Source organism: Spinacia oleracea, chromosome 2 (assembly GCF_020520425.1).
Source record: "Spinacia oleracea cultivar Varoflay chromosome 2, BTI_SOV_V1, whole genome shotgun sequence".
In the NCBI taxonomy this organism is placed as follows: Eukaryota; Viridiplantae; Streptophyta; class Magnoliopsida; order Caryophyllales; family Amaranthaceae; genus Spinacia; species Spinacia oleracea.
In genome coordinates this window covers 10,732,496-10,804,584 of record NC_079488.1, presented here as the reverse complement: position 1 = coordinate 10,804,584, position 72,089 = coordinate 10,732,496, and the positions used below count along the sequence as shown (strand labels likewise).

General features: G+C 37.0%; 3 protein-coding genes, 1 long non-coding RNA gene and 1 pseudogene across 4 annotated transcripts in view; 1 reads left to right on the top strand and 4 right to left on the bottom strand.

Moving 5' to 3' along the window:
* The window catches only part of LOC110794181 (auxin-binding protein ABP19a), a 962-nt gene extending 27 nt beyond the window's left edge, over positions 1-935 (bottom strand). Inside the window, exon 1 of the mRNA XM_021999127.2 lies at positions 1-935. This exon is cut by the window's left edge and continues 27 nt beyond it. Within this exon, the coding sequence (XP_021854819.1) occupies positions 180-812 (633 nt within the window). The 5' untranslated portion in view covers positions 813-935 and the 3' untranslated portion in view covers positions 1-179.
* An 11,083-nt stretch (positions 936-12,018) lies between these two features.
* On the bottom strand, positions 12,019-12,479 carry LOC130467214 (auxin-binding protein ABP19b-like; annotated as a pseudogene).
* A 1,513-nt stretch (positions 12,480-13,992) lies between these two features.
* On the bottom strand, positions 13,993-16,637 carry LOC110794178 (auxin-binding protein ABP19a). The gene is made up of 2 exons (XM_021999126.2): positions 14,913-16,637; positions 13,993-14,637 (listed from the first exon to the last, which is right to left on the bottom strand). The coding sequence occupies exons 1-2, from the start codon at positions 15,091-15,093 to the stop codon at positions 14,186-14,188; spliced, it is 633 nt and encodes a 210-aa protein (XP_021854818.1). The 5' UTR covers positions 15,094-16,637; the 3' UTR covers positions 13,993-14,185.
* Positions 15,965-18,010, top strand: LOC110794180 (uncharacterized). The gene is made up of 3 exons (XM_056835652.1): positions 15,965-16,098; positions 16,749-16,954; positions 17,671-18,010. Exons 1-3 carry the CDS (start codon positions 15,965-15,967, stop codon positions 17,772-17,774), a joined length of 444 nt encoding a protein of 147 aa, XP_056691630.1. The 3' UTR covers positions 17,775-18,010.
* A 5,739-nt stretch (positions 18,011-23,749) lies between these two features.
* Positions 23,750-37,938, bottom strand: LOC110794179 (uncharacterized). The gene is made up of 2 exons (XR_002534951.2): positions 32,066-37,938; positions 23,750-31,985 (listed from the first exon to the last, which is right to left on the bottom strand). It is a non-coding gene; the product is annotated as an uncharacterized lncRNA (long non-coding RNA).
* Positions 37,939-72,089: the final 34,151 nt, after the last annotated feature.

Below are 72,089 nucleotides of genomic sequence, written 5' to 3'. Positions count from 1 at the left end.
ATAATAAAATAAAAAGGGAGTACACCTTATTCAATTTTACATGGGCAACGTTCATGTACGTTGGTAATCTTGGTATACAAAATTAATATAAATAAATTGAGATTATTTATTTAAAACATAAAAATTGAAATCCATTATTATTAATTGCATTTTTATTATTTATTTTTGTCATTGAAGTCTTAATTAGTGCCGCCAAAGACTGTCTTCAACTGTCTGATCTGTGCAGCATCCAACAAAGTGATCTTTTGAATTATATCAGTAGGAAGATCATTTGCACCTAGAGCAAAACTCGTCGTTTGGAAACCAGGACTAGCACTATTCAAGCTAACAAAGGCAAGAGCCGGCGAATCGCCAACGTTAACTTGGAAGTGAAGTAACGATTGAGGGAAGATCATAATATCTCCCTTATTCAATGTCTTGTAGTAAGGGGTGTTATCTGAACCAATAAATCCAGCAATTATTGTACCCTCGATAACGAGGATAACTTCTGATACCCTGTGTGCGTGAATTGGAATAACTCCACCTACACCGAAGTCTAACCGTGCCATGGATAGGCCTAGACCGTTCAAGGCAGGGAAAGTAATATCGACTGCTAGAAATGCACTAGCATTGAATATATTTGACGTGTTACCTGCAACGCCTAAACCAGAGTAAACAAAGTCATCTGCTGTCAGATTTGCAGGATTTCTGCAAGCATATCCTGCTGGTCCACCTGGATAATTAAAATCCGCCACACAAAAATCAACGATGCTAGTAGCAGACGAGAGTGGAACAAGGAAAATAAAGAGGAAGATAATTTTTTGAGCATCCATGTTTGATGAAATATGGAAAAGTTTTTTTTTGGATGCAAATGAGCTACAAATTAAATATGGAATTATAAGTTGGAATAGAAAAGGAGAATTATGTAATTAGTAGTTGTTGTGTTTGTTTAGGATGTGTGATTATGCTTCTTTATATAGCATTTTGGACGTGAAATGCCGTGGGAGGTTTCGTTGATTTACTATTTTTTTTATTTTAATACAAGTGAGATTATATCACATGGGCTTCCATCATTGCTTACGTGGATAACTGAATTAGTCGAATTATTGCATGTTAAGTTACCATTTTCAATCTAGCTTGGGTGAATGAAAGTGACGGTGAAATGAATACCGTCATTGCTTAACTAGAGTATTATTTGTGTTTTGTGGTTAGTAATAATACTACCTCCATATCAATTAATACCTAGTCAATCAATAACATAACCAGTTTCATTTCAAAGACACGTAAGCAACATCATTTTGAAGACACGTGGCGGACACGTACATAAGTAACACCATTTTGAAGATACGTGGCCCAACATATATTTTATACCTAATATTTATCTTCTGTGAATTTGCATTTTTTCAACTTTGTTTTTGAAGAAGTTCTTCAACTTCTCCTCGAATCTTCAATCCCCCCTTTCAGCTTCTATAACCTCCAAATTTAATTCAATTTAATTGAATTAATTAATTTCTTCAATTCTTAATCTTCTCCTCTTCTCCCTCCACCTCCCCTTCCAATGTAACTGAAATGAGTTTGTCATTTAACTCATAACATCCGTACAAATTAAACATCCCTTATAAGTACCTCGCTTTAAGATACTCACTAGGATTGCATTCTCATCCCAAACCATCAAGGGCAATTGAACTTTGCCGACTGCCTCAAGATCTCTGGTGACTTTCTATCTGTTTCACTCTATTTTAAGTTGAATTTCATTTATATGTATATATGAGCAGTTGATAGTTAATATTTTACTATTGGCTCATGATTATTATTGAAATCAATGTGCAGAATTCAACAATAAGATATATATTCTATCAAAGGATTGAATTATAAGATGAAAAAGGGATCAACACGAAGTATTGAAGTATGGGGAACCTATTTGGCCACCTCAAGGGTTCGCATCCTCCAAAAGAGTGACAAGTATCAAGACCATGTCTCACCAAAGAAGATATCTCATTTTACATTCCTCTGCTTCCATTTAACTTTTAGACTAAGCATATAGATTTATAAGCATAATTGATAACCATGTTAAACAAGAGGGTGATAGGTAGGTTAACAATAGGATTACAAATTTAAAATTTTGGAAAATGGTTTCAAGTCTGAGAGACTATTTTCTTCAATTTTAGACAGCTAAATTATTGATCTATCTTAGATGAAACCATTCTTTTGCGGGCTTAAATTGACATTCTCTTTGTAAATATATGCATTCGTAGGTAGATTACTGCAATTATGGCTTTTAAACATTATAAAGGCAGCTTGTGCAATTATGCTTAATTTAACTTATCATTTGTTTAAAAATGGTAGTTTCTCCCTAGAAAAAATAGTTTAAAGTATCAAGTGAGTAAATGGCCGTGTGAATTGAAGAACGGGCACAAAAGCTAGTTTTCTTAAATAAAAGTCTCCTTAGCATTCAATTTTGCACAGTAATGTATTAATTTTATTTTTCTTATAACTAAAAGTATTTCTAAGAATATTTCAATACATCGTAGTAGTTGAAATTTTCTTGAAAATACTATTATTTTTAAATTTCTTTTATAAAATCGATTATGGTGCAATATTTAAGGAATATAGGAATTACTACTTACTTGATTATCAAACCACGATTCAAATAAGAAACCAAAAATGGTAAACCTCCTCCTAAAGCATAACCATTCGCCATACCACGTACGTAGTAGTATAGAGGGGTGTAAATTAGTGGAGATTCTCAAATCTCAATAGACAACTCATGCTAGGACTCAAACTCAGATAAAACTCGTTATGTTAGTTTATTTATAAGTAGTGACTGACGAGCTTGAACATAATTTAATGATAGAGTATAAAAATAATCTTGGGGCTTCAACCATCAGCTTAAGCTTTTGGTTGAGTTGGTCCTTTGACATGGTATCAGAGCCAACGTGACGCAAAGGTCACGGGTTCGAATCTCATCCACCCCTCCTTTCAAAGTGGAATATTTCGCGCTGGGTATGAGGAGGCCTATGCTGCATCCACACTTCAAGCCCAAAGGGCTTTCATGTGAGGGGGCGTGATAGAGTATAAAACTAATCTTGGGGCTTCAACAATCAGCTTAAGATTTTGGTTGAGTTGATCCTTTGACATTTAAAGCTCGTTAAATAAATGAGCTTAGACATGAGCATAGACATACTCGTCCATGAACAACTCGTTTATTTATGACACAAATTCTTATTTACAAGGGTTGTACAATAAATATTGTACATCAAAGTAAAAGTTAACTCAAAATACTTAAAAGTTAAGCTTATATATATGTAAAAGTTATCTATTTTTTAGTGAATATTATTTTCATTTTAATAAAACTTATTTCTTCAAAATCACTAATAAATGTATAAAATTATTCATTTAACCCTTTAAAATGTTTATCTATCAACTTTTTTTATTAATATAAAAGTTAATCAAGATTAGGTTAAAGTTACAAAAGAATGAATAAAAGTTATTTTGGTGTACAATAAATTTATTGTACACCTTATGCGCGCAAGACCTTTTGTATTTATGATCACGAACGAGCTAGTCTATATATTCATTTTATTTTTATTTCGAAAATATTCTAATCATTATATTATCACCAATCTATCGTATATACAATTTTGTATTGTAGATAAAAATCATCACGTACATTTAACTTTTAATCTCCCAAAAAAGGAAGTGTAGAATAAAAATAAACATATTTGGCTTTTGAGATTTTTTGATGTTAAAAGCATAAAATTCGTTTATGAGAAAAGCTCGCTTATTTACTTGGCTCAATTAATAAATGTCAAGACTTGTATTCTAATAATAAATGAGTCATTCCGGAATTGTTCATGAACACACATTTCCTTAAAGAACCAAGCTTGAATTTATTTAAACTCGGTTAAAAGCTCGGACCCGAGCTCAATCTTATCTTAAGTTAACTGAACATGAACATAAACATAACATAAAAATGATAAAACTCTGCTGGACTAATTCACCTCTGCACTCCCTAGTGGTATACGATGAAAAACAAAGACAATTTGAGTTCCTCAACGATGGTATTATAATATGAAATTATGTAGTAGGAGTAGTTGCGTAACCTCTTAAGTCTTGACTTTCTAAATTATCAAATGAGTCCTACAAATCTTCAATCATTAGTCGATCGAAGAACTTTAATTTAGTTGGTCCTAATTAATGATTGTTTTTTTGTGTTACCAATCGGTTCACCTTTAAGGCTAATCCGAATTAGGGGTGAATTTTGGGGGGATAATTTTCAAGTCTTCTCCCAATTATTGTTGCGGAGGATCGAACACGGGTTCTCCCTACCAAATTTAGCCCCAATCAACACCAAACCAACAGACAATTGGTTGGTCCTAATGATTGTCAATGGTCTTAACTCTTTCTTATTTTAAGAAATTAAATTTGACCAGGAAATTGGGGAAGTTGTTACTTAATTATTTTTTTGGCGAAAGTTGTTCAGTGAAATTGGGATAGGAAACTATTAAAAACTATTTTTTTGGAAATAAATGAGATCACATTTAACAGAGGAGAATGGAAAAAATTATAGGGAAAGAGCAAGACCTGACAATTTTTTCTTTTAAAGGGTAAGAAAAATGAACTTAGGAGACAATGACATACATGGCATTATATACTTCATATTCAAATCCTTTTACAAATAAGTATTCCTACATTCTATCATTTATAATTTATAATTTTTTATTTGACGAGATAAGTTCTAAACTTTGAATCTTCTCATCTAAAATAATATGTATGTATAATCGTACGAGAAAAATCAACTTTTAGGGGTATTCCTTCAAATAAGACATCAATTTTTTTTTTATACGATAAAGGTAACAATCAAATTTATAATTTTGTTTGATTGCATTATGGAAATTTAATACTGTGATTACTTTTATTTTCCGATGAAATAATTAAATACCACAATTATTAATTCGTGTACTATACATACACAAGCGTGCAAGCCTGCAAGGTGTTAATTGTACACCAAAATAACATAAGCGTATATGGAAGAGTACAAAATAAAATTAAAGAACATGGATGTATTAATTTTGTTGTTGTTATTATTGCAATAAATAAAAATATAGCGAATTTCTTCATCGAACGTTAGGTCTTCTGCACAAGCACTTGGTAGTAATTGAGGATAACACAGTTATCCTATATGATATAATATCGAATATAACACAGTTATGTTATAAATAGGCTATATAATATAAGATAGAAATCTATATGAATTAGGAAACCTATAATGAGTAGGAGATCTAGTTTGTATTATAAATAGAGGCGTATGCCTACGTATAACACACAACATCTTATATTTTCCCTATCAATAATATATTTTATCATGGTATCAAGAGCAGGTTAGATCTTGAAATGGATTTACAAAAAATTTCCATGCCGGTGGGTTAAAACTTAAACTCACCGGCTTTAACCCACCGGCCTTATTCATGTACTATATCCAAAATAATAGATTTTTTATCTGATTATTATACTTCCGTTGTGATTTTTACGTTTCTTCTATTTTATTCTCTTGATAATTTATCGTTTTCCATGTATTGTAAGATATGGACGGTTTTTCATGTGTCGTAAGACATGTACGGTTCTCCTTTTTCCATGAGAGAGGTTTTTCATATTGGCAATTTTTTTCCTTGTACGAAACGATAAGACTCCTTGAAACGACAGTAACGACAGGACTCATTGACACGACAAGACATGCGTATAACATCTTTTCTCTTGTACGAAATGACAAAACTCCTTGAAACGACAGTAACGACATGACTCCTTGAAACGACAGTAACGACAAGACTCCTTGACACGACAAGACATGCATATGACATTTTTTTCCTTGTACGAAACGACAGGACTCCTTGAAACGATAGTAACGACATGACTCCTTGACACGTACGGCAGGACAAGCATATGGCATATTTTTTTTATTTCTCCAATCGCAACGTTCGTGAAACTGCCGCTCCGATTACGGGAGGGTATCGAGGATAACACAGTTATCCTATATGGTATAATATCGAATATATATAGTAGAGTTATGTTATAAATAGGCTATATAATATAAGTGTAGACACCTACTTTTGTCCCCATTCCCGAAAGGGAAGGTTCGATGATGAGAACATAAATCTCCACTTGGCAACGCATCTCCTATAAAATAACGAATCTCAATCACCCTTTTTATTTCACCCGAAACCTGCTATTTATAGAAACCTGCTATTTATGGAAACCTGCTAAAAATAGTAACTGCCATAATAGGTATTTGTTAAAAGTGGCAAGTCATAAAAGATAGAAACCTGTCAGAATTAGGTGTTGCACTGCAACATAAATCCTAAATGAGATAGAAATTACAAGAAGAATCATATTCCTAATATGATTCGAAAATAAGAGTTACGTATTAATTAAAATCCTAACGAGCCTAGAGTTCGTAACGGGCCCAGACGCATTCCGTCATAAAGTTAATACGCGCTAAAAGACTCGAATAAGTCTCAAACACTCTGGATTCTAAGAGTCCAAAACTGACAAAGAAAAGGGCCCAGACCCTATTTTCAACGCCTGGCTCTGGGCGCCGGAATCTTCGGCGCCCAGCCCTGGGCGCTGAAATTACCTGGGACGTATTCTTTCCTAATTCTTTGTGGATTAGAGCTCTAAAATTCTATCTCTCCACGAACTCTTTTATATAAATATAGCCCCAAGTTCGACGTGAAAGGACACACACAATTCATATTCTGAGTATTGACTCCAACCCCTAAGCCTAAGCCTCACGCTGCGAAATTGATCACGCGTTCTGTCGCAATCGATCCAAAAATCGAACAGAACGTATCCTATCCCGTAGTTTGAGATTCGTTAAATAAAAGGAGAAATAGCAAAGTCAAAGTGGTTAGTTTTCTGAGAACCGTGACGCACCTCTCAAGGGTGCGTCGTAATGTGCCCCTTCGCATGATTTAATTGCTTTCCTCGCCCTTTTATGAACTGTTAAACTAATCAAATCTGATTGTTCTATCACGCCTAATAAAGATAATATGTTGGGAAATTGGATTATCATGCTAGGTCCCTTAAAACAATCTAAATCAGATAATCGCGATCGATCTAGTATTATATGTTGCATATTGTTAAAATCAACTCAGATTAGTTTAATAGTTAACGCATGTCCCTTCAATTATTTATGCTGAGCTAGTAAGGATATCCTGCCTCTGGAGTTATCGAAGAGCGAGTACTCCTCTCGGTAGTTACAGTCCCCCGAACCCTCAATCTCTACCTTGCGGGTGTATGTTGAGAGATCCCCACACCAGGGATCACAAGGGAACCTACGGCCGTCGTGGTCAAACATAATTGCACTCCCTTTATGTCACGATAACCGAGTTTTGTCAGTTTTTCTCATTGTCGTTAAAAACTGAATGGCGACTCCTGTATTACTAGTCAATTGGGTGTAAACTCACAGGAAATCCAATTACACTTGATTTGACAAAAAGAAACGTCACACCCACGAGGGACGAGGTCACGCATTAGCCTCGTGCTTTTTCGACCCCCTCACAATAAGATAGAAGTCTATATGAATTAGGAAACCTATGAACAGTAGGAGATCTAGTTTGTATTATAAATAGAGGCGTATGCCCACGTATAACACACAATATCTTATATTTTCCCTATCAATAATATATTTTATCACTATAACATTATTAAAACTCAAATGCAAGACATGATATACAGCATTACAGCCATGTGTCCAACGTCATTTTCTCAACATAGCATGTCTATACACCAGCGAATACTCCCTCTATCCCTTAATACTCGCACCGTTTTGACTTTTTGCACTATTCACATAATTCACTTTGACCCTATTTTATTTCTAGTGTATAAAAACAAATGTTAATATATAATATAGTATTGACTTCATCTTAATATATATTTTCAAATTATTAATATTTTTATAAGTTTTTATAATCTGTAGTTAAAGGTGGTCAAAGTTGTGCATTGGCAAGCGTGTCTAGTCAAAATGGTGTTGCTTTTAGCTGAATTCAATTCACTTTAAAAACAAATGTCTATAGAAAAATTTGAACACATGACTTCTTATTAATGATGTGAAAGGATGATCATCTAAGCTACATTTATGTTAATTAATTATGTCAATTTGACCATCAATATAATGCAAAAGCTATAAAAACAAAGATTAAATCGAATCTAGGCACGTACGGGTAAAATCTATACTAATATATTAAAAGGCGTTGTGAAAAAATTATAAGTGCCACGTATTACTCTTCTCTTTGCGCCACATCATTCACTCATCAAGTAGTATGTCATGTCTTGGACAACCAAAAATCATTACAATGAGATTCGAACTTCAGACCTCAAATGTCTTACATGGCTGCATATATCTAATTTAGTATTTATTAATTTGAAGCACATAGTTCAACTAGAAAATTAATTATACAAATTGTAAGATGATCTAATTGAAAAATTAGATGGTATGATAAATGCGTAATGTGCCTGTGTAGTTGACGAATTTAATGGATCCTTTTCACTTTATGGTACACATGTCTTTTGCCAAATATTGAGCTCAAGAAAAGTCTAAAATTTTAACTATCAATCGGGACATAGCCCTGGCCGCACACTAGTGTTTAATTAAGCACCGATCAATAAAATTAAATTTGTTATCATATTAATGTCAAGCCATAAGATCATATATAGCTACCTCCATTTCAAAATAATGATATATAACTTTTTGTTTTCTTTCACGAGGTTACGAGAGGATTGTTAATGATAGAGTATAACTTATCGTAATAAATTTTATATAATCCTAAAACACCCGCTTCTCTCTCTAAATTTCCTCCTCTCTTAAGGAACCTAAAAAAACCCAGAAACCCTAGCGTCGCCGCGCCATAAGGCGGCTCGTTGGTGGCCCGTGAAGCCCTTGCTCGAGAAAGGTCACCGGAGAGCCATGGTCTGTTTGTTTTCTTTCCTTGTTTTCGTCATCAATCAAAGGTTAGTCGTTATCCGGTGAAGAAGATGAAGATGGAGTAAGTTTTCTTTCAAGAAGCTTCAAACTCCTCTTGGTTAGCTCCTCTTTTTGCCGGATCGTTCGTAGTTATCTGGTGAAGCCAATTTCACTCCCGTTTTTGCCCTCGTTTGGAAGATTCCAATCAGATCTGACATCTTCAACTTTGAGCGACCTATTTCCAAAGCTTTCCCGGACGCCGCCGTCGATAAAAACGCCGGTAAAGGTAAAAGTTCAGGTTAGGGTTTCAAAATTTGGATTGGGTTGTGTTAGCTTAGGGTTGATTAATCTGATTAGGTAGGGGATTTGGTGATCAATACTAAAACTTTCTTAGTTGCCGCCGTCTTGCGGTTTCGGAAACCCCGATCTTGACGGTAAAGGTAAAAGATTAGGTTAGGGTATTAGTTTTTCCAAATTGTGTTCCCTTGAGGATTTGGGTTTTAATTCGTTTTTGTGGCCTGCTCCTTTTTCTTCTTCCTTTCGTTGGAACTTGGGTGTGTTGGTGTTAATTTTTGTTTGTTTGTTCTGTTTTACGGAGTAGTTTGTTTAACTTGATTAGGTTAGTGATGGTAGTAATCTGGTGGATAGTTTGGTTAGTTTTCTTTAATGTCGAAATGATCCGACATGAGGTTGTTGCTTGTGGAATGTTGCTTTGGCTTTTGGTAGTGCAAGAATTAATTGGATGCATGTTCAATGTGGGATATTCAATGTTGGAAGGTTGTTGGAATTGTAGGTTGGGGAGTTGTCATTTGGTACAGGGAGATTTTGAGAATTGGTATCCTTTGGCCCTCCGAAGAGTGGTTTTTTTAAAGGAGGTATGATGTTGTGTTTTAAGGAGGAGTCAATTTCCTTTGTTAGGAGTCATGGATGAAATGGTTCTGTGTCTGTGTCATGGAAAGGAGATGTGTTTGGAAGGGGGGTTTTATGTTCTCGGGTCAGGGTTGTTAGTTGGTCAATGAGGATGTCTGTTGATAATCCTCATTTTAGGTTAGTGATGAGAATGATTCTCATTACTTTCAAGAATCTTTATTTGAATGTTGCTTCCCTTACGGGGGTCAATAGCATGCTTACCGAGTCACTTTTAGTGACTCTTTGGGCTTGTGAGGAAATCACAAGTCGTTTGCATCCAACTCGTGGTATTACCTCTCTTCCGCTATTTTCTTTGGTTTCCAATCTCCACAGGTTTTCAGAGGATTCTCTCATTGTTTACCAATCCTACTGCAATTCAATCTTCGATAAAGAGATCAATAGCAAGCATGGATTTGGCAAGTTGTCCTATGTAATGCGTTGTAAACAAAGTCTTGTCAACAATCAAGGGTCGGCAGGTGAAGAACAAACTATCCTCGAAGGTTTCTGTAATTCGTTGCTAGTTTGGTGTGTAAGGGTTTTTAATGACCTTAGTACTTTAGTTTGTTTTAGTTGTAGTTAATTGTATTGTGTAAACTCTTTTTAGTTTATGCAAATTAAGCCTATGTCACAAAAAAAAAAAAACGAGTATAACTTATCGTGGGCTTTAACCATCAACGCGCTTAAGCTTATCAGTTATCATATATTAATTAATGTCAAACCATAAGATGATTATATTACCTCCGTTTCATATCGATGGCATATATAAAAAAAATCAATGTACATATACAATAATCACTCATGTGTAGTGCGTTCATTTACACTAACTAGTTGTTGGACCGTGCGCTAGCGCGCACGATCCCCCAAGGTATACAAAATTATTTTGTAGAAATATTGCATAAAAGATCGATATTTACAAAATTATGGTAAATTATTTTTTAAAAAAAAGTTCGATTTGCATATAATTGATAATACAAAATCATAATATGTTTACAATAAACATTAGCAACGTGTTTCTAAGAAAAAAATTTATGAGTACATTGTGTTAATCAAACTATTCAATGAGAAAGGCCATAAATTTTACAACTGGTCAAATGAAAACTAACAATAAATCGCAAAAGCATGTGATTATAGTAATAAGGTCGCGTCCTTGAGTGTGGTATACTGAAATTTAAGCGTCTACCATTTCTTAAAAGGAAGTGGAAATACTATAGCTCTGAGAAGATGGAGGTAAAACACCATTGTTTGTATGAGTATGCCTTTGAGAAGAAATCCATGGTCTTGCTTTAGCATGGGAATTATTTTCTTCATGGGCATCAGCAATCTCAAAATCCTCCTTGAATCTTGCTGCCCTCCACATATTGTGCTAATGCTACCTTCTGCCAAAATATTTTGGTCAAGAAACCTAATTGTTAACAAAGTTTTAACAATCAATGGAAAATTATTTTGACCAGTGTTCACATTACCTTGATATTGTATACACACTATATTTTATTCCACATCAGTTATCATTTATTTCTATGTCCCAAACATTAACCATCATTGAATATAAAAAAAAAAACTCCTAAATCATTTTATGAAAATATCATTGTAATTACGGAGCATAAGCACGAGAAAAATAATGCCCATGTTTTCTGAAATTTGATAACAAGTCCATGCCATAAACATATCCTGAGACCTGAGCCAAACAAAGAATCAGGCCTGCAAATTGTTACCACACTCTATAATCATGTTTTCTTACAGTCTTAAAACATTTTAGAAAAGTCAAATATAATAAACACAGTTTATGTTGTTACCCCTAGAATTTTTTTTAAAAAGAAAATTAAAATTTGTGAAATGCAATAGACTAGAGGTTGGTTCGAAAATGAAAGGGGTTGCGGAGGTGAAGATCTCATCTAGTCATCCCAAAGAAAGAGAAAAATGTGTCAACATTAAGCCAAAGGTTATAAATGTAAGTACACTATTCTTAAGGAAAAGACAAAAAAATATATATGAAGGAAATTGGGGGCAATACTGGTAATTCACTAATGTGTGAATAATAATTAAAGTGTGAAGCTTTATAAGTGTTAGGATATACAAATCATACATATTAGGATTACATTTTACATTTACATAAACACATATAGATTACTACGTAAGTATATAATTGGATCATTTTGTTATCGGAGTATTAATTAATTTGTGCCGCCAAACACGGTCTTCAACTTCCTCACCTGCGTTGCATCCAACAAAGTGATCTTCTGAATTACATCAGTAGGAAGGTCATTTGCAGCTAGAGCAAAGGTTGTGGTTTGAAAACCGGGGCTCGCGCTGTTCAAGCTAACAAATGCAGTAGCAGGATCGGAGAATTACCGGTATTAACTTGGAAGTGAAGTAATGAGGCGGGAAAGATCATAATATCCCCCTTATTCAATGTTTTGTAATAAGGGGTATTATCAGATCCAATAAATCCAGCAATTATCGTCCCTACGATTACAAGGATGAGTTCAGATGCCCTGTGTGAGTGGATTGGAACAACTCCACCCACACCAAGGTCTAATCGTACCATGGAAAGGCCTAGACCATTCAAGGCAGGAAATGTCACGTCGAAAGCAAGGACCACACCGAGATTGAAGATATTTGACGTGTTAAGCATCCAAAGAAGAGAAATTAATCAATGTCGCAAAATCTTTAAATCCGAAATCCGCCACACAAATATCAACCGCACTCATCGCGGATTAGTTATTCGATTCCTAGTAGGATTAAACTTCTCTTTTTCCACCCTATAAATATGTGGTTCATGATCACAATTTATAATACATATAACACATTAAATTCAAGAGAGTTTAATATTTGCCTATCATATTCTGTGAGTTCCTGAGTGCATAAAACCTTAGAGAATATCCTAGTTGGTTGATCCTAAGGCGGATCCGAACGTGTTGTGGACTTTATACAGAGGGACGACATTTGGAGCTTTGTACTTGTTTTTGTTCGGTTCGAGAGCAGCTAGGGAAGGCACGCATCACATAGTATGTATACTAAATTATGCTAGTTGATTAGGTGACAATTAGTTTGGATTCCTGGCTTTATGGTTTTTTCTATGAATTATTTTGTTCATAATCTAATACAGGCATGTCCCAATGCAAGCCTTGCCCCACTCGACACTAAAAGAAAGTTAAGTGCAATAACTTTTGGTGCTTCATATGATGAGCCGACGCACTATCGTCGCCTTGCTGGTGGTTTGCAGTACTTAACTTTCACTCACCCAGACATATCTTATGATGTTCAACATGTTTGCTTATTCATGCATGATCCAAAAGTGTAACACATGGATGCTCTGAAATGTGTTCTTTGGATTGTTAAAGGTACGATTAATTATGGCACACATTTGTATAACTCTTCACTGCAATGAATCTTATCATACACAGATGCTGATTGGGATGGATGTCCGGGTACTAGACGCTCCACCTCAGGTTATTGTATCTTCTTTGGGGACAACTTGATTTCTTGGTCATCTAAATATCAACCAACTCTCTCGAAATCTAGTGTTGAAGCTGAATACAGAGGGGTTGCTAACGTTGTCTCCGAATCTTGTTGGATTCGTAATTTGTTGCTTGAACTTCAATACCCAATCCGTAAGGTGCGCAACTTTGGTCTGCTGCGACAATGTGAGTGCTATATATTGGTCTGGTAATCCGTTTCAACACCAACGCACAAAACACATCGAAATTGATATCCACTTTGTTCGAGAAAAGGTTAGACGTGGGGAGGTACGTGTCCTACATGTTCCCTCCCGTTATCAGATTGCCGATATTTTCACAAAAGGTCTTCCGCGTGTACTATTTGATGATTTTCGAGACAGTCTCACTGTTCATAAACCTACCGCTTCGACGGCTGAGATGTAATCGACCAATGTATAACGTAAATTATGTAATTTATTTATTTTGTAATTATTCTGTAATTACCCTTAGCCTTAGCTAAACCCTAGAATATTCTCATGTATATATTCTGATTTCATGGTATAAGAAAGCACGACAAATATTCTATTAAGCACCGATCAACAAAATTGTTATCATATTAAATATTAAACCATGAGATGATGTATAACTTTTTGTTTTCTTTGACGAGAGGATTGTTATCATATTAATGTTTAATCAGATGATACTACGTATATACTCCATCCATTTCATAGCGATGGCATATTCAGTAAAAGCAATGTACATATACAATACTCACTCATGTGTATTCATGTACACTAATATACAAATCATACATATTAGGATAATATTACATTTGCATAAACACATATTGATTACTACGTACATCGTATATAATTAGATCATTTTGTTAACGGAGTATTAATTAATTTGTGCCTCCAAACACAGTCTTTAACTTCCTCACCTGCGTTGTATCCAACAAAGTGATCTTCTGAATTACATCAGTAGGAAGGTCATTTGAAGCTAGGGCAAAGGTTGTTGTTTGAAAGCCGGGGCTCGCGCTGTTTAAGCTAACAAATGCAAGAGCAGGAGAATTACCATTGTTAACTTGGAAGTGAAGTAACGAGGCGGGGAAGATCATAATATCCCCCTTATTCAATGTTTTGTAGTAAGGGGTGTTGTCGGATCCAATAAATCCAGCAATTATCGTCCCCTCGATTACAAGGATAAGTTCAGACGCCCTGTGCGAGTGGATTGGAACAACTCCACCCACACCAAGGTCTAATCGTACCATGGAAAGGCCTAGACCGTTCAAGGCAGGGAATGTCACGTCGAAAGCTGGGACCACACCGAGATTGAAGATATTTGACATGTTACCTGGAACATCCAAAGAACATAAGTTAAAAAATGTCGCAGAAGCTTTGAAAATAAAATAAAATAACTTTTGAGCTTTGCGACAACAACTTAGTCGCAAAAGTACATGGAATTCGCAAAATTGCGACTACGTAGCGACTATTGTAAAGTAGCCGCAAATTTTGCGAATACTGGTCTCCTTCAGCCAGGAAAAAAAATTGCGACTGAATTTTTTGGTCGTCATAAAAAGCAGTAGCTAAAACACGTTTTTCTTGTAGTGAAAATAATTGACGTCTTACCTGGAACACTCAAAGAAGAGAAAACAAAGTCATCCACTGTAAGGTTAGCAGGATTTTTACAAGAGTACCCCGCTGGAGTAACTGGGAATCTGAAATCCGCCACACAAAAGTCAACCACACTCGTCGCTGATGAGAGAGATACAAGGAGAGTAAAAGATAAGATAATTTTAAGAGAATCCATGTATGTCGATGAAATTTCAAAATGTATGTGGGTTAAACAGATAGGGATAAGCAGTGTGGTTGTGTTTGTTTCTCTTACTTTGTTTTGTGTTACTTCTGGCTGTGAAATTAAGTTCCTATATAAAGCATTTGATGGTATATATTCATGTCATGCATGTAACTTTTGTTGAATATTTCGTGTTGCTTTGTTCTAGGGTTTGAAATCGTACAAGTTTGCAAGAATATATATGGCATTCATGTCATTTGGCTTCAATTCCCATCAATTCATTGCTTATGTGGATGTCGGAATGTCAAATTTCAGTGTACAAGATGAAAGTAATGGCACATTTGCTATCTAATATATTATCACTGAATTAGAGTTGGCCTATGATTAAGACTGAATGTACGTGTACAATAGATTACAAGTTCAAGTATTTTTCTTCAATTTGTAATTTGTATTGGTCTGTCTTGTGATCGACTCATTCGAATAGAAAGAATCTTTTTTCTTTTTGGTGCAAATGAGCCCTAAGGGCAATACAAATGACAAATATGAGTGAAATTCGAATATGAGACCTATCATATACAGACACTCAGTCTTAACCAATAAGCTGACCTGATGCACCAAATCAAACTTTGCACATTCTCCGGTCTTCACTACTCGGTATCAAATTTGATGAGTTTGCATATACTACGTATATCCCTAATAAGTGACATGAATGATTAATTAAAAGTAATTTTGTTTAATTATACATAACTAAGGTTTCAGCTACTTAGTTTGATGTACATGACACTATGACAGTTACATGCGATTCAAACTTTGAATCTTCTCGTATGTATTACTTTGAATGTCGACCTAAAACTGGTCTCAAATTACATTTAAATTAATCGTATAAATGTTATATTCAGACCGGCCGATAATATTTCATTTTCAGAAGGTTAATAATTTTGAAAGAAAAACCAGTAATGGAGCAGCATATGTTTTGGCAAATAGTTGTGAGAAAAATGTTATGGGGAATGTTCAATCAATGTAATTTGACTACCCTTTTGTCTGAAAGAATCAAAGAAGATATCAATTGAGTAATGTTATATTTTTTTTGGTGTTAAATGGGGCGAACTAGCGAAGCCCCAAAGAAAACAAAAGCTAGAAAAAACTAGAAAATAAAAAGTACGAGGCCACGAGATACCATTTTGGTCCTCCAATAAAACGGCACGAAGATCCTTCGGCACTGCCGAGAAGAGAACTAGTTTATGCTCCAACTGAACACCAAAGTTAGCTAACCAATCTGCCACTCAGTTTGCTTCCTATAACATTGTTCCACAGTGATATCCCACTCCGATCGAGCCATGAGGGCCTTACATCGGCGGATAATATGAATAAATGGAATGCTCGTAGGGAATTCCTCTATCAGCATTTTCACTACACCTTCTGAGTAGGGGTGTTCAAAAATACCCGACCCGCATTACCCGACCCGTTGACCCGTTGACCCGGCACAAATTATGCGGGTAATTTACTGATTTTTTTGAAATAAACGGGCCGGGTACCCGACCCGGTAAATATCCTGGGAAACGGGTCGGGGCATGGGCCGCGCTTTTGGTTAAACGGGTACCCGCAGACCCGTTAAAAACCAAAAAAAATAAAAAAAATCACGTTTTTTTAATTCTTTATGCTGGGCTCAGGGTTGCTTGCGGCCTTACGTGCTTTTCTTGGGATTGTAGGAGTTTAGGGTTTCTCAGTTTCTCAAACACTCGAACTCAAACGCCGCTCACCTCCTTCATCTTTTCTCTGTCTCTCTCACTCTCACCCCCTCTAGGCTCTGGCTCTCTCGTGTTGCTCAATCTCTCAGGACGACATATCAGATTACCAATCCACCGCAAGATTCAAGGTAATATTTTTGATTTTTTGCTGGAAGAAACTCAAGAAGTAGGTGATTTGATTTTAATTGTAGATTAGTAAAAATATGCGGATAGAGTATAATATGCGGATTAAGGATTAAACGAATATTGGCTCAATCTCTGATGGGTGTCGTGCCTCAATCTCTCACTCACTGATGTGTTAAAACTGTTAATGTGTTATAATATGCTGTTGTGGAAACTTCTTATGATTACCAGTTTGGGGAGTTGTTATGGACTTATTGTATCAAATAAAACATTATGTCAGAAGTCTTATATCAGTTGCTCATTCTCATTGATTTTCTGAAGTTCATTTGTTAGAAATTTTAGCATATATGAAGTAGTTTTAGACTAATAATTGATTAATTGGGGAGGAGAGTTTTATGAATTAAAAATCAGTTTTGAAAAAAGATATTAAAGGCCAACAGCCTAAGTTGTTACTTCTGGCTGTTTTTATTTGTTTTTTTAGGATACCTTTTGCTTTTTTTAGGATTGGTTGTGACTGCCTAACAAATAAGTGAATAACAATAGTGTAAGAACAATAGAACACGAGTGATTGCATTCATCCATGTGATGTCAGACATTAAAATTAGTTTTCTTCAAACAGAATCAGATTATATTATTCTAATTAATTAAGAAGACAATACATATTTGGTTTTGTGATTTTATGTGTATGATTCTTATATTTTAATCTTATTTTGATTTCTAGGTATGCAAGAATTAGTTTCGGAGCAGCCAACTATTATAATTGACGAAGCAGTTGAAGAAGGCTCGGATATCACGGATTTCACAATGGACGACATATTTGAATGAGTTTTGTTGATTCAATGACTTCATGTCTTTTTGTAAACTTATATTCTGATGTTTTTTAAACTTATTAAGATGTTAGTAAACTTATTACGGAACTTTTGGGATGTTTGTAAACTTATTAATTACCCCCCTCTCCCTTTAGGTGTGTTGTGTGCAGCTTCTGGTCTGGCATTAAGCTTCTAAGTTTTGTGAAACTATGGATATGGCCAATGGGGAAATTATGCTACTGTTTTGAATTACTTAATTTTTACATAATTACAGCAGACCAGAAATATTGCCTAATATTTACAAAATTACAGCATACCAGCAGTAAACAAGTTTTTTTTATACAGATAACGGGTACCCGGTTATTCCGGGTCGGGTCATGGGCCGAAAAAATCACTACCCGGAAATCCGGGTACCCGCATTTTCGGGTACCCGTTTAACCGGGTACCCGGTAATGAACACCCCTACTTCTGAGTCTACTTCCACCTGTACTTTCTTGTGATTCTCATTCCACGCAACTGAGAGCCCTCTCTGGACAGCCAACAATTCATCTCTCGTGCAAGTGCAAGTGCAAACACCACACCTCAAGGCAAAGACTTCGAATAGCTCACCTCTACTCCCTCTAATAAGCCCACCTTCCCATGCCCGCCTTCCCATGCCCTTCCTGGATTTCCTTTGGCCGCACCATCGGTGTTTAACTTAACCCACCCCTCTCTAGGGTGCTGCCATCTCACAAATACCTCCTTTCGTGCCCTGTCACTCCTACAGTCCTACTGCCTACTTCTAAGATCCCGTGTCGGGTTTTAAACGGGTTTTGTCGGGTCAAATCCGGGTCGGGTAGACTTTAACTCGGGTCATTTCAGTTCGGGTCAATTCAGTACCAGTTTGATTTCAATTCGGGTCATCTCAGTTAGGTCTCGGATTGAATCGATTTCATTCTAGATCTTTTCAAGTCATTATCGATTATGTTTTCATTCTATTTCTAATTAAACAAGTTATTAATCTATGTCTTTAAGAGTATTTTTAATTTACTTAACTACAACATCGTTATACCAATTAGAGTTTGTTGTAAGTTATAAGATGATTAATAATTATATAACGAGAACCATATGTAAACACTAGATACACAATATATATAAATGTATAAGAAATTAAGAATATAACTCTTTAAGTTGACACGAAATTCAACTTACTAAATAATGACGATTATAATGTATAAAAACATACATCATAAATAGGAAAATTTGTCAGAAATGACCTTTTAAAACACAAAAATTGTGAGAAATGACCTTTTAAAAAAAGTTGTGAAAGAAGGCCCAATTGAATTTTTTTGTTGTGAATAAGGACCATAAGCCATATCCCGGTGGTCAATGACTGTTTTCCGGCATTGACCATCACGTGACACGCACGTGTATAACAATTTTTTTTTAAAGTTTCCCTCCAAGTTTCCCCCACCCCCAACTAACTTATTCAGATCTTAAAAAAAAATATCAATTTTCTCTCTCCTGCTCTGCTGCTCCTCCACCATTTTCTTCTTCCTTACAACCACGAATTTCTTCTCCCCAGTTGAAATCAACCAAATTTGCGCAACCCAATTGCTTGTCGGTCCTTTTCGTACGAGATAACACTAAAAGCCCTAATTTTTTCCTCAAATTTCTCCAATTTTTTGGTTCTTGAAATTAGGGTTCTTAGTGTTTCCTAATTTCAAGAATCGATTTTTTTTTTTAAGATCTGAATAAGTTAGGTGAGGGTGGGGGAAACATGGAGGGAAACTTTTAAAAAAAATTGTAAAAATTTAAGACACGTGCATGTCACGTGATGATCAACGCCGGAAAACAGCCGTTGACCACTGGAATATGGCTTATGGTCCTTATTCACAACAAAAAAACCAAATTGGGCCTTCTTTCACAACTTTTTTTTTAAAAGGTCCTTTCTCACAATTTTTGTGTTTTAAAAGGTCCTTTATGACAAATTTTCCTGTATATGCTCCAAATACAACTAAACAGCTGAACAACTACTCTGTATTACTTATCATAACAATTCATCAATTTACTAGTCGTCCTAACAAGTTTAAAGAACACAATATTCATTTTTATATTAGATATTTACCAGGTCAAATCGGTGCCCGGGTGATGTCCAGGTCGGGTCAAACCGATGTCGAGTAGAGTTTAGTTCGGGTCAAATCGGTGTCGATTAGATAACAGTTCGAGTCAAACCAAACCGGGTCAAATTAGTGTCCGGTGAAGTTCTGGTCGGGTCAAATCGGTGTCGGGTGGAGTTTGAATGGAATCTATCCGATGACAGGTGGAGTTCGAGTCGGATCAAACTGGTTACGGGTGGAGTTCAGATCAGGTGAAATGGATGTCGGGTAAAGTCAAATCGGTTACAGATCGAATTTGGGTCATGAATTTTCCGGGTCAAACCAGTTCGATTAGAGTTCGAAATAGATGATTTTTCGGAGTGAGGTCAGCTTCTGACACCTCTATCACCACCCCGTCGTTAACAAGTTAAAGTCTTGTCAAGATGTCAAAAACATATCTATCTGATTATTTACTGAAGCAAAACCTAAAATATGGATATACCAAGTTGCAAAGAAAAGGTAACGAAACATTTATTTACAAAACATTTACCTTGACGTATACGTAACACCTATTTACAAAACATTTACCTTAACTAAGAAAAAACACAATTTTAACTTTTAAGCAGAAAAGTAAGGCGGGCAGTACCATATAGAGGTTGTTTTTTCGCATATCAGATATGTGTGGAAAAACACATACTTCCCGCTAAAAGACAATAGCTAAAAGACAAAATAGGAACATTCTGTAATAAAAAAGTACCATTCTGTAGAAAAATGTACCATTTTTGTTTTAAAAAGTACTCCCTCTGTATTTATTTAAGAGATATACTTGCCATTTTTAGTAACTTATCAACCCCCCATCTAATTTAATAATATATATACACCCCACCCCAACCCCCCACTCCCTAAAATGACATGACCCCCACTTATTTTTCTTATTAAAATATCTATTCAACCCCACTTCTTTTATTACTTTATTTCATTCAATTCTTTTTTTTAATACCCGTGTCCGGCCAAGTATATTTCTTAAATAAATACGGAGGGAGTACCATTTAACTTTTTTTTGGTCCTGATATGTATTTACAAGCACATATCTGATATCCGAAAATACTTCCTCGTACCATATAGCCATCAAACATCCCGTAACTCTAAGATCAATATGATCCTGCCGCAGAAGCACAGACTTGGAATATCAACCAAAAGTACAGGAAGGCACACTCAAAAACTAATAAACGAAACCATAGAAGTTGAGCGACAAAAAACCAGGGCATGAAACATATGTATATAAACACTGAAGGATAAAACCGTATGCAACACATTTAGCCAGTTAGCTAAGAATAAAAAAAAGCTGCATCAACTGCAAGTAAAAACTAATGTAATTAGTAAAGACCATGACTACTATAAGAACTGGAAGCACATTGACACAATACTGTGCTAGCTAGAAAACTAAAACTAGTAGGATCAAGGAATTCAACAAAATAATAACCATTGTTAAATGATTTTTTCACAAAATAACACGCATTACTAAAAGAGTTGTACAACAAGAAAAGCGGAAACTCCTCTGTAGTCATTACAAGACCGCCCAAAAAATATTATGACCGCCAACAAAAGGGGGTGACACAGCACATAAAAATTCACAAAAGTTTACTGCAGTGCAAACATGGAAACTAGACCAATCAACCAAGGCAAAGAAAAAAAAATAGGAAAAAAGAGTCATGCATGCATGAGAAACCAACATAATAACAATTATGACAAGATGTACCTCCATAGAATAGAACTTATACATATTCTACAGTGCCAACAAAAACCCAAGAGTATGACATCAAAATGATGCTGAAGTGTAAACTGAAGTCAAGAAAGATATCTAATAAAACAAACCGGTTAGCAGAATGCAGAGATTATACTTTATACACCAGTATTCAATCATAGTTGATTTACTTAAAAAAAAAAGCCGGTTTTACGCTGGCCGCCAGACCTACTGCAACTCTCCTCCTTTATCCGGGCTTGAGACCGGCAGTGAATGCCACAAAGTGACACTCACAGGCGGAGTTAAAAACTTTTTTTTTAATAAAAATGCCTAAAATTAATTTTTGCAGTACAAAAACCAACAAAGAAGAAACAAGGAACATAATAGATGCTTACAATTTTGCTGAAGTTGGCAGACCCTGTATTGAAGCAGTGCAATCACATTTATCTAATGGCATATGCAATATGTATGGTTAACTTGAAGCAAACCGAAACCTCCAATGAACTACGAGAAAGAAAACACTATATTTATGTTTACAAGATATTAGAAACAGATAAATTTACAACGCCACCAAGGAAACAGACAATAAAATAACGTAAATAAGGTCACAAATCAGCAAGTCAGCAACAAACCACCCTTCACTTTCATGCTTTAAATTTGAAAATGGAATTCAAAACAACCAAAGAAAGGACAACATATTGATAAAAACTACAAATATTCTCTCACTAATCAAAAACAAGAGACACTAGAACCATAGGAATGTATAATGGGGTGCTTAAAAAGTGGACAACAAAAGATATACTTCATATATGTCTAAGACCTCAATATGCACATTCTTCATAGTTCAGCCTATATTTACCCATCCTAGTCATGCAGAAATGACAAATTGATGCTTCGCACACTCATCAGGAATATTCACAAATCACCAGAACAAGCTCAAGCAACAACTACAACATATACTTCCCAGAAAAAATGACAACCAAATACCAACAGCCTGAAGGGGCTTAAGACGGCTAGAAAGTCCTACAATCATATATATACCCAGTAAAGATCAGACCTACCAGTTAAAAACCAACATGAGCCTGGATGATAAAATATCACAGTAAAGGTAAGAACAAAAATTATTGTTAAGTGTTAACCATAAAAAATTCACAGTAAACATGCATTGAATAACGAAAAAAATAGAAAGAAAAATTATTGTTAATAACATGATAGGACTAGACCAAACATGGGACCTGATTCACCTGAAGCACATTTTTTTTATCTCAAGCATAATCGAAACAGAGAATGAAGTTTAGCTATCTATACTGATCGAGATACCTCACACACTATATGCGATCGAACCATTCAGAAACATGCATTGAATAACGAAAAAAATAGAAAGAAAAAATTTACTGCAGCAGAGAGCATACCCAAGCAAGCATGATAAATAAAATTAACAATACCATGAATCGATGGCTAAAGAGTGTAAATCAAACCAAGGTCCAACATCGCTCCTAATCAACAAGAAACCTTTGAACTCTTGTCAATAACTTAAAGGCAATGATGTTAAATCACACAAGAAGTCCGTTGTAGTTACAACACAATCAAGCAAAGCATGCATGTGAAGCAAACAGTCCCATAAAGCACAACTAGGAAGACACCAAATGCCAACAAAATGGGATCTACATAAAACTAATACAGAATGTGAATACAGAAACTGGAAATACTTTTAAGTCGCTAGACCATAGGCAGTGAAATTAAAAGTCTGAAACAATGCATCATAATCTATACGATTACTCAGATCAATATTTAAAAACCTTCAAAAGTTATTATGATCAAGTTTATTCATTAGTTTAAGTAAGCCAACTAGCAAGAAGACATCTGTATTCCATTCAGTCAGTCTAGCCCATAATTCTCTCAGCTATGATTTTCTCAACTTCTTTGGTAGGTTAGATTTATTTACAACTTGTTACTTTCTGGCGCAGTCTGGTCAAATCGAAGTCAACTGACTAATAAAAGTTTAAGAAACGAAGTTCAAATGTAGCCATCCCTCATACATTTACAAAAATCATCATCTAAATTCGTTGTTAAATTTGCACAATAACAATTTTCAAGTTGAATAGAACAAACACTTGCTCCTTCCGATGATTAATGTGGCAGTAAGTAGATAGAAGGTGAGTAAGATCATAGATCAAAGAATGAGCAGTAGTACCAAAAAAAAACAATTATACAAAATGGATTACATGTCTACTAAATATATACAGTATTGCTGAACTAAACACCGAAATAAAAAAATAAAAAATAAAAAATTCATACCACCAAACAAACGGGGTCTGTGGCCTTCCATGAACATTATAGAAAAATATATAAAAAATACAACACATGTTACACAAAAATCAGTACCCTCTGCTTGCTCAAATAGTATACACCAAATCCAAGTCAACCATAGGAGAAAGCTCACAGTACTCCCTACCTAAAAACATTGCCACTAGACATGGTTCCCAGACAATCACACCAGAACTCCCTACCTTGGAAACTAACACCAATTGACATGGTACCCAGACGATCACATCCTAAAACTCATAGAAGATGTAGAACAGAAAATCACATAGCAACCTTTATCATAAACCTCGACACGAACTGAGGAATGTTCATAATCAATACCAGGAGACTCAATATCAGATCATCAGAGACAAAGAAAATCAGAAATTCCCTTATACACCAAACCTCTGCCTCCCTATTGTGTACGTGTGTGTATCACCACTGTCAAAACCATTAGACCAACATAAAACTTGAAGGAGAATACTCAGAGCCAAAACCAAATGCCATTAAAAACTCCAACTGATGGCATAATTTAGGAGTAGAAGTTGTGTAATTATGGGGGACAGATTGCAACTCGTCCCTCTTTCAAAAGCAACAAATCGCAATACCACCATTCTCACATCAACATACATAAGATATAACACCGCATCTCTTTTTCTCTGTATCCGATAATATGAAACATAGCAAAAAGTCCCAAAAACAAATTACCATTGTCCCAAAACCATGTGTATCTACCACATCTTGCACCAGAACAAAAAGATAACATATGTCTAATATATCTGCGTTGAAATCATGGAATCATTAAAGCCCCGAAAACAATAGAACATATCCCTGATATTCCAAAGCATTGGAACTTATTCCTGACATCCCAAACCATTAGAACTTACCCTTGATATCCAAAAAACATAACCTGAGACATCTTTACCCAGCGTGATTTTCCAGACAAATAAACCTGGTGTATTGGAGCCTACTAAACAAGCAAATGTTGGCATATAATTGAGCAATGCTGACACTTGTACAAGGTACGGAGGAATCCCACTGGAATAAGAAGAAATATTACAGGCAACACCCCACTTCCCAACAGAAGATTTCTGCAGAACCAGTCACAACACAGATAACCAACTTCGCATGAACTTTTGCCCGAGCAGAAAAATCAACAGCAACTACTACCAAATTAACTCAAGAAGAAAGAGAACACACACTAATGATATGCCAAAGAGACAGCTTAACCCGAAATTTAATATTATCTTGAGCTTCCAGATGACTCCAGGAAAAGGAGATTCCACCTTCATATATCATGTAAGCAACAGAGTGTGAAGTCAGCCAATATAACTGCTTAACTAAATAAATCAAGAAAATATAGAAAATATAAACTCCCAAAGGTAAAAAGTTAAAAGATTATGAAGGGAAAGGAGTCCAAAATCTTTGTAAAAATAACCAACTACACTCTGCAGGTCCAGTGTGCAAATATACAAGACATCACCATCAAAATGTTCAGAAGACCTCCAAATGCAACCCATGTCAAATACTTCAAAGTGCACCAACAATTATGAAAGCAAGAAGTAAGTCATGAAACGCTTCAGGAAAAGAAACCAACAAGAAATCTTAGAGCAATTTCACCTAGCAAGTCACAATGAGGAAAAGACTTCTGAAGATATTCTCTTGAAACCATCAAAATTCAGAAAATCATAACCATGGAACAGTTGAACTCCTGAAGTTACGAGGGATGATGCAAGAAGCCAAGAAATAAAACAGTATCAGGGATCCCAAAATCAAAATTAACTTATCATAATGATGGGCATGTCGAAAAGCAAGCTACAGATTGTATACAAGTATAAAATTCCACAAGTAAAGCACACAAAAGTGATTGCATATCAGCGAAAGGAAGCCCACGAGTTCAAAGTATAACCTTTCCAAGACAGCATATCATAAAAACTACTAAATCTCACACTCGTCAACAAAAAGTCATAAACAAGGACACTCAGAGCAATAGGACCACAAGAAAAGAGAACAACATCTGAGACCACACAGAACAGTAAAACCAAAAAACAATATCTCGAAACCTACCCCTCTTCATTATAAATAATCATTGTCAAGCCACAACAATTCTGGAAACATAACCTACTTCTTACGCACATGTCAGAAACTAAAAGGCGCGCCAACAAAACTAAAACCTCATACCACAACTCACATCAAGTACCAATACCAACCCTGAACAAATATCAAAATGTTGTAAGAATTGGGGCAATCACAGCTGATTCACATTCACTGCAGCCAAGAGAAACAGAAGTAGATTAAATACTAAAACCAAACCGTAGGAGAAACTGCAAGAGAGTGAGAAACTCAACCTAGAGCTTGGGACAATCTTTACCAGGCAAAGCTTAATGACTCACTTACATTCTCCAACCACAAGAGAGGGAGAGAGGGAAAGAGGATAGTCAAAATCCGAGCTCCATATCTGAAGGCTCTTAACAATCAGTATTAACATAGAAACCGGAACTAGCTGCATGAGTCAAGCACCTTAGCAGAAAGCAGGGGATATAAAATGGCTCCACAGGTTATTAGGGCAAAAGAAAATAAGGTAGAAGGCATGCCACATCATATCACTCGGTGCATTAAAAGCTTGAATACCCCACACCATTCGGACATTTAGAATTAAGAGCATTAGCATGCTAAATGATTTTCATCCAACAAATTATGTAAGGAGCATCAACAACAAAATACACATTCTATGAGGAGCATAAAGGGAAATATTCTAATACCAGAATCTAATTTTTTTTTTTAAATCTTCATGTAATGGATCTAGATGCGAAACTCCTGCATATAATCATTTTGGTTGAATGAGGTCTAATGCCAAAAAGACTGGTTGTATACCTACAAAATAAGACAACCTAAGGATGTTCGCATAATAATTTTATTTTCGGTAACAGAATCAGAACCAGAACCAGAACCATAAAAAGATGCATAGTTTCTGCAATAAATCAAACCATAAAGTTTTTGACATCCACTCAAAGCAACTTACGCAGCATCAGTTCCAAACCAATCGAAACCAATTTACCCAACAAAAATTACAAGCGAGCCACAGCAAACCTAATAAATCCCAGATTTAGGAGGGAATGGACAGGATGGGAAGCTGCATGTACACTTCAAGACATCTCTTATCAAGATCCTGCGCCACCAACTCTAGTGAGACCCATATAATTCAAAGTCATCGAAGCATGAGCTATCTCCATACAAGACGAGCAAAATCTCAGAATATAAACAGTAAAAAGGAAATTATCAACACTCGCTACCAGCTACAAAATTGACAAAAAAATAATATAATGAATACCAACCAAGATGAGCAAAATCTTCAGAATATAAACAGTAAAAAGGAAATTATCAACACTTGCTACCAGCTACAAAATTGACAAAAAAATAATGTCATGAAGAAACTAAATTCCTGCAAAATCCTAGGAGCACATAACCAAACACCATAAGAACCAAAAATTGTAAAAATCAATCACTGAAATTTCCAGAGTCCAGATAAAGCAAGCAACACTAGAGATGCTACTGATGACAAAATAGCAACAGCCTAACCACCCTCTAATCAGATAAATGACTAAAATAGTGACGCGACACCGTCCCACATCACAAGTATCTGTTACTTACACATGGATTCAATTTCCTAACGTGCAAAAATAGGTCCATGATCAAACAGGAAGAGAAGATTACGTACAACACAACATGCTGTAGTCTGTATAAAAACTAAAGTTGACAACATATCAAGGTCCCAGTTTGAGAATGAATAGAATCACAATTTGACAATGAATACACTGAAAATTAAAAGCATCAACAAATAATGTTTTTAACGTTGACCACGCCATCAGATGTTGAAATATATGCAACCTACATACTATAGCTTGTGAAATTCGGTTTTGAAGGTAAGTAATCAGACAAAAGAAAAGAGAACGACTCACAACACCATCCCAAATCACAAGTTTGCATTTCTTCAGATGTATCCAATATCCTATACTTGCTGCAAATAGGTCCATGATCAAATGGAAGAGAAGATAGAACGCACTGCAGGCAGGTTTCCGAGGAAACAGTATAACAATTGAATTGACAACATTAAGGCCCCGAATTGAGAATGAGTAGAATCAAAATTAAAACCATCAGTTGTTTAAACGCTAATTACACCATCATCAGATGTTCAACTATTTGTAAACTATGAAAATACCGTCAACTCATTTGGTTTCAAGAGGAACTTTTCCGAATCCACCATCGCTTGATAATTAAACCAGTAAAGAAAACAACGAGGATTTCAAGAGACCAAAGCAAAAACAGATCTGCAAGAGATTAAGCAAGCTACAGTAACAACGGTAGTTGAAACAACTGTACAGAAAAGATTACGAAATCCTTTAGCACAAACCTTTCTGCAAATAACATTATCGAACAATGGAGTCAACAAACAACCTACCTTATCACCAATTAATCAACGATCGAGAAGCAACTACATGACCATTGCAGACAAAACAAAGAAAACTCTTCCAGCAGAAGTAATCAATAAGCCACCAAACTCCTAATTGTTCGCCTATCATCAACGTCGGTAATTTTCATTTTTAAACGACACTATCCAAGGGAATTGCTCATTTTACACGTATATGTTAACCAGATTGCCTTCAAGATAGGAACAACTATTAATAACCTACAGCAAAAATCGTGTACTGCTCACAAGAAATTCATTGTGTGCAGGCTGCAGACAAGGTCACAGGCCGGTATAATGCTTAAATAGAAATTACCTACTTGATAATGAGGATCTATTTTCAAGAAATAAGCAACAAGCCTAACAAACCCCAACGAGTCCCAGTTTGATAATAATTTATTAGTCAATTGATTATGACTAACCAATTAATCATGAATCAAGAGATGACTTCACAACAGCAAATGGAAGTGGAAGGAAGAGAACACCATAAATCTGCAAAAGTTAAGCGCCACAACAGTTAAAACAAGAAACTAAAAAAACTTTGCGTCCAAGAAAGCAAGCATTTATCAGCAATAATAAATCAGGAAGCCGCGCAGAAAGTGCACAAACAAACAAAACCGTAATTTTGCTCCAAGAAATATGGCAGTTGGATCAACATAATGTCCTTTGATCAACACAGCATCCAATAGAGAAGCAGTTGTCTGTTTACCTACAAAACAATTCATGGCCTAAGGATGTTTGCACTAAAATTAGTCTGGGGAAATGTTAGAAGGAACAGGTATAAAACTCCCTTAGATCAGTAGTTATTATCTGCCACCAATGTGTGATTCTGATGGCGAAGTAATTGTTGATAGGAAAAATAGAGGGCTCCATGGAATAAGACAAAAAGTGAATCTACTATGGTTCAAAGTGTGCCAAAAAGTTAAAAAGGAAAGTACACATACCAGGAAGCTGAAGCTAGAAATTCACCCCCAGAGAGTAAAAAATTATTAAGAAACAGGATACTGCCACACTGGCCTTAAAGAAAATAATACTTACTCCAAAATACTATCAGAAACCAATCACTTTCCAGCAAGCATGCTATCACAATGGAGATGCTACCTACCACAATAAGCAATGACTTAACTACCACAAGAACCAAAATACTTGCCAATAGAAAAAGAACATTATGTAGGAGAAAAAACAAATGAATAAGAAAAACTCAATCAACCAAGCCAACTCATTTGGTTTCAAGAGGAACTTTGTCCGAATCCACCATCACTTGATAATGAAACCAGTAAAGAAAATAATGAGGATATCAAGAGGCCAAAGAAAAAACAGAACTGCAAGAGATTAAGCAAACTACAGGAAGAACCGTAGTTGAAACAACTGTACAGAAAAGATTATGAAATCATTTAGCACAAACCTTTCTGCAAATAACATTACCATAAAATGGAGTCAATAAACAACCTACTCGATCACCAATTAATCAACCATCGAGAAGCAACTGCATGACCATTGAAGACAAAACAAAGAAAACTCTTCCAGCGAAAGTAATTAATAAGACACCAAACTGCGAATTGTTCGTCTATCATAAACGTCACTTATTTTCATTTTTAAACGACACTATCCAAGGGAATTGCTCATTTTACACATATATGTTAAGCAGATTGCCTTCAATTTAGAGGAACAAATATTATTAACCTACGGCAAAAATCGTGTGCTGCTCACAAGAAATTAATTGTGTGCAGGCTGCAGATAAGTCACAGGCCGGTATAATGATTAAATAGAAATTACCTTTCTGCAGTGATGATCGATTTTCAATAAAATAAGCAACAAGCCTGAAACAAACCCCAACGAGTCCAGTTTGATAACAATTTATTAGTTAATTGATTATGACTAACCACTTAATCATGAATAAAGAGATGACTTCACAACTGCAAATGGAAGTACGTGGAAGGAAGAGAACACCATAAATCTGCAAAAGTTAAGCGCCACAACAGTCGAAACAAGAAACTAACAGAACTTTGCGTCAAAGAAAGCCAGTATTTATCACCAATAATTAATCAGCAAGTCGCGCAGAAAATGCACAAATAAACAAAACCGTAATTTTGCTCCAAGAAATACGGCAGTTGGATCAATATAATGTCCTTTGATCAACACGACATCCGATAGATAAGCAATTGTCTGTTTACCTACAGAACAATTCATGGCCTAAGGATGTTTGCACTTACATTAGTCTGGGGAAATATTAGAAGGAACAGGTATAAAACTCCCTTAGATCAGTAGTTATTATCTGCCACCAATTTGTGATTCCGATGGCGAAGTAATTTGTTGATAGGAAAGATAGAGGGCTCAATGGAATAAAAAAAAAAGTAAATCAACTATGGTTCGAAGTGTACCAATAAATTAAGAAGGAAAGTACACATACCAAGAAGCTGAAGCTAGAAATTCACCCACAGAGTAAAAATTATTAAGAAACAGGATATTGCCACATTAGCCATAAAGAAAATAATACTTACTCTTAAATACTATCAGAAACCATGCACTTTCCAGCAAGCATGCGATCACAATGGAGATGCTACCTACCACAACAAGCAATGACTTAACTACCACAAGAACCAAAATACTTGCCAATAGAAAAAGAACATTATGTAGGAGAAAAAACAAATGAATCAGAAAAACTCAATCAACCAAGGCAACTCATTTGGTTTCAAGGGGAACTTTGTCCAAATCCACCATCACTTGTTAATGAAACCAGTAAAAGAAAACAACGAGGATTTCAAGAGGCCAAAGCAAAAACAGAACTGCAAGAGATTAAGCAAACTACAGGAACAACCCTAGTTGAAACAACTGTACAGAAAAGATTACGAAATCATTTAGCACAAACCTTTCTGCAAATAACATTACCGTAAACTGGAGTCAACAACCAACCTACTTGATCACCAATTAATCAACCATCGAGAAGCAACTGCATGACCATTGAAGACAAAACAAAGAAAACTCTTCCAGCAAAAGTAATCAATAAGCCACCAAACTCCGAATTGTTCGCCTATCATCAACGTCGGTAATTTTCATTTTTAAATGACACTATCCAAGGGAATTGCTCATTTTACACATATATGTTAACCAGATTGCCTTCAATTTAGAGGAACAACTATTATTAACCTACAGCAAAAATCGTGTACTGCTCACAAGAAATTCATTGTGTGCAGGCTGCAGACAAGTCACAGGCCGGTATAATGCTTAAATAGAAATTACCTACTTGATAATGAGGATCTTTTTTCAAGAAAATAAGCAACAAGCCTGAAACAAACACCAATGAGTCCCAGTTTGATAATAATTTATTAGTTAATTGGTTATGACTAACCACTTAATCATGAATCAAGAGATGACTTCACAACAGAAAATGGAAGTGGAAGGAAGAGAACACCATTAATCTGCAAAAGTTAAGCGCCACAACAGTCGAAACAAGAAACTAGAAAAACTTTGCATCCAACAAAGCCAGTATTTATCAGCAATAATTAATCAGCAAGTCGCGCAGAAAATGCACAAACAAACAAAACCGTAATTTTGCTCCAAGAAATATGGCAGTTGGATCAACATAATGTCCTTTGATCAACACGGCATCCAATAGAGAAGCAGTTGTTTGTTTACCTACAGAACAATTCATGGCCTAAGGATGTTTGCACTTAAATTAGTCTGGGAAGTGTTAGAAGGAACAGGTATAAAACTACCTTAGATAAGTAGTTATTATCTGCCACCAATGTGTGATTCTGATGGCGAAGTAATTGTTGATAGGAAAAATAGAGGGCTCCATGGAATAAGACAAAAAGTAAATCAACTATGATTCAAAGTGTACCAAAAAACTAAAAAGGAAAGTACACATACCAGGAAGCTGAAGCTAGAAATTCACCCACAGAGTAAAAAATTATTAAGAAACAGGATACTGCCACACTAGCCTTAAAGAAAATAATACCTACTCTGAAATACTATCAGAAACCAATCACTTTCCAGCAAGCATGCTATCACAATGGAGATGCTACCTACCACAATAAGCAATAACTTAACTATCACAAGAACCAAATTATGTGCCAATAGAAAATCATAGAACATTATGTAGGTGAAAAAACAAATGAATCAGAAAAACCTGTCGCCCCTGCAGTTGCCACCGCTTAGCACCTAAGGGACGGTAATAATAGTATGTGAGGCGAATGTAGATAAATGTTGCTTTCTTCAGGGAAATGGACAAACAGGAAAGAAATTTCCTCCACCCCATAGATTAGATAAACCATGTCCATGTCGATAAAATGCGTGTTCAAAGGAAAAAATTATTGTTGGTATTCTAAACTAAACTATGATCCTAAATATTACACACCATGAGAACTACCAAATATTGTTGTCTGTAACAGAAACAAACCAGAAAATTCTTCATCCCCAGTCACCAATTGCAGCAGGTACCACATATCAAGAAGTAACCATAGGATAACAACAAATTCAAAAATCACAAATAAAAAACTCTTACGAGTAAGCCACAAGATCACAAGTCAGAAGTCTGCAAATATATAGTGGTTCTACAGAAAAGGTTACCTGGATGTGAACAGTTACATCCCTACGCCCCCACCTCGAGCACAAAGCATATAATCACACAAGTCAAGAATAGAAGTATAAAAAATTAAAAAAACAAATTAACAACACTTACCAAAAGACAGAAAAGAGTACACATAATGGGGAGCTTAAGCTAGAAATAGACCCAAAAAAGAATAACAGCAAATAAAGTTTCCTAACATAACTCAAGCCTTGAGAGAAAGAAACCAATACCACACATGACTCAGAGAGAGTGCAAATCAATTACTGTAATCTCCAACAAGCAAGAAAGCAATCCTGAGAATTAACGTACCGCTGATCTTAGTAAAACTAATCACGTAGGGATGGAGATCAACATTATACTGATAAATTGGTAATTATATAATTAAAGAAACTTTTGCACCACCACGAAGAACAAGCATGTGTTACTTACATACAAATTCAATTTCCATGATAAAAAAGGAATGGGGGAAACAGACAGCAACATAGAGACTGGAGATTCCAACACCAAAGCCCATATTTCAGAATAATTCAACCAACATGAAGGAACTGCAGTAGGAAAAAAAAACACAAATCGTCCAGCAAAAACTCAGTAAATTAACCAATACTTGGAGAATTCGGACCTCAAAATTCAAGACCCATGAATTCCGCATGTCATAGAATCTCAGGTAGTCAACCACTCTGTATCCTCATACTTTGGTCTCTGGACAATACTTAGCAATTTCAAAAGCAACTTTATTTATGAAGAAACTAAAGATCTGGGGAGGCTCGCAAAAATAATTAGGATATAAACAATAAATTTTGATTCAAATGAAAATATGACTATTAGTAAGGAATCAACTTATTTGGATTTCGACTTCTCATGCTTTTCCTGTATCAAAATCAAACCCAAAAGGGTAAATTAGAAAGGAAACAAATTTGTTTCAAATGAAAATGTGACCTATGAATTACTTACAAAATCAAAATTTTGTTAAAAGTTAATCATTCTAAATAAAACAAATGTTTAAGTTAGTATAACTGAAAAATAAATAACAGAACAAAAACCTGAAAATAAACTCGTTCAAAACAGTTCAAAACCAGGTATTTAGCAATATTTACAATACAAAATATCATGAATATATAAGCCATATGCGCTTTAAGGCAAACCAGAAGTCATAATAGAGGTTACCAATGCAGGGGAGAACAGAAGGAAACTTCCGTTGCAGATATTATTAAGAAATTAAAAGCATGAAGTCTGAAATCAACAGCACAGAGGGCTCCTATATGGTAACAAGGGAATCTAAATCGAGTAAATACCATCATCTATACGATATGAGTTTTTCATAAAAACTTTTATCTCCAAATCCTCAACTTATTCATCATCACAGAATCACAAGGAGACTCGGAGAAAAGCATAGTTAACAGAAACAGAATGCCTGAAATATGCAAGAGTTTAGCGACTACAAGCAACACAACCGCATTTGAAACAGACTTATAGAATACATACCAACAAACGACCTACTTGATCACCGACTATACAACCAATTGCATACTCCTCAAAATTAAAACCAAACCCAACACGAACCTTTAGTCGAAGCAAACTGCAAAATCATCAAAATATTACCAAAATCTAACAATAACCTTTAGGCGCAGCAACTGCATAATCATCAAAATCTATATAAGCGAAGCAACTGCATAATCATCAAAATAAAACCAAAATCTAACACGAACTTTTTAATCAAATTGTAACCTGCATCCAAATCAACAAACGACTTATCAAGAAGTAACCGTGGGAAAACAAAAAATTCAAAAATTAACAATAAAGAATAAAGAATTCTTAAGAGTAAGCCACAAGATCACAAGTTAGAAGTCTGCAACTATATACTGGTTCTACAGAAAAGGTTACCTGGATGTGGTTACATCCCTACGTCCCAACATCGAGCACAAAGCTAAAATCCCACAAGTCACGAATAGAAATATAAAAAATTAAAAACAAATTACCAACAATTACCCAAAAACAGAATAGAGTACGCATACCGGGGAGCTTAAGCTAGAAATAGACCCAAAAAAGAATAACAGCAAATAAAATTTACTAACATAACACAACCCTTGAGAGAAAGAAACCAATACCACACATGACTCGGAGAGAGTGGAAATCAAATACTGTAATCTCCAACAAGCAAGTAAGCAATCCTGAGAATTAACGTCCCACTGGTCTTAGGAATACTAAACACATAGGGATGGAGATCAACAATATACAGATAAATTGATAATTAACATAATTAAAGAAACTTTTGACACCACCACGAAGAACAAGCATGCGTTACTTGCATACAAATTCAATTTCCATGATAAAACAGGAATAGGAGGAAACAGAGACAGCAATATTGAGACTGGAGATTCCAACACCAAACCCCATAATTCAGAATAATTCAACCAACATGAAGCAACTGCAGCAGAAAAAACAAAACACAAATCGTCCAGCAAAAATAATCAATAAATTAACCAATACTTAGAGAATTCGGACCTCAAAATTCGGTCCCATGAATTTAGCATGTCATAGAATCTGAGGTAGTCAACTACTCTGAATCCTCATACTTTGGTCTCTGGACAATTAGTAATATCAGAAGCAACTATATTTATGAAGAAACTAAACATCTGGGGAGCTCACAAAAATAATTAGGAAATAAAAAATTCAAATGAAAATATGACTATTAGTAAGAATCAACTTTTTTGGATTTCGACTTCTCATGCTTCTCCTGTATCAAAATCCAACCCAAAAGGGAAAATTAGAAAGGAAACAATCTTGTTTCAAATGAAAATATGACCTATGAATTACTTTAAAAAAATCAAAATTTTGTTAAAAGTTCATCGTCCTAAATAAAACCCATGTTTAAGTTAGTATAACTGAAAAATAAGTAACAGAAACAAAAGATGAAAATAAATGAAAATTAACCCGTTAAAAACAGTTCAAAACTAGGTATCTAGCAATATTTACAAAAATATAAAGAATATAAAAACCATATGCGCTTGAAGGCAAACCAAAAGTCATAATACAGTTTACCAAAGCAGGGGTGAACCGATGGAAACTTCCAATTGCACTATTGCAGATATTATTAAGAATTTCAAAGCATGAAGTCTGAAATTAACAGCACAGAGGGCTCCTATATGGTAACAAGGGAATCTAAATCGAGTAAATACCATCATCATAACGATTTGAGTTTTTCATAACAAACTTTTATCTCCAAATCCTCAACTTATTCATCATCAGAGAATCACAAGGAGACTCGGACAAAATCATAGTTGCAGATACAGAACGCCTGAAATATGCAAGAGTTTAGAGACTACAAGAAACACAACCGCATTTGAAACAGACATATTGAATTGCATACCAACAAACGACCTAGTTGATCACCGATTAACAACCAACTGCATACTCCTCAAAATTCAAACCAAACCCAACACGAACCTTTAGGCGAAGCATCTGCATAATAATCAAAATCTAACCAAAATCTAACACTAACCTTTAGGCGCAGCGACTGCATAATAATCAAAATCTATTTAAGCGAAGCAACTGAATAATCATCAAAATCAAACCAAAATCTAACACGAACTTCTTAATCAAATTGTAACCCGCATCCAAATCAACAAACGGACTTACTTGATCACTATTCAACCGCCAACACAACTTCATGCTCATCACAAATCAAGCCACGATTTCTTCTAGCAATTGAATCAAAACTGAATCCTACAATTGTACTTCAAATTGAATCGATAATCAAAATTGAATAAAACCACCATAAAATAGGAAAAATCGATTATAAAAGTTGATTAAAAACCTAGTTCTTCGGCAATTGAATTAACAGGCCCCATCTCAAAAATTGCGCAAATACTACGTACACCAAGCAATCCGAAAAAGAAAGCAGCAACAATCAAGAAATCAGCCGGTAAATTTCGGAGAATATAAATTTCAGAAATTCAATCAATCCCTAATTATTCAGCAATTGAATTAAACAAACAGCCTCCGAGAAGTAATTATCAACCAATCATAAACCTTCTAGAGCAGTGCAAGAACAAACATATGAATTCAAACCCATAATTCAAAATTAATTAACACCCCTAATTCTTCAGCAATTGAATTAACAGCCTCCGTCTCAAAAATTGCGCAAAAATTACACTGATCAATCCGAAAGACGCCTAGAAAGCAACAACAATTGGTAAATCAGCCGACGTATTATGGAGAATTCGAACATAAAAAATCCAATCAAATCCCTAATTATTCAGCAATTCGATTAATAAAAACAACCTAGCGATCAGAAACTACCAACCAACCCGAAACCTAAAGGAGCAACACAAGAACATAAATCTGGAATCGAACAAACCAGGTAACAACAATTGATCAAAACCCTAGTTCTTCAGCAATTGAATTAACAGGCTCCATCTCAAAAATTGCACAAATACTACATCGATCAATCCGAAAGAAGCCTAGAAAGCAGCAACAATCAAGAAATCAGCCGGTAAATTTCAAAAATTCAATCAAACCCTAGCCATCGAATTAAACAAACAGCCCTCCGATAAGAAATTATCAACCAATTAGAAACCTAATAGAGCAGGGCAAGAACATAAATATGAATTCAAACCCATAATTCAAAATTAAAACCCCTAATTCTTCAACAATTGAATTAACAGCCTACGTCTCGAACATTGCGCAAACAGTACACCGATTAATCCGAAAGACGCCTAGAAAGAAACAAGAATCAGTATTTCAGCCGACGTATTACGGAAAATTCGAATATCAGAAATCCAATCAAATCCCTAATTATTCAGCAATTGGATTAAAAAAAACAACCTCGCGATCAGAAACTACCAACCAACCAGAACCTAAAGGAGCAACACAAGAAAATAAATCTGAAATCGAACAGGTAAGGTTACAACAAAGTGTAACCCATGCGAGGGGACTCGGGGAGGGGTCGAGGATATGGATGAAGGCGAAGGTGGGGGATTATATTTATAGGATTGGGTGACTGGTTTTGAGGCGGTCAAGTTTTCCAAATTTGACACGGTTTCGGAAAGTCGGTGGGTTGGATTTTTATAATTTTCCTTTTCTTTGACTCTCCTTTTTTGCGTTCAACGACTTTGGGCCTACATATCGTGGACCAGGCCGGGACGGGTTGGACTTCAGGGTGAGCACACGCCACACGGGCCGTGGCCTAAACGGGACGGGTCTACACCAGGCCCACAATGTATCGGGTCAGGCCAGGCTATTTTCAACTTGGGTCGGGTTATGCATCGGGCCAGCCCAACCCACATTCATCTTTAGGCCTAACTAGAAGTCTAGAACTCTAAAAGTCAAAAGTGAAAATGGCTACTCAAGTATGGTCAAGGTCTGGTTATCACGGGTCTTGGGTCGTGATCAAGTTGGTCATGTCATGTCACTTTAACATCTGGGTTAAGAATGGTTTCCCGTCGAGTCATGTTAGGGTTTTTTTTTCCATTTTGAGTATAGACTTTGTTTGGATAGAGTAATATGGGTTTCGAATGGTTTCCCGTCAAGTCATGTTAGGTTTTTTTCCATTTTGAGTATAGACTTTGTTTGGATAGAGTCATATGGGTTTCGAGTCTTATCGAATAGAGTTTGAGCAGGATTTTTAATAGATAATTTTAAGTTACCGAAACGTAATTCCAAGTTTTTTAATTGGGCTTCTTCTAATTATCGAAGCAAATATAGGGTGTGCCCACTCCTAGTTGGCTTTGTCTAATTGTGGTAGGTGGGCTTTGTTAAATGAAATTATAAAAGTATATTTTGTGACCCTCCGTTTTTAATATTTTTCATGGTCTTTAACACCATGTTTTTTCACTTAATTTCAGTCAACTTAAGTTTATTTCTATTTCAGTTTGTTTTAGTTTAGTTAAGCTTTATTTAATTCAGTTCAAAAGAACCAACAATTTTTAAATGGACCCGATTCATACTAAATTTATTGTGAACCATGTCTAAAAATATGTCAAAAACTTGTGTACTCCGTATAATTTAGTTTGGCATGTTTATTAGGATTATTATGGGAAAAAAATCAAATTGGTGTAGTTGCTACATGTTGTGTTTGAATAATGTGATTTTAACTCACAATTCGCTTTTAAAAACACGGGGTTACTATGATTGAAAAAATGGTTACTATATCTAAGAATTTTGGTGTTTAATTTATTTATAGTCACTGTAAACACAACTTTCAAGTCTGCAAAATAATAAACTCAAAATAACGTGAACAAAATGTATTTTTTTTAATTTGTGTATTTTTGGTACAATCTCCCATATTTTCTCCTGTGATTCGATCTCCACGTTGAATTTGACTTGGCTCACGGACTGATTTGATTTGATTTGATTTACGGACTAGTTTGGTTCTTATTTGAATGAGGGCCTTCGGGCTTGATCTCGTTCAAGAATGTTGATGTAGAATAGAATGGCAAGTCAGTTTTGTATGCTTTTTGTTCTTCTTCTACCGGTATGATTTGATGTCGATTTGGTGTCGCTCACGTACGAGTTTGATCTTCTGGAATAAGGGCCTTCGGGCTTGATCTCGTCCAAGAATGTTGATGTAGAATAGAACGGCACGCCAGTTTTGTATGCTTGTTGTTCTTTTTCCACCGGGATGATTTAATGTCGATTTTGTGTTGCTCACGAACGGGTTTGATCTTCTTGAATAAGGGCCTTCGGGCTTGATTTCGTCTAAGGTTGATCTTCTAGAATGGAACGGCACGTCTATTTGGATGCTTGTTGTTTTTCTTCCAAGGAAGGGGTTGTTACTTGACTGACAGAGGAAGATTTGAGAGTTTTAGGTTATGTCATCTGTTTCTCCCCTCCCTCAAAATGAGATGGAAATCTTGTATTTATAGAGTGCAAAAGGTTTTTAGGGTTTTATGTGTTTTGGGCTTCTTGAATCGGACTTAATAGTCATGACCCGTTTATAACAGTTTAACCTATTTTGTTAGGTTTAAGCATTAAAAATATCCGGGTTTTATTAAAATAACTAAAATTGGCTAAATTAATATGAGAACCCAAATCAATTAATTTAATAAACCGTCAAATGATTTTCGAGTCAATACTTTGACTTTTGACCCAAATAATATCCAACGTGGCACGTAGACAAATTTTCCGTGCCTACAGTCACTATATAAACAATAAAGGTCTTCATGTATGCATAAAGGGTACTGGAGAAAATTATCAGTCTTGGGTCCACACTAATATTATTTTGGATCAGGTCCACACAAGAATAATTCCAAAAGAACAACGTTGTGTTCAACTTTGTTTTAATAATCTTATTTTACTACTTTATTTATTATTGTAATATTAAAAATTAGTACTTCCTCCGTTCCGGAAATGTCGCACCATGGTTGACTTTTACTCCTATAACCACTACTTTTGTTGTGGGATCTTTTTCGGTGATGACGTGTCACGCGTTCCTCGGAGGTATCAAGTATGCGCTGGCACGATCCTCTAGCAACCTGCAAAACAAGAATATTCCCGTAGGAATATTCCCTCCGATTCTTAAGTAAGTATAAGCTAGAGAGAGAAGTAATTTGTAGAGAGAAGGTAGAGCAAAGATAGTTTAAGGTAGGTGGGAATGAATTGAATGCCCCCTCTTACCTTGGGATCTGAACTATTTATAGGGTTAGGGTTCCTTGGGAATTAATCCCATAACCCGAGCTGTAAGATATGATGCCTGCTGGGGATTTGGAACACGTGTCCAGGAGAATAGAACCTGATAGACCCTTTTGGACTTGGGCCTGGCCACGAATCAAGTGGGCTTTGACAAAGAGAAAGTCCTTTTATTGCTTAAGTGATGGGGCTTGGGCCATCATTCAGCCGTTGGACCCACGTGCCACCTGCAGGTGGGCTGTACTCATCATTTAGCCCTTGGGCCTTTATTGTGGGAGCATCCAAGCCCACATCATTTGACCCTCATGAGGAGTGAAAACGGTCGTTAGTTTTTACTGCTCTTGGGTTATCCTTTACGGTGATGACGCGTGGCAAGGGTAATCATTTCTTACCCCTCTATAAATAAGTGGTTGATTCAAGTGATTTTCCCCCTCATTTCTAAAAATCGTTTGAGAGCCACAAAGGGAAGGCGATTTCCGGCGTCCATCAACCACCAAGGAGCACTGTAGAACCACCGTGGTCTTCAAACCCTTGTTCTTGTAGTTCTTCATCTTTGGGAATTGAATTTCTTTAGAAGTTCCCTTTTTAATCCAATAGGTAATATTTCTTTTGAGAAAATTTGTTTGTTGATTTATGTTAATTTTGTTCTCCTTTCCTGTCTATGGTATGTTGATCTAGTCAAATTTTGAGGACGACGACCTGTTATTTTGACGTCTTCATTTCCCAAGTTATGCCCCCGTCTTGAGCCAATTCTTCAGCCTGTGCAGGATATCATGGTGCACATAGATGAAGACCCATGTTTAGAGGGGGAATCTTCTTCTCCCATGGAGGAGGACGCCCCCATAAACGAGCGTGCAGAGGGTGCACCAGCGGGCCCGTCCTATAGTAGTGAAGAAGGCCACCTTCACCCCTGCGATATTTTCCCCCTTTAGACGTGGCTACACTATCTGACTGAGCAAGGGGTTGACTATGGCGCGTCCCTAAACTTGGGCCCTGGATACAAGTTCTGTATGCCAGGAGGCATGGACTGCACCAGTTATGGCTTAGTGAAAGGGGAGTTCGCCGTGTACAGTTCCTTTCTGAAACTGGGCATGAGGTTTCCTCTGCACCCGTTTGTGGTGGAGCTGCTGGACGGTTTCAACATAGGGTTGAACCAAATGTCTCCCAACTCTTGGGTCGGCGTGTTTGGGTACATTGCTAGGTGTGAACTCGAAGGCATCACCCCTTCTTTCCCAGCGTTTCTACGGATAGCATCGCTGTCAAAAGTTCCCCAAGCCGCCGAGGGCTGGCTAGCCTTAGGGATGTCAGTGGGGCGGGTTTCGCGGGAGACCCGCCCCGCATCCGCCCCAAGTAGGCGGGGATGGAGGTAGGTTTGGCAGGTGATGGGGCGGGGATGGGTATAAAAATTGTACCCGCCATGGGTGATGGGGCGGGTGTGGATTTTGTGTTGAACCCGCCCCATCCCCGCCCGCCCCGCCCCATCCCCACTCGCCCCGCTTCATACCCGATGTGGGTGATGGAGTTAGTTTGAATTTATTTGCATGTTTACGTGATAATATGAATTTAGGTAAGATTTCTGAGTTTTTTGTTTGGATTTTTTTTTTGTAATGATGGGTATTTTTTCCGATTACATACGTTACTTTAGTCATAAGATATTTATTTTCTAAAGTTAACTTTCATTACTCGGTATATATGGAAAATGTTTGCTAAATAAGAAAAATTAGGCAGGTATTTCGCGCGGGTATGGGCGGGGATAAGACGGGGATGGATACCCAGTTAGGTGGTGGGGCGGGGATGAATTTTAGTTTATACCCGTTGGGGCGGGGATGGGGATGAATTTTGTCCCCGCCATGGGTGATGGGGCGGGGATGGGGATGAAAATTTTAGGTGGGGATGGGGATGGAGGGACCTACATCCGCATCCGCCCCGCCCCATTGACATCCCTCTAGCCTTGAGCTACAAGGGAGCATACAGGACAGTCATGGATAAGGCGTCCAAATGGCACCTTTGGCGGAAGAAGTGGGTAGTGCTCTAGACTACTGACCTGGAGATGTGAGAATGAATGAGGCGGTGGACGCTTCAACCTAACTTTGTTGGGAGAAGTGGTTCCTTTCCTCCTGATTCTGCCGCCCTCTGGAAACGGGTTTTGTCTATTTTCAAGGCCAAGCCTCTCATAGTAGGAACCAAGACGGCTTGGATACCTGAGGGGTGGTTGCCCCATTTGGATCAGCTGGACGACCCTACCTTCCTCTCGGCTGTGGGCTTGTGTCCGTATATGCCGAGGGGTAATACTTTTGTAACTTGAGTCTTTCGTTGCCTGGCTCTTTTTATGATTTCCTGACGTATTCATTTTCTTTCAGACGAGGCCATGGAGAAGTTGGACGATGCAGCCAAGGGCCGAGTGGATATGCCGTCCTGGCTGGTTGAGGTACTCGATGCCAGTACCTTCAAGGCTCTGCAACGTCAGAAGGCAGCTGAGAAGGCCGGCCTAGAACAGGCTGGGCAGCAACTTGATCCTCCAGCGGAGGATAAAAAGGTATTTACTTTAGACTTCTTCTAGAATATGTGATTTTCTTCAGTATTTATGACTGAAGTTATTTTTATTTTATCAGGGGTCCAGGAAGGCTGCCACGACCACGGCGCCGTCCACCAAGCGCAAAGCCGGTGGGACAAGGAAACCCTGCTTCAAGCCGGCCACTACGAAGGCGTCTTCGTCAGCGAAGGCGTCTCCAAAGCGTCAAAGGGTGTTTGCCCAGGACACACCGGCGTCTTTGGAGTTTTCCCCTCCTAGTTCCCAGAAGGCTAAGAAGGAGGCTGATCCTCTTGGGGGAATTCCAGAAGACGTTCGTCGGAACATTCCTCCGAAGACGACGGAGAAGGCTAGGAACTCGGGTGGTAAGTTCTATTCCAACATCGTAACCACTTGCCGTTCTTCGTTTGGCAGTTCTATAGTCTCTCCCAGAGATTCTAAGGCTATTGTTTTTCCAATAGAAATACCCGATCCTCAGAAAGCCATTGATGCTGAGTTGGATCAGATCCCTTCTTCAGGTCGCTTTACTTCTCGGGACCGCGTCAAGATAATGAACCAGATGCGCAGTGCTATTGCTCCGAAATACGCTGAGACTCTTCCCGAGGCGGCCGAGACCTAGCTCGCCGCCATGCAGTCCTCTATGCTGGATGTAAGTTTTGTTTTCCTTGTTTTTAGTGAAATATTTCTTCTCTTTGTATTTCGAAGTTTACGTTTGCCGCTTTGCAGATGTTTATCCTGCTGGACTCGCTGAAGAAGTGGCGCACTTATCTGGTGCAAGAAGAAGCTAGAGCTCGCCTCCTTGCTAGTCAGTGCGGTGATCAGCATTTTGCTGAGCTAGAGAAGCTTCGTCTCACCAGGAAGGAGACGGTCGGACGCGCTGGCCAAGTCCCTGGCTTCTCAACGTGCTGAAAACAAGAAACGTCTTGAACAGATTGATCGGAACTTCCAAGAGATGAAGGATCTTTCTGCGAAGAAAAAGGAGAAGGAGGACGAGCTGTCTCGTCTTGACGCCAAGTTTGACGAACTGGAGTCACAGTGGAGGCGGCTCGTAAGGAAGTGGCTAAGTCCAAGGAGGTGCGTAGCCAGTCTGCCATGCTGGGTGAGAGGTCCATCCGAGGAGGAATTGAGCTGGCTTGGAATTCAGAGTTTGTCAGCATGCGCCCCTTCAGCTGGTTTGAAAAGTTCATAGATCATCAGGTGGAGGTGGAGAAATCCCTGAAGGAAGGACGTCCTCCTCCTGAATTTTTTTCCCGGCGATGATGATGAATGAAGCATTTTTAGGGGCCTTGTATTTATTTTGGGATTTTGGTTTTGCGGCGCCTTGCTTAATGCCTTTTTGTGCATAATTTGTAATTATGACTTGACTTATTAGAATGGTTGGGCGTCTTTGAATGGACGTTTTTGTTCTTTGCCTTATCTTATTTGTCGTCCCTGTTTATTTTTATTATGGTGTTGGTTAGTTCAACATTTATAGTCGTCGCCCCTAAGCAGGGATGGAAATTATTTGCCTTGGTCTTTTTTGCCAAGGTCTTTAGCTACTTCATATAGCTGTTGATAATGTGTATCCCCTGTGTTCTAGGTGATCAGCCTAGTGAGGGTGCTAATCTGGGCCACTTCTTAGGTCTTTAAATGACTAGTCTTCAATTCTTAGGAGAATGTTATTGTTTGGGCCTATTTTTAGGACATTGAATAAGGTATGTGACACAAATAAAGATTCCCTTGCAAGGCCGGCTTGCAGGGAGATTTTTCATTTAAAACTCATTAAGCCGTGCTACATGATGCGTCTTTAGTTTGGACGTCTTCATTCTTACAAAATGATTGTTCATTAAAAAGAAAACATAGATGTCAAAAAAGTATTCCTTTAAGTTGTCCGCATTCCAGGTACGTAAAATGGGACGCCCCTGCATGTCTTGAATCCGGTAGGTTCCGTCACGAACTTCCTCATATATCTTGTATGGACCTTCCCAGGTGGGGGTGAGTTTCCCTTGTTCATTAGCACGTCCAACTGCTTCCATCTTTCTTAGCACAAAATCTCCAACTTTTAAGATTATTCTGGAGACCTTTTTGTTGTACTCTCTAGTCATTCGCAGTTTGTAAAGTTGATGTCGTAGAGCCGCGTTCCCTCTGGTTTCTGGTAGGAAATCCAAGGCCTCCTTCATCGTATCCCAATTGGCATTTTCATCAAATAACATGACGCGCAGAGTTGATTCGCACATTTCTATTGGTAGGACGACTTTGGATCCATATGCTAATAAGAATGGTGTTTCTCCTGTGGAGTTTTTTGCCGTGGTACGTATAGACCATAAAACATTGGGTAACTCGTCGGCCCACAACCCTTTTGCTTCATCAAGCTTCTTTTTCATCCCTTCAGAGTAGATTTTGTTGAATGCCTCCACTTGTCCGTTTGCTTGAGGGCGGCCAACTGATGCAAAGCATGCCGTGACGCCATGATCAGCTAACCAGCTTTCTAACTTGGGTGTCTTGAATTGTGGCCCATTATCAAAGACAATAGATTGAGGCACACCGAATTGAATCTTGTAATGATTTTTATCCAGATGAAGGCTCTCACGTCCTGTGCCTTGTTTTCAGGGCTTCAGCTTCTACCCATTTGGTGAAATAGTCGACAACGACTATCACATAGCGCACTCCTCCTGGGGCCGTCGTGTAAGGGCCTAGTAAGTCCGTCCCCCATTTGGCAAATGGTATAGGGCTTGTAATGGGTGTTAGCTTCTGAGCTGGTCGTCGAAGTAGATGAGCAAGCCGTTGACATTTATCACATCGTTTCACTAAGTCAAGTGCGTCTTGCTTGAGAGTGGGCCAATAATACCCAGTTCTTAGAGCTTTTTCTGCCAAGGCCCTCCCCCCTATGTGAGAGCTGCATAATCCCTGATGCAGATCTTCCAGTACTTCATGCCCCTTTTCTGGGGTTACGCAGCGGAGAAGAGGCCGTGAGAAGGCTTTTTTGTATAAGGCCCATTCCACATCTCGAACCAGGTGCATTTCTTTTGCAACCTTTCTACCTCCTTGGGATCTTCAGGGAGCACACCATTCATTTTGAAATTGACTATGTCGTCCATCCAAGTGGTCGTCCGATCTATGATGGTTGTTCCCGCGACATCAATGCTCTTAGTTTCCTTTACCTCCCAAAATACATGACGCGGGGAGTCGCAAGACGCAGAGCTGGCCAACTTGGATAAGGCGTCTGCCTTGCTATTTTCAGACTGCGGTATTGTTAGGTTATGATACATATGAATAAACATAAATCATGCGGAAAATCCATAAAGCCAGGAAACATATTATTTACACATAATCATTTAGCATAATTCAGATGCATACACTTTGTAGCGTGCTCTCCCTAGCTGCGCCCGAACCGAACAAGAACAAGTCTTTAGGACTCCAAGTGTCATCCCTCCGTAGATAGTCCACAACACGTCCGGATCCGCCTTAAGCTTGACCAACTAGAATCGCCCTTAAGGTTCTTAGATTTTCGGCTATTTGGGTGCAAGTGTTTGGCTGATTTTTTGCTTAAAAATCTTACCTTGAATACTTCAATAATCGTCTATTAAATATGTGACCCTAGGCCTATATTTATAGAGTTTATGGAAAGGAATTATAATCCTACTAGGATATGGATTTATTAATTAGAATCCTATTTGAACTCTAAATAATAAACTTAATCTATTAGGATTTAGGATTTAATCATTGCACGAATTCCGATAGGATTAAGATTCGTTACGAACACGAGTGTCGCACGACCACGAGGGACGCACGCACCCGCGCAGGCCTTGCGGCCCACACGAGTGGGCGCTGCCTCGCAGCCCACGAGCACACGCTCCAACGCGCGCGCCTACGGCCTTGCTGGGCCTGGCTTTGCGCTGGGCCTGGCGAGGCTGTGGCCTTCGTGTTGGGCGCTTGGCTTGCTGGGCGCGGGCCTGGCTTCGTGCTGGGCCTTCGTCTGGCAAGCCTCGTCCGATGCTTAATTCGTACGATGCGCTTCCGATTAAATTCCCGGTTCCGGAATTCATTTCCGATACGACCAATATTTAATATTTTCGATTCCGGAATTAATTTTCGTTTCGAACAAATATTTAATATTTCCGTTTCCGGAATTATTTTCCGATTCCGATAATATTTCCGATTCTGACAATATTTCCGTTTCCGGCAATATTTCCGATTCCGGCAATATTTCCATTTCCATTAATATTTTCCGATACGTACCATGTTTCCGTTTCCGGCAACATCTACGACTTGGATAATATTCATATTTCCGATACGATCCATATTTCCGTTTCCGGCAATATCATCGTTTCCGGAGTATTCATTTCTTGCTTATGACGATCTCAGCTCCCACTGAAACCAAGATCCGTCGATTCCGAATATCCATAGATGGAGTATTTAATGCCATTAAATACTTGATCCGTTTGCGTACTATTTGGGTGACCCTACGGGTTCAGTCAAGAGTAAGCTGTGTTAGGTTATGATTCATCTGACAATTCATAAATCATGCGGAAAAACCATAAAGCCAGGAAAACATATTATTTACACATAATCATTTAGCATAGTTTAGATGCATACTCTTTGTTGCGTGCCTTCCCTAGCTGCGCCCGAACCGAACAAGAACAAGTCTTTAGGACTCCAAGTGTCGTCCCTCCGTAGATAGTCCACAGCACGTCCGGATCCGCCTTAAGATTGACCAACTAGAATCGCCCTTAAGGTACTCTGAATTTTCGGCACTTTATAGGCAATAGTATGACTGAATTTTGCTCTCAAAAACTCACTTTGAATACTTGAATGCTCGATATAAATATGTGACCCTAGGCACCTATTTATAGAGTTATGGAAAAGGATTTGGAATCCTATTAGGATACTAATTTATTTAATTATAATCCTACTAGGACTCTAATTAAATAAACTAAATCTTTTAGGATTAGATTTAATCATATGACAAATCCCGGTAGCTTTAGGATTCGAGTAGCACAAAAACACACACGCAAGCACAGCAGCCCACGAGGGGCGCCATGCGCGCGCACGCAGCCCGCGAGCTCGCAGCCCACTGCCGCAAGCCCACACGCTGCCGTAGCCTTGGCAAGCGCTGGGCCTGCCTTGCGGTGGACCTGGCGCAGCCTTGGCTGGTGCGTTTGTGGCGCGCTGGCTTGCTGGGCGATGGCCCGGCTTCGTGCTGGGCCTTCGTCTGGTAGGCCTCGTCCGATTCGTACGATACGCTTCCGATTAATTTCCCGATTCCGGAATTCATTTCCGATACGAACAATATTCAACATTTCCGATTCCGGAATCAATTTCCGTTTCGAACAAATATTTAATATTTCCGTTTCCGGAATTATTTTCCGATTCCGATAATATTTCCGATTCTGACAATATTTCCGTTTCCGGCAATATTTCCGATTCCGGCAATATTTCCATTTCCAATAATATTTTCCGATACGTACCATGTTTCCGTTTCCGGCAACATCTACGACTTGGATAATATTTATATTTCCGATACGATCCATATTTCCGTTTCCGGCAATATCATCGTTTCCGGAGTATTCATTTCTTGCCTGTGACGATCTCAGCTCCCACCAAGATCCGTCGATTCCGAATATCCATAGATGGAGTATTTAATGCCATTAAATACTTGATCCGTTTACGTACTATTTGTGTGACCCTACGGGTTCAGTCAAGAGTAAGCTGTGGATTAATATCATTAATTCCACTTGAACTGAAGCGGCCTCTAGCTAGGCATTCAGCTCACTTGATCTCATTGAATTATTAACTTGTTAATTAATACTGAACCGCATTTATTAGACTTAACATTGAATGCATACTTGGACCAAGGGCATTATTTCCTTCAAGCTGTGGATTAATATCATTAATTCCACTTGAACTGAAGCGGCCTCTAGCTAGACATTAAGCTCACTTAATCTCACTGAATTATTAACTTGTCAATTAATACTGAACCGCATTTATTAGACTTAATATTATATGCATACTTGGACCAAGGGCATTATTTCCTTCAGTCTCCCACTTGTCCTAAGGGACAAGTGTGCATTACCTAATTCCTTTGTCGCTCGATGCTTGCTCTTGAACATAAGGTAAGAGTTGTCATCCTTATTATGTCCTGAGGTGTTTCTTGGTTTCAGAGTTCAACTGATCAAATAAACAGATAATCATAGCCTATGATTCATCCGAGCACGGCCATGCATTTTACAGTTTCTAGCTCTCCGAGTGGCCTTGTACAACTTTTAAGCATCTCATCCCGATTTATGGGAGGACAATCCCAATCTTGCGATCTTGAGATTAGACTTCGTTTGATAGGTGATTACCTGAGCGTTGCCTTTATAGCCTCCTTTTACGGTGCGACGGTTGGTCAACGTCAAAGTAACCAGTTCTCAAACAAGTAATCTCAAATCACTCCGGTATTGAGGATTTAGTGTCTAATAATTTTAATGAAATTTACTTATGACAGATTTTCATCTCTTATAGTAAAGTTTCATAGGTCTGTCCGATACTAGTCTTCCCAAAGTAAGTATCTATGCAAATGATTATGACATTGCCATGTCCACATAGTTCAAGAAACAGAACTACTAGTCATCTTGCATTCTAGTTGTCTAACGTTTTCTATGCGTCCAATTTTATACAAAACTCCGACCAGGGACCATTTTCAACTTTTGACATTCAAGTTCACTTGATAGACATTTCTTAGTCACAGGACTGGTCCTGACAGTCTATCTTGAATATTTCGTCAAATTGAAGGGACTCATCATTTAATAAAGCACAAATTAAATGGAAAAGTGAATTCTATTCATTTATTGTGAATGATTAACCAATAATGTTTTACAAAGAATTAAACTCTAAAACTTTAAAACATCAAACAAGGACATCAAAGCCATTCTCCAATATGCTTGATTCCCATAGCTGCAGTGTGCGAGTTGTGCTTCGCCTGCGGCAGAGGTTTAGTCAATGGATCTGATATGTTGTCATCAGTTCCAATCTTGTTTATCTCGACTTCTTTTCTTTCAACGAACTCTCGTAGAAGGTGAAATCTACGAAGTACATGCTTGACTCTCTGGTGGTGTCTAGGCTCCTTTGCCTGTGCAATAGCTCCGTTATTATCACAATACAGGGCTATTGGTCCTTTAATGGAGGGGACTACACCAAGTTCACCTATGAACTTCCTTAGCCATATAGCTTCCTTTGCTGCTTCATGTGCAGCAATGTACTCCGCTTCAGTTGTAGAATCCGCAATGGTGCTTTGCTTAGCACTTTTCCAGCTTACTGCACCTCTGTTGAGGCAGAAGACAAACTCAGACTGTGATCTGAAATCATCTTTGTCGGTTTGGAAAGTTGCTTCCGTATAGCCTTTAACAATTAATTCATCATCTCCACCATAGACCAGGAAGTCATCTTTGTGCCTTTTCAGGTACTTCAGAATATTCTTGGCAGCAGTCCAATGCGCCTCTCCTGGGTCTGACTGGTATCTGCTCGTAGCACTGAGTGCGTACGCAACATCCGGGCGTGTACATATCATAGCATACATTATTGAACCAATCAATGATGCATATGGAATCCCATTCATTCGTCTACGCTCATCAAGTGTTTTTGGGCACTGAGTCTTGCTTAGAGTTATTCCATGAGACATGGATAGGTAGCCTCGCTTGGAGTCTGCCATCTTGAACTTATCAAGCACCTTATTGATATAAGTGCTTTGACTAAGTCCAATCATCTTTTTAGATCTATCTCTGTAAATCTTGATGCCCAATATGTACTGTGCTTCTCCTAGATCCATCATCGAAAAACATTTCCCAAGCCAAATCTTGACAGAGTTCAACATAGGAATGTCATTTTCGATAAGTAATATGTCGTCGACATATAATACTAGAAAAGAAATTTTGCTCCCACTGACCTTCTTGTATACACAAGATTCGTCTGCGTTCTTGATGAAACCAAAGTCACTGACTGCTTCATCAAAACGTATATTCCAGCTCCTGGATGCTTGCTTCAATCCGTAGATTGATTTCTTTAGCTTGCATACCTTTTTAGCATTCTTTAGATCCTCAAAACCCTCAGGCTGTGTCATAAACACAGTTTCTGTTAAAACGCCGTTTAAGAAAGCGGTTTTGACATCCATCTGCGATATTTCGTAATCGAAATATGCAGCGATTGCTAACATTATCCGAATAGACTTTAGCATTGCAACTGGTGAAAAGGTTTCATCGTAATCCACACCGTGGACTTGCCTGTAACCTTTTGCAACTAATCTAGCTTTGAAAACTTCAAGTTTCCCATCCTTGTCCTTTTTCAGTTCGAAAACACATTTGCTTCCAATGGCTTGGTAGCCATCTGGCAAATCAACCAAATCCCATACTTGGTTTTCAGACATGGAGTCTAATTCAGATTGCATGGCTTCATGCCATTGCTTGGAGCTAGGGCTCGTCATAACTTGTTTGTAAGTCGCAGTTTATCACTTTCAAGTAATAGAACATCATAGCTCTCGTTCGTCAAAATACCTAAGTACCTTTCCGGTTGAGATCTATATCTCTGCGATCTACTCGGGGTTACATCTCTAGATTGTCCATGATTCTCACCAGAAACTTCTAAAGATCTCTGAGTTTCATCCTGAATGTCATCTTGAGCATTCTCTAGAGTTTGTTGTTCGACTCGAATTTCTTCGAGGTCTACTTTTCTCCCACTTGTCATTTTGGAAATGTGATCCTTTTCCAAAAAGATACCATCTCGAGCAACAAACACCTTGTTCTCAGATGTATTGTAGAAATAATACCCCTTTGTTTCCTTTGGATAGCCCACAAGGATACATTTGTCAGATTTTGGATGAAGTTTGTCTGAAATTAATCGTTTGACGTATACTTCACATCCCCAAATCTTAAGAAAAGACACTTTTGGAGGCTTTCCAAACCATAACTCATATGGAGTCTTTTCAACAGCTTTAGACGGAGCTCTATGTATAGTGAGTGCGGCTGTATTTAGTGCATGTCCCCAAAATTCTATTGGAAGTTTGGCCTGACCCATCATTTATTTAACCATGTCTAGCAAGGTTCTGTTCCTCCGTTCCGACACACCGTTCCATTGTGGTGTTCCAGGAGGAGTCAATTCTGATAGAATTCCACATTCTTTCAGATGGTCATCAAATTCGTAGCTCAGATGTTCACCGCCTCTATCAGACCGCAGTGCCTTAATCTTCTTGCCTAATTGATTCTCCACTCCACTCTGAAATTCCTTGAATTTGTCAAAGGATTCAGACTTATGCTTCATTAGGTAGACATAACCATATCTACTGAAGTCATCAGTGAAAGTGATAAAGTAGCTGAAACCACCCCTAGAATTTGTACTCATTGGTCCACATACATCTGTATGGATTAAACCCAATAGTTCAGTTGCTCTTTCTCCAACTTTAGAGAAAGGTTGCTTTGTCATTTTGCCAAGTAAACATGATTCGCACTTACCATAATCCTCTAAGTCAAATGGTTCTAGAATTCCTTCCTTTTGAAGTCTTTCCATGCATTTCAAGTTAATATGGCCTAATCGACAATGCCACAGATAGGTGAGATCTGAATCATCCTTTTTGGCCTTTTTGGTATTTATGTTATAAACTTGTTTGTCGTGAACTAATAAATAAAGTCCATTGACTAATCTAGCAGATCCATAAAACATCTCTTTAAAATAAAACGAACAACTATTGTCTTTTATTAAAAAGGAAAATCCCTTAGCATCTAAGCAAGAAACAGAAATGATGTTTTTAGTAAGACTTGGAACATGGAAAACTCTTCCAGTTCCAAAACTAGCCCAGAGGGCAACGACAAATAATAAGTTCCTACAGCTAATGCAGCAATCCGTGCTCCGTTTCCCACTCGTAGGTCGACTTCACCCTTGCTTAACTTTTTACTTCTTCTTAGTCCCTGTGAATTGGAACATAAGTGTGAGCCACAACTTGTATCTAATACCCAAGAAGTTGAATTAACAAGTGTACAGTCTATAACGAAAATACCTGAAGATGGAACGACTGTTCCGTTCTTCTGATCTTCCTTTAGCTTCAAGCAATCTCTCTTCCAATGCCCCTTCTTCTTGCAGTAGAAGCATTCGGATTCAGAAGTGGGTTGACTGACCTTCCTCTTTTCAGACTTGGCGCAAGTTTGCTTAGTTGGGCTGACCTTGTTGCCACTTTTCTTAGCATTCCTCTTCTTTCCAGATTTCTTGAACTTGCCCCCACGCACCATAAGCACATCTTGCTTATCACTTTTGAGCGTCTTTTCAGCGGTCTTCAGCATACCGTGAAGCTTAGTGAGCGTTTTGTCCAGACTATTCATACTGTAGTTCAGTTTCAACTGATCATACCCGTTATGAAGAGAATGGAGGATGGTGTCTACAGCCATTTCCTGAGAGAATTGCTGATCCAACCGACTCATATTCTCAATGAGTCCAATCATTTTGAGAACATGTGGACTTACGGGCTCGCCTTTCTTAAGCTTGGTCTCAAGAATTTGCCTATGAGTCTCGAATCTTTCGACTCGAGCCAGATCTTGGAACATGTTCTTTAACTCACTGATGATCGTGAAAGCATCTGAGTTGATGAACGTTTTCTGTAGATCTGCACTCATGGTTGCAAGCATTAGACATTTCACATCCTTGTTGGCATCAATCCAACGATTGAGGGCTGCCTGAGTGACCCCTTCGCCTGCGGCTTCGGGCATCGCCTCTTCCAGGACATACTCCTTTTCTTCCTGCATAAGAACTATTTGCAAGTTCCTTTGCCAGTCAAGGAAGTTTTTCCCGCTCAACTTCTCCTTTTCGAGAATTGATCGAATGTTGAATGAATTGTTGTTTGCCATAATTAAAACTACAATTGAAAAGAATAAACAAATAAATAATCATTCACAGTTTCTCTTAATAAACTTAAATTCTAGCATATATACATGCATAATTCAATGTTCATTAAGGATTTTATTCAAGTTATGTGTTCCGGCAGGTGTGAATAAAATGATTCCAAGATCCTAAAAACCATTGAAGAATTAAGCACATTATGTATTTAGACTCAATTCTAAAATCTTTTAGGTAAGCAAAAGCCTTTTGCTAATAGTCTAGAAACTACTCTTGGTTGATAGGTACGTCTAAGAACTTATTAGGTAAACCTATCGATTTTGCCACGACATAAAAGGACTCCTTGCTTATATCGTTGAGTTTCACTAAAACTAACATGTACTCACAATTATTTCTGTACCTTACCCCTTTAGTATCGATAAGTAACACCTCTCTATGGCGGAAAACTATTACTAAGATCGATGAAAAAAGGATATCCAAGTAAGTGTTATTTTGGCATGGCACCTTTTAACTCAATTTTAAGTTTGGAACTTAAGGCTCTTACTATGTTGGTTAGATTTTAAGTGAACTAAAATCCTTAATCATGCAACATAATAAACCTTCGATCTCATGCATATTTAACACATATTTAAAAGCAATAAATAACTTAAAACATGCATAAGATAAATGTGATCTAGTATGGCCCGACTTCATCTTGAAGCTTCAACTTCAAAGTCCGTCTTGAAAATCTCCGTGGGAGGCGCCATTTTCTTCAAATAGGATAAGCTATAATTAAACTAATTACAACTATTCGATGGTACGCAAACCATATTTTAATTGAAAAACAAATTTGGTGCTTTAGACCAATTACATTCAAATTAATGGTACGCAGACCATATTTTCTATCCTATTTGGGCCATACTAGTCACTTCATAACCTGCAAAACAGTACATATACAATATATACCATTCACCCATTCATTATCATGAATGGCCCACATAGCTGGTTAGTAAAACACGTTATGCATCACATAAATATTTGCAGCAATTAATCAAGGGCACCAATAATCTACCAATTATTCAGTCCTTATTAATTCTAATCAAGTTGTTTAACCTTAAAGGATTTGTAGACCTAATCAAGAGTTTATGACTAAAAATTGCTCCCACTTAAACCAATAAATTTATATGCTTTACTAATTTTAAACATAAAAATGTATTTCTAGTCTAACCGGAAACATACAAATTTAATTAAAATTTAAAGCTCATATAAATTTATAATTGAATCCACTTATTTAATTTATTTTTCAGTCGAATTTAAATTAATTCAAGGTTTTTAATTTTAGTAAAATAATTAGAATAAATTAAAATTTATAATAATTATGATATTCAAAATTAAAATCCAAGAAAAAAAATTTAAATTATTAGTTTTAAAATTAATTAAAAATTACTTGAACTGAAAACCTCAAATTAAAATTTAAAACGCGACAATCGTAACACGAGGAGCACTTGGGCTTGCGCCCAAGCCCCGCCGAGTGCACGAGGCCCCTCGACTGTTCGTGTAGCAATACGCAAGCAGGCCACACGCAACGCAGCAGTGCAGGCCACGCTGCGCGCGCCCGCTCGCTCGTCGCGCCTGCTTGCCTCGCGTCTGCTTGCTTGTTGGGCGTGGCAGCGCGAGCTGTGGCGCAGCACGCTTGCTGCCCACACGCGTCTGCCCGATGGCTTGCGCCTTGGCCCTTCGCCCTTGCCCACTCGCCCATATGCGCACAACACTCGACACAGGGCAGCGTGCTGCCTTGTGGTCGTGTGCCATGGCTCTTGCTCGTTGCAACGTACCGCATGGGCGACGAGCTCCCTTGCTCGTCGTCGCATGCCCGCACTATACAACACCCCTTAAGGGTAACAGGTAGCATCCATTGCTTTGTACGTGCAAGTTTTATGAGCGAATTGCATAAAAATTTAAAAATATTTAATTTAAAATTAATGACAAATTAATAAATCATATTAATTTAATAATTTTAGGGCGAAAAATCGAAAATTTATTAATTAATTAATTTCCGATTAACATGGATTCAAATCTAGGTCATAAAAATATAAAATTTAACATAAATTACCAATTTTTATGGTGGATTTTAATCATTGGTACCTAATTAAATTATTAATTAATCATGAAAATCAAATCAATTCTAAATTATTCGAATTTCAACAAATTAATCATAATTACAAATTAGGTTGTATAGTTAACAAGTCTAGGCATTCATAATTGTTAAACATATACTGTAGGTCAATCAAAAACTCAAGATTTATCAACAAGAATTGCAAATATTCAATTTAACATCTTAAATTTACAAACTTTTGCGTTCGAAAAACTAAAACCTCCGAAAAGTCATAGTTACGCTTCGAAATTGGGAATTCTGGGTTCGGCCGAAAATTATTATTTTTGTCAAAATTTTAGAATGCCTTTTACATGCGGAATTGACACAAAAATCACTCGATTTGGATGAGTAACGAAGAAACTGCCGAAAAACTGCGTACATATAATTAAATAAACGCAATTTGCAATTAATTACGAAAATTAATCACCCCTTTAATTCTTTGCAAATTTGTAAAATTTAACCATGTTCATGCAATTTAGATTATAAAAATAATAAGAGGCTCTGATACCACTGTTAGGTTATGATACATATGAATAAACATAAATCATGCGGAAAAACCATAAAGCCAGGAAACATATTATTTACACATAATCATTTAGCATAATTCAGATGCATACACTTTGTAGCGTACCCTCCCTAGCTGCGCCCGAACCGAACAAGAACAAGTCTTTAGGACTCCAAGTGTCGTCCCGCCGTAGATAGTCCATAGCACGTCCGGATCCGCCTTAAGCTTGACCAACTAGAATCGCCCTTAAGGTTCTTAGATTTTCGGCTATTTGGGTGCAAGTGTTTGGCTGATTTTTTGCTTAAAAATCTTACCTTGAATACTTCAATAATCGTCTATTAAATATGTGATCCTAGGCCTATATTTATAGAGTTTATGGAAAGGAATTATAATCCTACTAGGATATGGATTTATTAATTAGAATCCTATTTGAACTCTAAATAATAAATTTAATCTATTAGGATTTAGGATTTAATCATTGCACGAATTCCGATAGGATTAGGATTCGTTACGAACACGAGTGTCGCACGACCACGAGGGACGCACGCACCCGCGCAGGCCTTGCGGCCCACACGACTGGGCGCTGCCTCGCAGCCCACGAGCACACGCTCCAGCGCGCGCGCCTACGGCCTTGCTGGGCCTGGCCTTGCGCTGGGCCTGGCGAGGCTGTGGCCTTCGTGTTGGGCGCTTGGCTTGCTGGGCGCGGGACTGGCTTCGTGTTGGGCCTTCGTCTGGCAAGCCTCGTCCGATGCTTAATTCGTACGATGCGCTTCCGATTAAATTCCCGGTTCCGGAATTCATTTCCGATACGACCAATATTTAATATTTTCGATTCCGGAATTAATTTCCGTTTCGAACAAATATTTAATATTTCCGTTTCCGGAATTATTTTCCGATTCCGATAATATTTCCGATTCTGACAATATTTCCGTTTCCGGCAATATTTCCGATTCTGGCAATATTTCCATTTCCATTAATATTTTCCGATACGTACCATGTTTCCGTTTCCGGCAACATCTACGACTTGGATAATATTCATATTTCCGATACGATCCATATTTCCGTTTCCGGCAATATCATCGTTTCCGGAGTATTCATTTCTTGCTTATGACGATCTCAGCTCCCACTGAAACCAAGATCCGTCGATTCATAGATGGAGTATTTTATGCCATCAAATACTTGATCCGTTTACGTACTATTTGGGTGACCCTACGGGTTCAGTCAAGAGTAAGCTGTGAATTAATATCAATAATTCCACTTGAACTGAAGCGGCCTCTAGCTAGGGATTCAACTCACTTGATCTCACTGAATTATTAACTTGTCAATTAATACTGAACCACATTTATTAGACTTAATATTATATGCATACTTGGACCAAGGGCATTATTTCCTTCAGGTATATGTTGTATTTCGAAGCTAGTCAGTTGTTGTATTTCCTGGCGGACTATTTCCATGTATCTCATCATGGCGTCGTCCTTGGCTTCGTATTCTCCCTTTACTTGGCTGACAATTAGCTGTGAGTCAGATAGGACCAGGATTTCTACTGCTCCCGCTGCTTTGCTCATTTAAATTCCACATATTAAAGCCTCGTACTCACCTTCATTGTTTGACGCCTGAAAGTTGAAGCGCATTGCATACTCATAGACATCCCCCTCTGGTGATTCGCAGATGATGCCGGCTCCACACCCATTTTGGGTGGCAGACCCATCTACATGGACTACCCATTGTGTCTTATCATTTTTTAAGTGGGTCGGCCTAGTCATTTCCACAATAAAATCAGCAAATGCCTGCCCCTTTATTGCCTTCCGAGGTTCATATGAAATGTCGAATGCATTGAGTTTGATTGCCCAATTGAACATTCTTCCGGACGCTTCCAGATTGGTGAATGGCTGTTTCAGAAGTTGATCTGTGTATACTATCAGTCGATGAGCCAAGAAGTAAGGGCGGATGTAATAGCCCGTTTTTAAGCAGCTCTTAATTAATTGATAATAATATTTATTAGCTTAACTATATAGCTTAAATATGTGTCTTAAAGTATTTGAGTAAATGGGTTTAAGGAATACAAATTTAAGATAAAGATTTACTAGTGTTTTAAAGGTATTTGGTATTGTATTAAATCTTATTATTTTGGATTAATGCCAAAGACTATTTTACCCTTGAGCCTTAGTCATCCTTCCTCCCTCCTCTTGCATACGTGTCAACCAAAGAGGAAGACACAAATCTTATTGCTGTCAACTCCTCCATGTTCCATATTTAATGAGTTAGTTACTTCATTTGTGAACCCAATTAGAAGACCCAAAAACCTATCTCATCTTCTCCTTCTCTAACGTCGGTCCTGTTTGATGAAATTCATCCATCTTTCGCTCATGTTTAGCCAATTCTTTCTTCATTAAAGTTGTATCCCTTGAAAAACTAACCAGTTTAGGTTCAAGAATCACTCAATTTGGAGCATTATTCTAGGAGATAAACCCTTCTGAACTGAGTGTTGTGATGTCAGCACCAGATTCTTCTTCTCTTATTTAAACAATCTTCTGATCATTTTGAGGTTATGTTCTCTGAAGAAGAATTGTATATCTCTTTGTCCTGATGAATTTAGACTCAAGAATTACTAAAATTGGAACCCTGAACTAAGAGATACGGTCTTCTGAAGCTGATGAGTGTTGCTGCCAACGTGTTGTTGTTGTTGCTGCTCCTCTTCCTTGTTACTTCTCACTTCCCCAACTTATTAGTTTTGTTGTTGGGTTCTAAAGGGCAAGGTAAATTGTTGGTGATTAATTTATGAAGTTCAAGATAAAATCGATGGTCAAGATTATGGTTATCGCTGGAGATTAAAGTACGGGGATGTGTTCTGGAAGATTGAATTCAGATTAAAGCGATTGATGGTGGTTGTGAAATGAGATTCTTGGAGGTTAGGTGTGACGATTGAAGGTACACATTGTCCATCCATTTTGCTAAAAGTTATGGCTTGTGTTTCCTGGATTGTTATATGATTTTCATTTAAGAATAAAATTTTGATTTAAGTTCAAGTACTATGTTGCTGTGATTTAGAATTTGAGATTTCGGAAATAAAGTATGAAATATACATTTATTTTAACATTTCAAAGAACTTCCTATTTTGTTTTCAAATGTGGAATATATGATTGATATGAATGTGTGAATTGTAAGAGCTTGACTGTGAGATTTGTGAAAAGTAACGTGTGTCTTGGTATATGATCGGTGCCAGATTTTGTTGAAATTAGTTTATGCATATATAAGAATGATATGGGTTGTGAAGTTATTAGTCTTTTGCATTATGGAAAGCTATGGGCGAGCCTATGCTAGTGTAATTATAATGTTGGTATGTTTGATAAATAGTGTTTGAGCATCTTTCTAAGTATTCGAGGTATGGTGTGACAAATTTTGAAATAACCTACGGAGTACATGATTAGAAAACTATGAGTACGTGACTCATATATGTTCACCTATTTTGGGGATTAATAAGGTTTATCAAGAACTACCGGTTAACCCATACGTGAGAGATAGATTTCTTTTGTACTCTTTGTTTTCTTGAACCATTATTTGAGCCATACAATTTTATAACAATATCTACAAATTATTTTAATGAGATTATTATTCTCTTTATTTATGTTTTGATTAAAGTTATCACTAAACGATAGTTTCACCAATATACCAGTTATTGTATGATTTTAGTTCGAATATGAAAATGATTGGTTACAACGAAAAAAACACTTTTTGAACTAAGTTTTATGATTTGAGTAATCATAGGAAGTAAAGTAACTGATCTTCTAGAATGTAGTTTTTTGAACTACTCAATATATTATGTATTTTAATTAATTACTTGATTTTCCGGATTATGAAGTATGGTCTATATTTAGCAGGTTATCCTTTATCGAGTTGGGAAGCTCAAAATTTTATTAAATTATTTCGTTTGAGATCTTTATATGGTTTTCTGTAAAGAGTATGTTTGAAATTGAAAGACCAAGATTATTCTTTGAATAAGATGAAATAATATAAATAATTTATATTTCAATACGATTAAATTGTGGATTTATATATCGTTTTATACTTTAACCCTAATGAGAATTAGTTATAAGATCTATGTGATAGAGTTTTGTACGTAACCATGTGCGATTGAGCATGAAGTTAAATTTGACTAGTACAGATTGAGCTATTAAGCTTGTTTGGGTATATTATTTTATTGAGAAGTCAGATTCATTTAGGATTACTTATAAGTGATCAGACTTTATGAAAATTACGCATTAAAAGGGTATGAGATTATTATGCTATTGTGATTATAAGCTAATGGTTTGGAGGTGTGATCTTTGTGTTACAAGCCAAATTGAATGTGCAATTGTGTAATGGAGATTAAGGATTTCAATGGATTAATAGTGAGTTGAAAATTTGAGCTGGAGAGTATGATTTGTGATAAGTTTAAGAAATATGATTTACCTTGAAATATAATTTATATTCGAGGGTGTTAAGAATATTGGACTTTATATATATATTATATATATATGTATATATATATATATATATATATATATATATATATATATATATATATATATATATATATATATATATAAAGTCCAATATTCTTGAAAAACTTTCTTGAAATTTGTGGAAAGTTTTGAGTAATTCATTATGATATTTAAGCGAATATTTTGGACAAATTTATCACTTTGTATAAGTATGGTTTGTGCCAAGATTTTCAATTGTGTTTAAGATTTCAGATGAGGTTTTGTTGTGATACCAGACTTTGAGTAAGTGTGAGAATATATATTTTCTCAATTTATTGGATAAGTTTTCAAATGTGTTTTTAGTGGGGAAGAAGCCGTTAACAACGGTCATGAACAACACTTGTGTATTTGTGTGTGATTTGTGTAAATGCACAACTGTGCATCTGTGTAAATGTACATCTGTACATCTGTGTGGGGACATGTCCTAAAAGTCTTGCAAGCATGTGTGAAAAGGTGGGTGACGACCCCTAAAAGTTTGGAGACAGTGATTTTTCAACCCATCTTTATTCGTGTTCTCTTCCCCGATTTATATAATGTTTAAAAGATAAAATGTGTTTGATTATGCTAGAAGTAGCAAATATTGTGAAGTTTGTTATGTGTGTGATTTGAAATGTAAATGATTTGCCAGAAAAAGCAAATATCTCCTAAATCTTTGATCTTGTGCAAGCTTTGAATTATCAAAGATTTCTAAGAAATACATTTTTGATATTAGTATTTGATATTATTTCCAAAATAAATTCTCGAGAGAAAATCGTACTGAGTTTATTGTTTCCAAATTAAGGAATGTACATGTGTGATTTGGAGGTGAGCCTCAACATGAAGATTTTCTCTATGTTATATCGGGAAGCGGAGAATTAGTCTTAGTTAAGTTGTGTTAGTTGTTTAAGCTCAGGTAGACTCTGGGATACGAGTTGAGAATTTGTGATGGATTCATTTTCAAAGCATATGAGATTAGTTACGTTGAAAAATGGATTTGAGGACTTCTGAAAATATAAATATTACGATCTTTGGGAATCACCTGGTGATTGAGTCCAAGCCCTTGCTTGATTTATTTATCTATTATGAACATCAAAGTTTTGTTCAATGTTTCAAGTGCTTTAAATTAGTGCAATTTGATTACTGAGCTTCATTTGAATATGATTTGATTCGTATTGAATCAGTTTTATCTTTAAAATAAATAACTCACGAAATTATGTTTTAAGCCACTAAAATGAGTTTCAGGTTAGGCAATGTGTACTCAGTTTCCCTGACTTTGTTCTTTGAACCTGTCCTGGTGGGGGCAGATTCCTATTTGTGATTTTGCAGGTTTAGTTAATGCTCGAAGTTGAATAAGGGATCGCAAATGCGAAAAGGGATATGCTAGCTGAATTACATATATATAAGGTTGTAATAGTTTTTGTATGATTATTCTTTAGTTAAATGTGAAAAGTTATTGAAGATTATGGATTATTCCTTGTGGGTTAAGATCTAAGTTTGATCAATGCTAATAAGTAATTCTAGTTAACAGCTCGTTAAGAATGGGCTGTTATAGCGGAGCTTCTTGCTGGCCAAGAACAAGGCTAAGCCAAAATTTTCAACAGTCGGGTACTTAAGCTCGGCATTCTGTAGCATGTGGCTGATGAAGTAGACAGGTAACTGTACTCCATCTCTTTCTGTGAGTAAGACGGCACTTTGGGGACGTCATAGTGATGACTGCTTGTACTTTGTCAGGATTTGCCTCAATGCCCCTTTCGTCAATTAGAAAACCGAGAAACTTGCCGGAAGTGACTCCAAAAATGCATTTCTTTGGATTCAGTCTCATTTGGTATGCCCTAAGGGTCTCTAAGGTCTCCCGCAAGTCCCCAAGGTGGTCTGTCTTTTGCTTGCTTTTTACAATCATGTCATCAATATAGGCTTCTATAATTCCTTCCAAGCTGTTTTGCAAAAACTGTGTTTACCAAGCGTTGAAAGGTGGATGGTGCATTCTTTAGGCCGAACGACATCACCTTGTAACAGTACAAACCCTGCTCTGTGACAAACGATGTCTTCTCCTGATCTTCAGGCCACAAGGGAATCTGATGAAATCCAGAGTAGGCGTCCATAAAGCTCATCATGGCATGCCCTGCCGTCGAATCGACAAGGCGATCTATCTTTGGTAATGGGAAGTTGTCCTTGGGGCAGGCCTTGTTTAGATCTGTATAATCGACGCACATTCTCCACGACCCATTGGGCTTGGGCACTAGCACTACATTGACCACCTTGTCCGGGTACTGACATGGGCGTATAAAGCCAGCGTCCATCAATTTTTGCACCTCAGCGGCGGCGGCTAAGTTTCTTGCCTCCCCATGATTCCTTTTCTTCTGCCGTACTGGTTTCGTGGCACTATCTACATTCAATTTGTGCACTGCTACTGCTGGATCAATACCTGGCATTTCTTCCACTATGAAGGCAAATATTTCTTTGTATTCTCTCAGCAGTTGTACCATTGTCGCTGCCATGGGATCGTCAGGTGGGATTCCAATAGGAACAGTTCGAGATGGATTTTCTAGGTCCAGGACTATATCATAGTGTGCTCCCACTGGCTCGGGTCGTCTGTCCGAACTATGAGCCATGGGCATCTCTTTGAGTCTTCGCTCTTTTTTCTGAGGTTTCAACTGTTCGCTCTTTTTCGGAGAAGCTCCCCAAGCTGCCGGTTCCAACGTAGATAGGTAGCAATCTCTGGCCAATTGTTGGTTTCCGTAGATGATGAGTGACATTTATGTCACTCATAGGGTAGTTTTTAGGTATTTTTTAGCTTATTTTATTATATTTTTATCTAATTTTATCATTTTTAGCCTTAATTTCTTTTATTTTATATTTTGTAGCTTAATTTATGTAATTAGTTATTTTTCTTAGTTTTTAAGTCTTAATTTCGTAATTTATTTATTTTATTTGTTTTGATAATTTTATAGTTTAGTTAGTTAGTTTTAATAATTTATTTCTATTTCTATTTCCTTTTAGTTACTCGTATTTTTTTTATTTATTTAATTTTCGTTTTATATTATTATCGCGTTTCTCCCCTCGTGTTTTATTTTATGTGTAGGTGGTCGTTTGCTTTAAAATTCGAGCACGAGTCCAACAATCGAGTCAAATGTTTTGACTTGTCAAAGAATGAAAAGAATAGCTTGGGCTTTTGTCTTTGTGGGCCTCGAAGCCTCAACCATGCTGCCAGCACTATCCTACACTACCCTTCTCCTTATCCTTCACCACATCTGCCCAACAAGATCAGCAACCAACATCAACAATTGCAGCACCACATCCTCTTCTCCTGCCACCGTACACCATTTCCACGCAGCCACCTTCCTACCACCATCAACACTACCAACACCACCCTACACCATCTACACCAAAAATCATCCTATGAAAATCATAAACTCAAACAGCGCAACAAATTAGCCCAAAAACAGCATTCCAAAGAACAGAGAAAACAGAGCAATTCGGGTTCGACCGAACCTCATATTTACAGTTCCTGATTGTGTTTAGGTCCGACCGAACATCATGGAGTTCGCCCAAACTAGAATTTAGTCCGTCCGAACCTCAATTGTGTTCGACCGAACATTTGAGCGCGAATTTGGGTACGGAATTAATGAAATTCGATGGCCACGATTCTATTCGAGATTGAAGGCTGCGATTGATTGATGATGTTGAGCAACGTTCTTGAACCGTGTGATTGAATTGGATGACGAGGATGGACGACGGAGATGATGATGAATGCTGATGATCAACGGTGATTGATTTGGGATGAGGGGAGAGCTATGGACGAAATCAGAAGGGAAGGCAAGCAGGAGATTAAAACCCAAAAATAAAACCCATTTTGGAGGAGCAAGAAAGACGAAAAGAAGGGAAGGAGGAGCCAAGGAGGGCTGATTTCAATATTAGAAAAAGGGGAAAAACACGGGGTCCTATTTGGTTCATTATTAGTAAATGAAAGGAAGAGAAAAGAAAGGAAGGGAAAAGAAAGGAAAAGAAGAGAAGGGAAATAGATTTTATTTTCCTGTGTTTGGTTTAAGGGAAAGAAATGAAGGGAAGAGAAAGGAAACATAAATGACAGCTTTTAATTTTCTCTTTCTTTCCAAATTCCTCCAATTTTGGGAGGAAAGGAAAGTGAAAATTTTATAAAGAAGCTTTCCTTCCGATTCCCTTCCTTTCCTTCCACTTCCTATATAATTATTTGTACCAAATACAGGAAACCTTATTTTACCTTTCCTTTCTTTTCTTTTCCTTTCAATTCCTCCCAACCAAATAAAGCCTAAGTTTGGGAATTAGGGGGTTCTTTTATTTGGATTCCCATTTTCCTTTTTTCTTTTTCTTTTTTTCTCTTCTCCTTTAACTCTTCTTAATTACTTGGCAAATTTGCTATAAAGGACCTTTTATAATTCAAATTTTGCGAGAAAGGACCTTATATAATTTTTTTTGTGAAAACACACCTTAAAGTAATTTTTTTTGCGAGGAAGGACCTAACACTACAAGAAAAAGGAAAATTTCCGACCGCCAATAATAGTAGGCAAAAGAGCATTTTTGCTCGCAAAATTAACTACCAACTTTAAAGTAGTCGGTAAAACGGTAAATTCCGACTGCATTTAGTAGTCGGTAAAATATTTGGTCGGCAAAAGTAGTCGGTAAGTTTTTTCGAATATTAGTTTTGGTCGACTTAATTCACGACTATTAAGTAGTCGTAGTTTACCAGCAAAGTGGTCGTAAATTACCGACCACTTAATTTTAGTCGGTAAAAACTAATATTAACGACTACCATTTTATTAGTTGGTAAAATACAATTTTACCGACTACTTTTGTTACGGTCGGAAAATTCAGTCGCTAAATCACCGTTTTCTTGTAGTGTAAGGGAAGTTTCCGGTATTGACTGAGCTTATCCGGCCATTGACTTGCACGTGAGCAGCACGTGTGACTTACGTTGGCTAAAGACATTGATTTTCCCGAGTCTTGAATTTTCAAACTTGATTTTATTTCGATTTTTTTTTCAACTTTAGGTTTTAAAGCTTAGAATTTTGGAGGAAAATTGGGTGCGATTAGAAAAATAAAGTCACACGCGCTTTTCACGTGCAAGTCAATGGGCGAAAAAGCTCAGTCAATGCCGGAAATTTCCTTTTGGTTGTCTTTCGCAAAAAAAAAATACATTAAGGTGTGATTTCAAAAAACAAAATTATATAAGGTCCTTTCTCGCAAAAAAATTAACATTAAGGTGTGATTTCACAAAAAAAATTATATAAGGTCCTTTCTCGCAAAATTTGGGTTATAAAAGGTCCTTTTTAACAAATTTGCCTAATTACTTACTAGTTTTGAAGCCCGTGCGGTGCACGGGTTTTGTTCTACTTTGTTTATTTTTAATCACTATTTTTGCTTATGTTATTAGGTTGCATTTTGGTGAATACACAGGTTCAATTTTAGTTTTATTTTTGTACATGCATGAACTTCACGTAGATTTTTTTACTAATTAACTATTAAAATATACAATTTCATGCAAAATCAAAAACTTTAATAATTAGAAGTTAATCCAAAATAAAATTTAATCAAATATTAAACACTAATCTAAAATAAAATTCAATCCAATATTAAACAATGACGCAGAAAAACTGAGTTTCAGCCAATGACAATTAAAATTACTAAATTTTTTTTTGAATTTAAAAGTTTAGTGTCACGTATATAAATAATTAGGTGCCACGTAAAAAAATTATTAATTAGTTATTAATATATACAACTCAATCCAAAATCAAAAACTCTAATAATTAAACTATTTTGTTTGTGGAAGTTCACCACATCAATCAACCGTGAAACACGAAATTTATTTTTCAGTCGTTCTTAGTGGAACTTAAATCATGGATCAAATAAGTAGCCATTAATGACCAAAATTAAAGTCAAATATATGATTGTGTATGGGTTATGAAAAATTAAAAGTGAAAGATGTGATTATCGATGGGTTATGAATTGAACAATACGATCAATTTATAGGACTTAATTAATTATAAATTTGAATATGATTAGAACTGTCAATTCTTATCTTAACTTGAAATTATGGTTTAATTGTAACTTTCAATTTCTATCTTAAAGAGTACGTTATAGTGCATTGTCTAACTTGGAATTATAATTTGATTAGAACTTTTATATGTTCTAGTTTGATTAGGATTTTCCTTTGATATTAACGTAGAGTTACATTAGTAGTCAAATATATGTGGCACCTAAATCTTACTTTTCATTGGCCGAACCCAATAGATATCCTACGTGGCGCTCTAATAATTCAGCAATTTTTTTAATTCAAAAATAAATTAGAAATCTTATTTTTCATTGGCCGAAACCATTAGTAATCCTACGTGGCGCTCTAATATTTCAGCAAATATGCCTCCTTTATATATATATATTAGATTTTTCAGATTTTCTTTTCTTATTTTTTCCCCTCTTTTATTTTATTTATTATTATTATTATTATTATTATTATTATTATTATTATTATTATTATTATTATTATTATTATTATTTTATTTTCATTTTAGGCCTTCAATATAAATACCTAATTTTTGGGTCATAACAAGGACCATGGACATAATTAGTCTCATTTTCTAGGGTTGTAGTTTTAGGGAGAGAAAAGTGAGAAAATTAAATGGGTTAAAATTGGATGTTGAAGAATTAAAGATGGGAATTGATGATTTGGAGATTTTCACCATTTAATCAATGAGATTTTCTTTACTCCTCTCTCTTTATTTATTGCTTTATTTATTGTTTTGATTAGTTTAATTGTTTTTATTTAGTTTAATGATTCATGTTTAGATTAGTTGTTGTTATTGTTTAGAATCATGTTTTTAGTTGTTAATTTATATAAATTTCATATTTTTATGTTGATAGAGTAGTTTATTGGTTTGGGTTTGGGTGAAAACCTAACAATGATTGATTTGGGTAAATGAGTTTGAATTTGGTGATGTTGCATGATTAAATTATTGTTTGTTTGAGCATACTCAAACTTTGTTGTATGCAAATTAGCTACTTGTGTATGACTTAGATTTTGGGGTAGTTGACTTTAGGAAAATCGAGGGATCGTGACCTAAGTTGACTATTGTTTGGTTTGTGCTTAACCGTGACCTAAGGGTAGTTGTGTGTAGGACGGGAGTTCGCATTTGACTATTCTAAAAATATATTGATCCAAGGCGGGAGTCATTTGGGGATCTATTTCTAAGCAACGTCTCTTTCGTGCTTTGCTTGTGCATCATCATTCTTAATTGTTGCTTGTATACTTGTTTCATTATTGTTGGTGTTTGATCTCATTCCTTGACCATGTTTGTCCTTTGGTAGTTAGTTTAGTTTTAGTTGGTTAGTTGACTTTTCCAACCCTATTCCGACCTAGCTTGTTGTTTGATTAGCATAAATTAGAGCACCTTAGTCCTTGTGGATTTCGACCCTTACTTGCCGCTTCACTTGTGTTTAGTGGTTAGTTTAGGTTTTTTTATTTGATTAGGAGAGACTAGTAACGACCTAGTTTTCCCCTTGATCAGTAGAGGGCTCCAATGCTACCATTGCTTCCCACAAATTTAACCAATAGTAAGTGGGGGACAATCACTGCTTTTAGATCATTGAGGGCTGGGTGGCCTAGTATGATATTAAAGGAGGTGAGACTTGCTACAATCGTGAATCGGAAGACACCTTCTTTAGTTACTGAGGGGTGCCAATGGAGACAAACTGTATTGTCGTCCTTCTCTAGACGGTGCTCCTGCCGCAATCCCTCCTGATATTACCGCTATGAACCCTTCGTCTGAATAATTGTTGTTGTTGTCAGAAATGGGAGAGGCACACGACTCCTCGCCGGTTTTCTTGCTGGCTTTATTTGCATCTGTCACACATATGTACTTATGTAGGTATCCTTTAGCCGCGTAGCCATCCAGTATCTTCCTCAGCATCCGACAGCTTTGGGTGTCATGCCCATCCTCCTTGTGAAAGGCACAGAACTAGGGCTGGCAAAAGCTGACCCGACCTGATAACCCGACCCGAACCCGACCCGAAAATAGCGGGTTTGGGTTGAGATTTTCAACCCGGTTAATTAAATGGGTTGACACGAACCCGACCTGAAGTTAAATGGGTTAGGTTTGGGTTGAGAATCTCAACCCGAAATCAACCTGTGTAACCCGAATATTTATATGGGTCCAAATCAGGTCGGGTCAACCCGGGTCAACCCGACCTGATAACCTGAAAAAAGTTTTTTTTTATAAAAAAAAAAAAAAGAGAACGATTTTTTTAAAAAATAAAAGTAACACGGGGAGTTGGGACTTGGGCGGGAGTTTACTTACTTCACGGTTAATAATTAATACTACTTACTTGGGCCAAGCCCATATTTTCACCCTAAATTTTGATCCATATAAAAAGCTAAACCCTAAATTTCTACCCTCTCTCACTCTCTCAGTCACACTCTCTCACTCTCTCACTCTCTCTGTCACACTCTCTCTCTAAAAATTTTGGGCGCCGCTTGCTTCAACCCTGAGGTCTGACGGCCGTTCCTCTTCAAAGTTCAATCCTCTCAATCTCTCATCCTCTCTCAAATTTTCGGTTCATTCACCTTAATTCACTCGGTAAGTTTTCTTTAATTTATGCTTCTTTTTTAATTTTTTCGTTTTAGATATGCTGATTTTCGAATTTTCGTGTTTTAGATTATGATATTTACGTTTTTTTAATTTAGATATGCTGATTATTTTTTCGAAAATTTTTGTTTCCTTCGATTATTTTTTGGGTTCTTCGATTTTTTCTATTTAAAATTTGCTTTTAATTTTCGATTATTACGATTTTCTGTTATTTCATTTTATTATGCTAATGTTTTTAAACTTTTCGAATTTATTTTCAATTTATTAGTTTTTTTTAGGGTTTTTTTTTCGATTTTATTTTGTTTATTTCAGATATATTTTTCGATATTTTTCGATTATTTCGGTTTAATTTTTCGATTTTTTTGGAGTGGGTAATGAAGGAAATAATGCCCTTGGTCCAAGTATGCATTCTATGTTGAGTCTAATAAATGCGGTTCAGTATTAATTAACAAGTTAATAATTCAGTGAGATCAAGTGAGCTGAATGCCTAGCTAGAGGCCGCTTCAGTTCAAGTGGAATTAATGATATTAATCCACAGCTTACTCTTGACTGAACCCGTAGGGTCACACAAATAGTACGTAAACGGATCAAGTATTTAATGGCATTAAATGCTCTATCTATGGATATTCGGAATCGATGGATCTTGGTTTCAGTGGGAGCTGAGATCGTCACAAGCAAGAAATGAATACTCCGAAAACGATGATATTGCCGGAAACGGAAATATGGATCGTATCGGAAATATAAATATTATCCAAGTCGTAGATGTTGCCGCAAACGGAAACATGGTACGTATCGGAAAATATTATCGGAAACGGAAATATTGCCGGAAACGGAAATATTGTCAGAATCGGAAATATTATCGGAATCGGAAAATAATTCCGGAAGCGGAAATATTAAATTTTTGTTCGAAACGGAAATTAATTCCGGAATCGGAAATATTAAATATTGTTCGTATCGGAAATGAATTCCGAAACCGGGAATTTTATCGGAAGCGTATCGTACGAATAAGCATCGGACGAGGCCTGCCGGACGAAGGCCCAACACGAAGCCAGGCCATCGCCCAGCAAGCAATGGCGCGCCACAACACAGCCCAAGGCTGCGGCAGGCCTACCGCAAGGCAGGCCCAGCGCGCAGCTTAGGCCATGGCAGACTCGTGGGCTGCGGTAGCTCCCATGGGCTTCGTGGGCGTGTAGGCTGTGCGCGGGCATGGCCTGCATGCTTGCGGGTCATGCTCGTGTGTGTGTTTGTGTCCATGCATAATTCCTAAAACTATTAGGATTTGATGTATGATTAAATTCCTATTCCTATTAGGATTATTTAATTAATTAGAGTCCTTGTAGGATTCTAAGTTTAATTTAATCGTATCCTACTAGGATTCCAATTCCCTTTTCCAAACCTCTATAAATAAGGGCCTAGGGTCATAATTTATACGCACGATTGAAGTATTCAAAGGGTAAGTTTTTGAAAGAAAATTCAGCCACACTCTTGCTATAATAACCGAAATTCCTAAGCACCTTAAGGGCGATTCTAGTTGGTCAATCTTGAGGCGGATCCGGACGTACTGTGGACTATCTACGGAGGGACGACACTTGGAGTCCTAAAGACTTGTTCTTGTTCGGTTCGGGCGCAGCTAGGGAAGGCACGCTACAACATGTATGCATCTATTCTATGCTAAATGATTATGTGTAAATAATATGCTTTCCTGGGTTTATGGTTTTTCCGCATGATTTATGAATTGTCATATGTATCATAACCTAACAGGTAAGACATCAAATTTTATTGTTTATTACTTACTCTATTTGCGTGTTTTAATAATTAATTTGGGTGTTTTGTTATAATGTAGTGACTTTGGAGCCGCAACTTGAGGCTTTGTGTGGATCCGTCACGAATTTGAGGGTGAATGTAGAAGGTGATGAGAGTCCATTGCCAATGTCGCCACCGATTGAGGCTCATCGGCCATCCTCCTCCAACAATATCTAATGTTATGTTATTGTTTTAAATTGTTTTCTTGGATTTTAATTTTGAATATTATAAATATAATAAATTTCATTTATTCTAATTATTTTACTAAAATTAAAATCATGAATTAATTTAAATACGACTGAAAAATAAATTAAATAAGCGGATTCAATTATAAATTTATATGAGCTTTAAATTTTAATTAAATTTGTATGTTTCCGGTTAGACTAGAAATACATTTTTATGTTTAAAATCAGTAAATCATATGAATTTATTGGTTTAAGTGGGAGCCCTTTTATTCATAAACTCTTGATTAGGTCTACAAATCCTTAAGGTTAAAACAACTTGATTAGAATTAATAAGGACTGAATAATTTGTAGATTATTGGTGCCCTTGATTAATTGCTGCAAATGTTTATGTGATGCATAATGTGTTTTACTAACCAGCTATGTGGGCCATTCATGATAAT

Excerpts from the sequence above, each read along its gene's own strand:
- LOC110794178 (XM_021999126.2), bottom strand. The coding sequence starts at position 15,093 with ATGGATTCTCTTAAAATTATCTTATCTTTTACTCTCCTTGTATCTCTC. Across the intron at positions 14,638-14,912 it reads CTCTTCTTTGAGTGTTCCAG|GTAACATGTCAAATATCTTC; the intron begins GTAAGACGTCAA and ends TGGATGTTCCAG.
- LOC110794180 (XM_056835652.1), top strand. The coding sequence starts at position 15,965 with ATGTTATATTCAGACCGGCCGATAATATTTCATTTTCAGAAGGTTAAT. Across the intron at positions 16,099-16,748 it reads ATGGGGAATGTTCAATCAAT|GGTTGCTTGCGGCCTTACGT; the intron begins GTAATTTGACTA and ends TGCTGGGCTCAG. Across the intron at positions 16,955-17,670 it reads AATCCACCGCAAGATTCAAG|GTATGCAAGAATTAGTTTCG; the intron begins GTAATATTTTTG and ends TTTGATTTCTAG.